Source organism: Megalopta genalis, chromosome 14 (genome assembly GCF_051020955.1).
Source record: "Megalopta genalis isolate 19385.01 chromosome 14, iyMegGena1_principal, whole genome shotgun sequence".
Taxonomy (NCBI): domain Eukaryota; kingdom Metazoa; phylum Arthropoda; class Insecta; order Hymenoptera; family Halictidae; genus Megalopta; species Megalopta genalis.
Genome location: NC_135026.1, coordinates 79,623 through 151,711, shown reverse-complemented (window position 1 = coordinate 151,711; position 72,089 = coordinate 79,623).

Below are 72,089 nucleotides of genomic sequence, written 5' to 3'. Positions count from 1 at the left end.
CCTTGGCGTGATTTTGACGTATGATCTTGGCGTGACCTTGAAATGACCTCCGCCCCAAAATCCAATCTGGGTGACTCGGTGCAGCGAAAGAATCACGTTCCTTTGACCTAACCGGGATAATAACGGTTCCTTGACGTGATTTTGACGTATGACCTTGGCGTGAGCTTGAAATGACCTCCACCCCAAAAACCAATCTGGGCGACTCCGTGGAGCGAAAGAAACACGTTCCTTTGACGAAACCGGCGTAATAACGCTTCCTTTTCGTGATTTTGCCGTATGACCTTGGCATGACCTTGAAATGACCTCCGCCCCAAAAACCAATCTGTGCGACTCCGTGGAGCGAAAGATACTCGTTCCTTTGACGTAACCGGGGTAATAACGCTTCCATGACGTGATTTTGACGTATGACCTTGGTGTGACCTTGAAATGACCTCCGTACCCCAAAAACCAACCTGGGCGACTCTGTGGAGCGAAAGTAACTCGTTCCTTTGACGTAACCGGGGTTATAACGCTTCCTTTTCGTGATTTTGACGTATGACCTTGGCGTGACACTGAAATCACTTCCATCACAAAAACCAATCTGTGCGACTCCATGGAGCGAAAGATACACGTTCCTTTGACGTAACCGGGGTAATAACGCTTCTTTGGCGTGATTTTGACGTATGACCTCGGCGTGACCTTGAAATGACTTCCATCCCAAAAAACCAATCTGGGCGACACCGTGGAGCGAAAGAAACGCGTTCCTTTGGCGTTACCGGCGTAATAACGCATCCTCGTCATGATTTTGACGTATGATCTTGGCATGACCTTGAAATGACCTCCGTCCTAAAAACCAACCTGGGCGTCTCGGTGCTGCGAAAGTATCACGTTCCTTTAACCTATCCGGGGTAATAACGGTTCCTTGACGTGATTTTGACGTATGACATGGCGTGAGCTTGAAATGACCTCCACCCCAAAAACCAATCTGTGCAACTCCATGGAGCGAAAGAAACACGTTCCTTTGACGTTACCGGCGTAATATCGCATCCTCGTCATGATTTTTACGTATGACCTTGGCGTGAGCTTGAAATGACCTCCGCCAAAAAACCAATCTGGGCGACTGCGTGGAGCGAAAGAAATACGTTCCTTTGACGAAACCGGCGTAATAACGCTCCCTTTTCGTGATTTTGCCGTATGATCTTGGCGAGACCTTGATATGACCTCTACACCAAAAACCAATCCGCGCGGCTCCGTGGAGCGAATGAAACATGATCCCTTGAAGTAACCGGGGTAATAACGCTTTCTTGTCGTGATTTTGACGTATGATCTTGGCGTGACCTTGAAATGACCTTCACCCCAAAAACCAATCTGTGCGACTCCATGGAGCGAAAGAAACACGTTCCTTTGACGTTACCGCCGTAATATCGCATCCTCGTCATGATGTTGACGTATGATCTTGGCGTGAGCTTGAAATGACCTCCGCCAAAAAACCAATCTGGGCGATTGCGTGGAGCGAAAGAAACACATTCCTTTGACGAAACCGGCGTAATAACGCTTCCTTTTCATGATTTTGCCGTATGACTTTGGCATGACCTTGAAATGACCTCCGCCCCAAAAACCAATCTGTGCGAATCCATGGAGCGAAAGAAACACGTTCCTTTGACGTTACCGGCGTAATATCGCATCCTCGTCATGATTTTGACGTATGACCATGGCGTGAGCTTGAAATGACCTCCGCCAAAAAACTAATCTGTGCGACTCCGTGGAGCGAAAGAAACACGTTCCTTTGACGTAACCGACGTAATAACGCTTCCTTGGCGTGATTTTGACGTATGACATTGTCATGACCTTATAATGACCTTCACCCCAAAAACTAATCTGGGCGACTACGTGGAGCGAAAGAATCAGTTCCTTTGACGTAACCGGGGTAATAACGCTTCCTTGGCGTGATTTTGACGTATGATCTTGGCGTGACCTTGAAATGACCTGCGCCACAAAAACCAATCTGGGTGACTCGGTGCAGCGAAAGAAACACGTTCCTTTGACGAAACCGGCGTAATAAATCTTCCTTTTCGTGATTTTGCCGTATGACCTTGGCATGACCTTGAAATGACCTCCGCCCAAAAAACCAATCTGTGCGACTCCATGGAGCGAAAGAAACACGTTCCTTTGACGTTACCGGCGTAATATCGCATCCTCGTCATGATTTTGACGTATGATCTTGACGAGACCTTGATATGACCTCTACACCAACAACCAACCTGCGCGACTCCGTGGAGCGAATGAAACATGATCCCTTGAAGTAACCGGGGTAATAACGCTTACACGACGTGATTTTGACGTGTGATCTTGGCGTGACCTTGAAATGACCTCCGCCACAAAAACCAGTCTGGGGGACTCCGTGGAGCGTAAGATACACGTTCCTTTTACGTAACCGGGGTAATAACGCTTTCTTGACGTGATTTTGACGTATTACCTTGGTGTGACCTTGAAATGACCTCCGCCACAAAAACCAATCTAGGCGACTCCGTGGAGCGAAAGATACACGTTCCTTTGACGTAACCGGGGTAATAACGCTTCCTTGACGTGATTTTGACGTATGACCTTGGCGTGACCTTGAAATGACCTCCACCCCAAAAACCAATCTGGGCGACTCCGTGGAGCGAAAGAAACACGTTCCATTGACGTAACCGGCGTAATAACGCATCGTCATCATGATTTTGACGTATGACCTTGGCGAGACCTTGAAATGACCTCTACCCCAAAAACCAACCTTCGCGACTCCGTGGAACGAATGAAACACGTTCCCTTGAAGTAACCGGGATAATAACGCTTCCTTGGCGTGATTTAGACATATGACCTTGGCGTGAGCTTGAAATGACCTCCACCCCAAAAACCAATCTGCGCGACTCCGAGGAGCGAAAGAAACACGTTCCTTTGACGTAACCGGCGTAATAACGCTTCTTTGGCGTGATTTTGACGTATGACCTTGGCGTGGCCTTGAAATGACCTGCACCTCAAAAACAAATCTGGGCGACTACGTGGAGCGAAAGATACACGTTAATTTTACGTAACCGGGGTAATAACGATTTCTTGACGTGATTTTGACGTATTACCTTGTCGTGACCCTGAAATGACCACTACCCCAAAAACCAATCTGGGCGACTCCGTGGAACGAAAGAAACACGTTCCTTTGTCGCAACCGGCGTAATAACGCTTCCTTGTCGTGATTTTGACGTATGACCTTGGCGTGACCTTGAAATGACCTCCGCCAAAAAACCAATCTGTGCGACTCCGTGGAGCGAAAGAAACACGTTCCTTTGACGTAACCGGCGTAATAACGCTTCCTTGGCGTGATTTTGACGTATGAACTTGTCATGACCTTGAAATGACCTTCACCCCAAAAACTAATCTGGGCAACTACGTGGAGCGAAAGAATTAGTTCCTTTGACGTAACCGGGGTAATAACGCTTCCTTGGCGTAATTTTTACGTATGATCTTGGCGTGACCTTGAAATGACCTGCGCCACAAAAACCAATCTGGGCGATTCCGTGGAGCGAAAGAAACACGTTCCTTTGACGTAACCGAGGTAATAACGATTCCTGAACGTGATTTTGACGTATGACCTTGGCGTGACCTTGAAATGACTTCCATCCCAAAAACCAATCTGCGCGACTCCGTGGCGCGTAAGATACACGTTCCTTTGATGTAACCTGTGTAACAATGCTTACTCGACGTGATTTTGACGTGTGATCTTGGCGTGACTTTGAAATGACCTCCGCCACAAAAACCAATCTGGGGGACTCCGTGGAGCGTAAGATACACGTTCCTTTTACGTAACCGGGGTAATAACGCTTTCTTGACGTGATTTTGACGTATTACCTTGGTGTGACCTTGAAATGACCTCAGCCACAAAAACCAATCTAGGCGACTCCGTGGAGCGAAAGATACTCGTTCCTTTGACGTAACCGAGGTAATAACGCTTTCTTGACGTGATTTTGACGTATTACCTTGGTGTGACCTTGAAATGACCTCCGCCACAAAAACCAATCTAGGCGACTCCGTGGAGCGAAAGATACACGTTCCTTTGACGTAACCGGGGTAATAACGCTTCCTTGACGTGATTTTGACGTATGACCTTGGCGTGACCTTGAAATGACCTCCACCCCAAAAACCAATCTGTGCAACTCCATGGAGCGAAAGAAACACGTTCCATTGACGTAACCGGCGTAATAACGCATCGTCATCATGATTTTGACGTATGACCTTGGCGAGACCTTGAAATGACCTCTACCCCAAAAACCAACCTTCGCGACTCCGTGGAACGAATGAAACACGTTCCTTTGACGAAACCGGCGTAATAACGCTTCCTTTTCGTGATTTTGCCGTATGACTTTGGCCTGACCTTGAAATGACCTCCGCCCCAAAAACCAATCTGTGCGACTCCATGGAGCGAAAGAAACACGTTCCTTTGACGTTACCGGCGTAATATCGCATCCTCGTCATGATTTTGACGTATGACCATGGCGTGAGCTTGAAATAACCTCCGCCAAAAAACCAATGTGTGCGACTCCGTGGAGCGAAAGAAAAACGTTCCTTTGACGTAACCGACGTAATAACGCTTCCTTGGCGTGATTTTGACGTATGACCTTGTCATGACCTTGAAATGACCTTCACCCCAAAAACTAATCTGGGCGACTACGTGGAGCGAAAGAATCAGTTCCTTTGACGTAACCGGGGTAATAACGCATCCTTGGCGTGATTTTGACGTATGATCTTGGCGTGACCTTGAAATGACCTGCGCCACAAAAACCAATCTGGACGACTCCGTGGAGCGAAAGAAACACGTTCCTTTGACGTAACCGAGGTAATAACGCTTCCTTGACGTGATTTTGACGTATTTACCTTGGCGTGACCTTGAAATGACCTCCGCCAAAAAACCAATCTGTGCGACTCCGTGGAGCGAAAGATACACGTTCCTTTGACGTAACCGACGTAATAAAGATTCCTTGGCGTGATTTTGACGAATGACATTGTCATGACCTTGAATTAACCTTCACCCCAAAAACTAATCTGGGCGACTACGTGGTGCGAAAGAATCAGTTCCTTTGACGTAACCGGGGTAATAACGCTTCCTTGGCGTGATTTTGACGTATGATCTTGGCGTGACCTTGAAATGACCTGCGCCACAAAAACCAATTTGTGCGACTCCGTGGAGCGAAAGAAACACGTTCCTTTGACGTAACTGGCGTAATAACGCTTCTTAGGCGTGATTTTGACGTATGACCTTGGCGTGACCTTGAAATGGTCTTCACCCCAAAAACTAATCTGGGCGACTACGTGGAGCGAAAGAATCAGTTCCTTTGACGTAACCGGGGTAATAACGCTTCCTTGGCGTGATTTTGACGTATGATCTTGGCGTGACCTTGAAATGACCTGCGCCACAAAAACCAATCTGGGTGACTCGGTGCAGCGAAAGAAACACGTTCCTTTGACGAAACCGGCGTAATAAATCTTCCTTTTCGTGATTTTGCCGTATGACCTTGGCATGACCTTGAAATGACCTCCGCCCAAAAAACCAATCTGTGCGACTCCATGGAGCGAAAGAAACACGTTCCTTTGACGTTACCGGCGTAATATCGCATCCTCGTCATGATTTTGACGTATGATCTTGACGAGACCTTGATATGACCTCTACACCAACAACCAACCTGCGCGACTCCGTGGAGCGAATGAAACATGATCCCTTGAAGTAACCGGGGTAATAACGCTTACACGACGTGATTTTGACGTGTGATCTTGGCGTGACCTTGAAATGACCTCCGCCACAAAAACCAGTCTGGGGGACTCCGTGGAGCGTAAGATACACGTTCCTTTTACGTAACCGGGGTAATAACGCTTTCTTGACGTGATTTTGACGTATTACCTTGGTGTGACCTTGAAATGACCTCCGCCACAAAAACCAATCTAGGCGACTCCGTGGAGCGAAAGATACACGTTCCTTTGACGTAACCGGGGTAATAACGCTTCCTTGACGTGATTTTGACGTATGACCTTGGCGTGACCTTGAAATGACCTCCACCCCAAAAACCAATCTGGGCGACTCCGTGGAGCGAAAGAAACACGTTCCATTGACGTAACCGGCGTAATAACGCATCGTCATCATGATTTTGACGTATGACCTTGGCGAGACCTTGAAATGACCTCTACCCCAAAAACCAACCTTCGCGACTCCGTGGAACGAATGAAACACGTTCCCTTGAAGTAACCGGGATAATAACGCTTCCTTGGCGTGATTTAGACATATGACCTTGGCGTGAGCTTGAAATGACCTCCACCCCAAAAACCAATCTGCGCGACTCCGAGGAGCGAAAGAAACACGTTCCTTTGACGTAACCGGCGTAATAACGCTTCTTTGGCGTGATTTTGACGTATGACCTTGGCGTGGCCTTGAAATGACCTGCACCTCAAAAACAAATCTGGGCGACTACGTGGAGCGAAAGATACACGTTAATTTTACGTAACCGGGGTAATAACGATTTCTTGACGTGATTTTGACGTATTACCTTGTCGTGACCCTGAAATGACCACTACCCCAAAAACCAATCTGGGCGACTCCGTGGAACGAAAGAAACACGTTCCTTTGTCGCAACCGGCGTAATAACGCTTCCTTGTCGTGATTTTGACGTATGACCTTGGCGTGACCTTGAAATGACCTCCGCCAAAAAACCAATCTGTGCGACTCCGTGGAGCGAAAGAAACACGTTCCTTTGACGTAACCGGCGTAATAACGCTTCCTTGGCGTGATTTTGACGTATGAACTTGTCATGACCTTGAAATGACCTTCACCCCAAAAACTAATCTGGGCAACTACGTGGAGCGAAAGAATTAGTTCCTTTGACGTAACCGGGGTAATAACGCTTCCTTGGCGTAATTTTTACGTATGATCTTGGCGTGACCTTGAAATGACCTGCGCCACAAAAACCAATCTGGGCGATTCCGTGGAGCGAAAGAAACACGTTCCTTTGACGTAACCGAGGTAATAACGATTCCTGAACGTGATTTTGACGTATGACCTTGGCGTGACCTTGAAATGACTTCCATCCCAAAAACCAATCTGCGCGACTCCGTGGCGCGTAAGATACACGTTCCTTTGATGTAACCTGTGTAACAATGCTTACTCGACGTGATTTTGACGTGTGATCTTGGCGTGACTTTGAAATGACCTCCGCCACAAAAACCAATCTGGGGGACTCCGTGGAGCGTAAGATACACGTTCCTTTTACGTAACCGGGGTAATAACGCTTTCTTGACGTGATTTTGACGTATTACCTTGGTGTGACCTTGAAATGACCTCAGCCACAAAAACCAATCTAGGCGACTCCGTGGAGCGAAAGATACTCGTTCCTTTGACGTAACCGAGGTAATAACGCTTTCTTGACGTGATTTTGACGTATTACCTTGGTGTGACCTTGAAATGACCTCCGCCACAAAAACCAATCTAGGCGACTCCGTGGAGCGAAAGATACACGTTCCTTTGACGTAACCGGGGTAATAACGCTTCCTTGACGTGATTTTGACGTATGACCTTGGCGTGACCTTGAAATGACCTCCACCCCAAAAACCAATCTGTGCAACTCCATGGAGCGAAAGAAACACGTTCCATTGACGTAACCGGCGTAATAACGCATCGTCATCATGATTTTGACGTATGACCTTGGCGAGACCTTGAAATGACCTCTACCCCAAAAACCAACCTTCGCGACTCCGTGGAACGAATGAAACACGTTCCTTTGACGAAACCGGCGTAATAACGCTTCCTTTTCGTGATTTTGCCGTATGACTTTGGCCTGACCTTGAAATGACCTCCGCCCCAAAAACCAATCTGTGCGACTCCATGGAGCGAAAGAAACACGTTCCTTTGACGTTACCGGCGTAATATCGCATCCTCGTCATGATTTTGACGTATGACCATGGCGTGAGCTTGAAATAACCTCCGCCAAAAAACCAATGTGTGCGACTCCGTGGAGCGAAAGAAAAACGTTCCTTTGACGTAACCGACGTAATAACGCTTCCTTGGCGTGATTTTGACGTATGACCTTGTCATGACCTTGAAATGACCTTCACCCCAAAAACTAATCTGGGCGACTACGTGGAGCGAAAGAATCAGTTCCTTTGACGTAACCGGGGTAATAACGCATCCTTGGCGTGATTTTGACGTATGATCTTGGCGTGACCTTGAAATGACCTGCGCCACAAAAACCAATCTGGACGACTCCGTGGAGCGAAAGAAACACGTTCCTTTGACGTAACCGAGGTAATAACGCTTCCTTGACGTGATTTTGACGTATTTACCTTGGCGTGACCTTGAAATGACCTCCGCCAAAAAACCAATCTGTGCGACTCCGTGGAGCGAAAGATACACGTTCCTTTGACGTAACCGACGTAATAAAGATTCCTTGGCGTGATTTTGACGAATGACATTGTCATGACCTTGAATTAACCTTCACCCCAAAAACTAATCTGGGCGACTACGTGGTGCGAAAGAATCAGTTCCTTTGACGTAACCGGGGTAATAACGCTTCCTTGGCGTGATTTTGACGTATGATCTTGGCGTGACCTTGAAATGACCTGCGCCACAAAAACCAATTTGTGCGACTCCGTGGAGCGAAAGAAACACGTTCCTTTGACGTAACTGGCGTAATAACGCTTCTTAGGCGTGATTTTGACGTATGACCTTGGCGTGACCTTGAAATGGTCTTCACCCCAAAAACTAATCTGGGCGACTACGTGGAGCGAAAGAATCAGTTCCTTTGACGTAACCGGGGTAATAACGCTTCCTTTTCGTGATTTTGACGTATGATCTTGGCGTGACCTTGAAATGACCTTCACCCCAAAAACTAATCTGGGCGACTACGTGGAGCGAAAGAATCAGTTTCTTTGACGTAGCCGGGGTAATAACGCTTCCTTGGCGTGATTTTGACGTATGATCTTGGCGTGACCTTGAACTGACCTCCGACCCAAAATCCAATCTGGGTGACTCGGTGCAGCGAAAGAATCACGTTCCTTTGACCTAACCGGAATAATAACGGTTCCTTGAAGTGATTTTGACGTATGACCTTGGCGTTAGCTTGAAATGACGTACATGCCAAAAACCAATCTGGGCGACTGCGTGGAGCGAAAGAAACACGTTCCTTTGACGTAACCGGGGTAATAACGCTTCCTTGACGTGATTTTGACGTATGAACTTGGTGTGACCTTGAAATGACCTACGCCCCAAAAACCAACCTGGGCGGCTCCATGGAGCGAAAGAAACACGCTCCTTTGACGTAACCGGGGTATTAACGCTTCCTATACGTGATTTTGACGTATGACCTTGGCGTGACCGTGAAATGATTACCATCCCAAAAACCAACCTGGCGACTCCGTGGAGCGTTAGAAACAGGTTCCTTTGACGTAACCGGCGTAATAACGCTTCCTGGACTTGATTTTGATATATTACCTTGGCGTGACCTTGAAATGACTTCTACCCCAAAAACCAATCTGGGAGACTCCGTGGAGCGAAAGAAACACGTTCCTTTGACGTAACCGAGGTAATAACTCTTCCTTGACGTGATTTTGACGTATGACCTTGGCGTGACCTTGAAATGACCTGCGCCACAAAAACCAATTTGTGCGACTCCGTGGAGCGAAAGAAACACGTTCCTTTGACGTAACCGAGGTAATAACTCTTCCTTGACGTGATTTTGACGTATGACCTTGGCGTGACCTTAAAATGACCTCCACCCCAAAAACCAATCTGGACGACTCCGTGGAGCGAAAGAAATACGTTCCTTTGACGTAACCGGCGTAATAACGCTTCTTTGGCGTGATTTTGACGTATGATCTTGGCGCGACCTTGAAATGACCTGCGCCACAAAAACCAATTTGTGCGACTCCGTGGAGCGAAAGAAACAGGTTCCTTTTACGTAACCGGCGTAATAACGCCTCCTTGACGTGATTTTGATATATAACCTTGGCGTGACCTTGAAATGACTTCTACCCCAAAAACCAATCTGGGCGACTCCGTGGAACGAAAGAAACACGTTTCTTTGTCGCAACCGGCGTAATAACGCTTCCTTGGCGTGATTTTGACGTATGATCTTGGCGTGACCTTGAAATGACCTTCACCCCAAAAACTAATCTGGGCGACTACGTGGAGCGAAAGAATCAGTTCCTTTGACGTAACCGGGGTAATAACGCTTCCTTGGCGTGATTTTGACGTATGATCATGGCGTGACCTTGAAATGACCTCCGCGCCAAAATCCAATCTGGGTGACTCGGTGCAGCGAAAGAATCACGTTGCTTTGACCTAACAGGGATAATAACGCTTCCTTGGCGTGATTTTGACGTTTGATCTTGGCGTGACCTTGAAATGACCTGCGCCACAAAAACCAATTTGTGCGACTCCGTGGAACGAAAGAAACACGTTCCTTTGACGTAACTGGCGTAATAACGCTTCTTAGGCGTGGTTTTGACGTATGACCTTGGCGTGACCTTCAAATGGTCTTCACCCCAAAAACTAATCTGGGCGACTACGTGGAGCGAAAGAATCAGTTCCTTTGACGTAACCGGGGTAATAACGCTTCCTTGGCGTGATTTTGACGTATGATCTTGGCGTGACCTTGAAATGACCTTCACCCCAAAAACCAATCTGTGCGACTCCATTGAGCGAAAGGAACACGTTCCTTTGACGTTACCGGCGTAATATCGCATCCTCGTCATGATGTTGACGTATGACCTTGGCGTGAGCTTGAAATGACCTCCGCCAAAAAACCAATCTGGGCGACTGCGTGGAGCGAAAGAAACACGTTCCTTTGACGAAACCGGCGTAATAACGCTTCCTTTTCGTAATTTTGCCGTATGACTTTGGCATGACCTTGAAATGACCTCCGCCCCAAAAACCAATCTGTGCGAATCCATGGAGAGAAAGAAACACGTTCCTTTGACGTTACCGGCGTAATATCGCATCCTCGTCATGATTTTGACGTATGACCATGGCGTGAGCTTGAAATGACCTCCGCCAAAAAACCAATCTGTGCGACTCCGTGGAGCGAAAGAAACACGTTCCTTTGACGTAACCGAGGTAATAACGCTTCCTTGGCGTGATTTTGACGTATGACATTGTCATGACCTTGAAATGACCTTCACCCCAAAAACTAATCTGGGCGACTACGTGGAGCGAAAGAATCAGTTCCTTTGACGTAACCGGGGTAATAACGCTTCCTTGGCGTGATTTTGACGTATGATCTTGGCGTGACCTTGAAATGACCTGCGCCACAAAAACCAATCTGGACGACTCCGTGGAGCGAAAGAAACACGTTCCTTTGACGTAACCGAGGTAATAACGCTTCCTTGACGTGATTTTGACGTATTTACCTTGGCGTGACCTTGAAATGACCTCCGCCAAAAAACCAATCTGTGCGACTCCGTGGAGCGAAAGATACACGTTCCTTTGACGTAACCGACGTAATAAAGATTCCTTGGCGTGATTTTGACGAATGACCTTGTCATGACCTTGAATTAACCTTCACCCCAAAAACTAATCTGGGCGACTACGTGGAGCGAAAGAATCAGTTCCTTTGACGTAACCGGGGTAATAACGCTTCCTTGGCGTGATTTTGACGTATGATCTTGGCGTGACCTTGAAATGACCTGCGCCACAAAAACCAATTTGTGCGACTCCGTGGAGCGAAAGAAACACGTTCCTTTGAAGTAACTGGCGTAATAAAGCTTCTTAGGCGTGATTTTGACGTATGACCTTGGCGTGACCTTGAAATGGTCTTCACCCCAAAAACTAATCTGGGCGACTACGTGGAGCGAAAGAATCAGTTCCTTTGACGTAACCGGGGTAATAACGCTTCCTTGACGTGATTTTGACGTATGAACTTGGTGTGACCTTGAAATGACCTACGCCCCAAAAACCAACCTGGGCGACTCTGTGGAGGTAAAGAAACTCGTTCCTTCGACGTAACCGGGGTAATAACGCTTCCTTGGCGTGATTTTGACGTATGATCATGGCGTGACCTTGAGATGACCTCCGCGCCAAAATCCAATCTGGGTGACTCGGTGCAGCGAAAGAATCACGTTGCTTTGACCTAACAGGGATAATAACGGTTCCTTGACGTGATTTTGACGTATGACCTTGGCGTGACCTTGAACTGACCTCCGCCAAAAAACCAATCTGGGCGACTGCGTGGAGCGAAAGAAACACGTTCCTTTGACGTAACCGGGGTAATAACGCTTCCTTGGCGTGATTTTGACGTATGATCTTGGCGTGACCTTGAAATAACCTTCACTCCAAAAACTAATCTGGGCGACTACGTGGAGCGAAAGAATCAGTTCCTTTGACGTAACCGGGGTAATAACGCTTCCTTGGCGTGATTTTGACGTATGAACTTGGTGTGACCTTGAAATGACCTACGCCCCAAAAACCAACCTGGGCGACTCTGTGGAGGTAAAGAAACTCGTTCCTTCGACGTAACCGGGGTAATAACGCTTCCTTGGCGTGATTTTGACGTATGATCATGGCGTGACCTTGAGATGACCTCCGCGCCAAAATCCAATCTGGGTGACTCGGTGCAGCGAAAGAATCACGTTGCTTTGACCTAACAGGGATAATAACGGTTCCTTGACGTGATTTTGACGTATGACCTTGGCGTGACCTTGAACTGACCTCCGCCAAAAAACCAATCTGGGCGACTGCGTGGAGCGAAAGAAACACGTTCCTTTGACGTAACCGGGGTAATAACGCTTCCTTGGCGTGATTTTGACGTATGATCTTGGCGTGACCTTGAAATAACCTTCACTCCAAAAACTAATCTGGGCGACTACGTGGAGCGAAAGAATCAGTTCCTTTGACGTAACCGGGGTAATAACGCTTCCTTGGCGTGATTTTGACGTATGATCTTGGCGTGACCTTGAAATGACCTGCGCCACAAAAACCAATTTGTGCGACTCCGTGGAACGAAAGAAACACGTTCCTTTGACGTAACTGGCGTAATAACGCTTCTTAGGCGTGGTTTTGACGTATGACCTTGGCGTGACCTTCAAATGGTCTAAACCCCAAAAACTAATCTGGGCGACTACGTGGAGCGAAAGAATCAGTTCCTTTGACGTAACCGGGGTAATAACGCTTCCTTGGCGTGATTTTGCGTATGACCTTGGCGTGACCTTGAAATGACCTCCGCCAAAAAACCAATCTGGGCGACTGCGTGGAGCGAAAGAAACACGTTCCTTTGACGTAACCGGGGTAATAACGCTTCCTTGGCGTGATTTTGACGTATGATCTTGGCGTGACCTTGAAATAACCTTCACCCCAAAAACTAATCTGGGCGACTACGTGGAGCGAAAGGATCAGTTCCTTTGACGTAACCGGTGTAATAACGCTTCCTTGGCGTGATTTTGACGTTTGATCTTGGCGTGACCTTGAAATGACCTGCGCCACAAAAACCAATTTGTGCGACTCCGTGGAACGAAAGAAACACGTTCCTTTGACGTAACTGGCGTAATAACGCTTCTTAGGCGTGGTTTTGACGTATGACCTTGGCGTGACCTTCAAATGGTCTTCACCCCAAAAACTAATCTGGGCGACTACGTGGAGCGAAAGAATCAGTTCCTTTGACGTAACCGGGGTAATAACGCTTCCTTGGCGTGATTTTGACGTATGATCTTGGCGTGACCTTGAAATGACCTTCACCCCAAAAACCAATCTGTGCGACTCCATTGAGCGAAAGGAACACGTTCCTTTGACGTTACCGGCGTAATATCGCATCCTCGTCATGATGTTGACGTATGACCTTGGCGTGAGCTTGAAATGACCTCCGCCAAAAAACCAATCTGGGCGACTGCGTGGAGCGAAAGAAACACGTTCCTTTGACGAAACCGGCGTAATAACGCTTCCTTTTCGTAATTTTGCCGTATGACTTTGGCATGACCTTGAAATGACCTCCGCCCCAAAAACCAATCTGTGCGAATCCATGGAGAGAAAGAAACACGTTCCTTTGACGTTACCGGCGTAATATCGCATCCTCGTCATGATTTTGACGTATGACCATGGCGTGAGCTTGAAATGACCTCCGCCAAAAAACCAATCTGTGCGACTCCGTGGAGCGAAAGAAACACGTTCCTTTGACGTAACCGAGGTAATAACGCTTCCTTGGCGTGATTTTGACGTATGACATTGTCATGACCTTGAAATGACCTTCACCCCAAAAACTAATCTGGGCGACTACGTGGAGCGAAAGAATCAGTTCCTTTGACGTAACCGGGGTAATAACGCTTCCTTGGCGTGATTTTGACGTATGATCTTGGCGTGACCTTGAAATGACCTGCGCCACAAAAACCAATCTGGACGACTCCGTGGAGCGAAAGAAACACGTTCCTTTGACGTAACCGAGGTAATAACGCTTCCTTGACGTGATTTTGACGTATTTACCTTGGCGTGACCTTGAAATGACCTCCGCCAAAAAACCAATCTGTGCGACTCCGTGGAGCGAAAGATACACGTTCCTTTGACGTAACCGACGTAATAAAGATTCCTTGGCGTGATTTTGACGAATGACCTTGTCATGACCTTGAATTAACCTTCACCCCAAAAACTAATCTGGGCGACTACGTGGAGCGAAAGAATCAGTTCCTTTGACGTAACCGGGGTAATAACGCTTCCTTGGCGTGATTTTGACGTATGATCTTGGCGTGACCTTGAAATGACCTGCGCCACAAAAACCAATTTGTGCGACTCCGTGGAGCGAAAGAAACACGTTCCTTTGAAGTAACTGGCGTAATAAAGCTTCTTAGGCGTGATTTTGACGTATGACCTTGGCGTGACCTTGAAATGGTCTTCACCCCAAAAACTAATCTGGGCGACTACGTGGAGCGAAAGAATCAGTTCCTTTGACGTAACCGGGGTAATAACGCTTCCTTGACGTGATTTTGACGTATGAACTTGGTGTGACCTTGAAATGACCTACGCCCCAAAAACCAACCTGGGCGACTCTGTGGAGGTAAAGAAACTCGTTCCTTCGACGTAACCGGGGTAATAACGCTTCCTTGGCGTGATTTTGACGTATGATCATGGCGTGACCTTGAGATGACCTCCGCGCCAAAATCCAATCTGGGTGACTCGGTGCAGCGAAAGAATCACGTTGCTTTGACCTAACAGGGATAATAACGGTTCCTTGACGTGATTTTGACGTATGACCTTGGCGTGACCTTGAACTGACCTCCGCCAAAAAACCAATCTGGGCGACTGCGTGGAGCGAAAGAAACACGTTCCTTTGACGTAACCGGGGTAATAACGCTTCCTTGGCGTGATTTTGACGTATGATCTTGGCGTGACCTTGAAATAACCTTCACTCCAAAAACTAATCTGGGCGACTACGTGGAGCGAAAGAATCAGTTCCTTTGACGTAACCGGGGTAATAACGCTTCCTTGGCGTGATTTTGACGTATGAACTTGGTGTGACCTTGAAATGACCTACGCCCCAAAAACCAACCTGGGCGACTCTGTGGAGGTAAAGAAACTCGTTCCTTCGACGTAACCGGGGTAATAACGCTTCCTTGGCGTGATTTTGACGTATGATCATGGCGTGACCTTGAGATGACCTCCGCGCCAAAATCCAATCTGGGTGACTCGGTGCAGCGAAAGAATCACGTTGCTTTGACCTAACAGGGATAATAACGGTTCCTTGACGTGATTTTGACGTATGACCTTGGCGTGACCTTGAACTGACCTCCGCCAAAAAACCAATCTGGGCGACTGCGTGGAGCGAAAGAAACACGTTCCTTTGACGTAACCGGGGTAATAACGCTTCCTTGGCGTGATTTTGACGTATGATCTTGGCGTGACCTTGAAATAACCTTCACTCCAAAAACTAATCTGGGCGACTACGTGGAGCGAAAGAATCAGTTCCTTTGACGTAACCGGGGTAATAACGCTTCCTTGGCGTGATTTTGACGTATGATCTTGGCGTGACCTTGAAATGACCTGCGCCACAAAAACCAATTTGTGCGACTCCGTGGAACGAAAGAAACACGTTCCTTTGACGTAACTGGCGTAATAACGCTTCTTAGGCGTGGTTTTGACGTATGACCTTGGCGTGACCTTCAAATGGTCTAAACCCCAAAAACTAATCTGGGCGACTACGTGGAGCGAAAGAATCAGTTCCTTTGACGTAACCGGGGTAATAACGCTTCCTTGGCGTGATTTTGCGTATGATCTTGGCGTGACCTTGAAATGACCTTCACCCCAAAAACCAATCTGTGCGACTCCATTGAGCGAAAGAAACACGTTCCTTTGACGTTACCGGCGTAATATCGCATCCTCGTCATGATGTTGACGTATGACCTTGGCGTGAGCTTGAAATGACCTCCCCAAAAAACCAATCTGGGCGACTGCGTGGAGCGAAAGAAACACGTTCCTTTGACGAAACCGGCGTAATAACGCTTCCTTTTCGTGATTTTGCCGTATGACTTTGGCATGACCTTGAAATGACCTCCGCCCCAAAAACCAATCTGTGCGAATCCATGGAGAGAAAGAAACACGTTCCTTTGACGTTACCGGCGTAATATCGCATCCTCGTCATGATTTTGACGTATGACCATGGCGTGAGCTTGAAATGACCTCCGCCAAAAAACCAATCTGTGCGACTCCGTGGAGCGAAAGAAACACGTTCCTTTGACGTAACCGAGGTAATAACGCTTCCTTGACGTGATTTTGACGTATGACCTTGGCGTGACCTTGAAATGACCTCCGCCAAAAAACCAATCTGTGCTACTCCGTGGAGCGAAAGAAACACGTTCCTTTGACGTAACCGACGTAATAACGCTTCCTTGGCGTGATTTTGACGTATGACCTTGTCATGACCTTGAAATGACCTTCACCCCAAAAACTAATCTGGGCGACTACGTGGAGCGAAAGAATCAGTTCCTTTGACGTAACCGGGGTAATAACGCTTCCTTGGCGTGATTTTGACGTATGATCTTGGCGTGACCTTGAAATGACCTCCGCCCCAAAATCCAATCTGGGTGACTCGGTGCAGCGAAAGAATCACGTTCCTTTGACCTAACCGGGATAATAACGGTTCTTTGACGTGATTTTGACGTATGAACTTGGCGTGAGCTTGAAATGACCTCCACCCCAAAAACAAATCTGGGCGACTGCGTGGAGCGAAAGAAATACGTTCCTTTGACGAAACCGGCGTAATAACGCTCCCTTTTCGTGATTTTGCCGTATGATCTTGGCGAGACCTTGATATGACCTCCGCCCCAAAAACCAATCTGTGCGAATCCATGGAGCGAAAGAAACACGTTCCTTTGACGTTAAAGGCGTAATATCGCATCCTCGTCATGATTTTGACGTATGACCATGGCGTGAGCTTGAAATGACCACCGCCAAAAAACCAATCTGTGCGACTCCGTGGAGCGAAAGAAACACGTTCCTTTGACGTAACCGACGTAATAACGCTTCCTTGGCGTGATTTTGACGTATGACATTGGCATGACCTTGAAATGACCTCCGCCCCAAAAACCAATCTGTGCGAATCCATGGAGCGAAAGAAACACGTTCCTTTGACGTTAAAGGCGTAATATCGCATCCTCGTCATGATTTTGACGTATGACCATGGCGTGAGCTTGAAATGACCACCGCCAAAAAACCAATCTGTGCGACTCCGTGGAGCGAAAGAAACACGTTCCTTTGACGTAACCGACGTAATAACGCTTCCTTGGCGTGATTTTGACGTATGACATTGTCATGACCTTGAAATGACCTTCACCCCAAAAACTAATCTGGGCGACTACGTGGAGCGAAAGAATCAGTTCCTTTGACGTAACCGGGGTAACAACGCTTCCTTGGCGTGATTTTGACGTATGATCTTGGCGTGACCTTGAAATGACCTGCGCCACAAAAACCAATCTGGACGACTCCGTGGAGCGAAAGAAACACGTTCCTTTGACGTAACCGAGGTAATAACGCTTCCTTGACGTGATTTTGACGTATTTACCTTGGCGTGACCTTGAAATGACCTCCGCCAAAAAACCAATCTGTGCGACTTCGTGGAGCGAAAGATACACGTTCCTTTGACGTAACCGACGTAATAAAGATTCCTTGGCGTGATTTTGACGAATGACCTTGTCATGACCTTGAATTAACCTTCACCCCAAAAACTAATCTGGGCGACTACGTGGAGCGAAAGAATCAGTTCCTTTGACGTAACCGGGGTAATAACGCTTCCTTGGCGTGATTTTGACGTATGATCTTGGCGTGACCTTGAAATGACCTGCGCCACAAAAAGCAATTTGTGCGACTCCGTGGAGCGAAAGAAACACGTTCCTTTGACGTAACTGGCGTAATAAAGCTTCTTAGGCGTGATTTTGACGTATGACCTTGGCGTGACCTTGAAATGGTCTTCACCCCAAAAACTAATCTGGGCGACTACGTGGAGCGAAAGAATCAGTTCCTTTGACGTAACCGGGGTAATAACGCTTCCTTGACGTGATTTTGACGTATGAACTTGGTGTGACCTTGAAATGACCTACGCCCCAAAAACCAACCTGGGCGACTCTGTGGAGGTAAAGAAACTCGTTCCTTTGACGTAACCGGGGTTATAACGCTTCCTTTTCGTGATTTTGACGTATGACCTTGGAGTGACACTGAAATCACTTCCATCCCAAAAACCAATCTGGCGGCTCCATAGAGCGAAAGAAACAGGCTCCTTTGACGTAACCGGGGTATTAACGCTTCCTATACGTGATTTTGACGTATGACCTTGGCGTGACCGTGAAATGATTTCCATCCCAAAAACCAACCTGGCGACTCCGTGGAGCGTTAGAAACTGGTTCCTTTGACGTAACCGGCGTAATAACGCTTCCTGGACTTGATTTTGATATATTACCTTGGCGTGACCTTGAAATGACTTCTACCCCAAAAACCAATCTGGGCGACACCGTGGAGCGAAAGAAACACGTTCCTTTGACGTAACCGAGGTAATAACTCTTCCTTGACGTGATTTTGACGTATGACCTTGGCGTGACCTTGAAATGACCTGCGCCACAAAAACCAAGTTGTGCGACTCCGTGGAGCGAAAGAAACACGTTCCTTTGACGTAACCGAGGTAATAACTCTTCCTTGACGTGATTTTGACGTATGACCTTGGCGTGACCTTGAAATGACCTGCGCCACAAAAACCAAGTTGTGCGACTCCGTGGAGCGAAAGAAACACGTTCCTTTGACGTAACCGAGGTAATAACTCTTCCTTGACGTGATTTTGACGTATGACCTTGGCGTGACCTTAAAATGACCTCCACCCCAAAAACCAATCTGGACGACTCCGTGGAGCGAAAGAAATACGTTCCTTTGACGTAACCGGCGTAATAACGCTTCTTTGTCGTGATTTTGACGTATGATCTTGGCGCGACCTTGAAATGACCTGCGCCACAAAAACCAATTTGTGCGACTCCGTGGAGCGAAAGAAACACGTTCCTTTGTCGCAACCGGCGTAATAACGCTTCCTTGGCGTGATTCTGACGTATGATCTTGGCGTGACCTTGAAATGACCTTCACCCCAAAAACTAATCTGGGCGACTACGTGGAGCGAAAGAATCAGTTCCTTTGACGTAACCGGGGTAATAACGCTTCCTTGGCGTGATTTTGATGTATGATCATGGCGTGACCTTGAGATGACCTCCGCGCCAAAATCCAATCTGGGTGACTCGGTGCAGCGAAAGAATCACGTTGCTTTGACCTAACAGGGATAATAACGGTTCCTTGACGTGATTTTGACGTATGACCTTGGCGTGACCTTGAACTGACCTCCGCCAAAAAACCAATCTGGGCGACTGCGTGGAGCGAAAGAAACACGTTCCTTTGACGTAACCGGGGTAATAACGCTTCCTTGGCGTGATTTTGACGTATGATCTTGGCGTGACCTTGAAATAACCTTCACTCCAAAAACTAATCTGGGCGACTACGTGGAGCGAAAGAATCAGTTCCTTTGACGTAACCGGGGTAATAACGCTTCCTTGGCGTGATTTTGACGTATGATCTTGGCGTGACCTTGAAATGACCTGCGCCACAAAAACCAATTTGTGCGACTCCGTGGAACGAAAGAAACACGTTCCTTTGACGTAACTGGCGTAATAACGCTTCTTAGGCGTGGTTTTGACGTATGACCTTGGCGTGACCTTCAAATGGTCTAAACCCCAAAAACTAATCTGAGCGACTACGTGGAGCGAAAGAATCAGTTCCTTTGACGTAACCGGGGTAATAACGCTTCCTTGGCGTGATTTTGCGTATGATCTTGGCGTGACCTTGAAATGACCTTCACCCCAAAAACCAATCTGTGCGACTCCATTGAGCGAAAGAAACACGTTCCTTTGACGTTACCGGCGTAATATCGCATCTTCGTCATGATGTTGACGTATGACCTTGGCGTGAGCTTGAAATGACCTCCCCAAAAAACCAATCTGGGCGACTGCGTGGAGCGAAAGAAACACGTTCCTTTGACGAAACCGGCGTAATAACGCTTCCTTTTCGTGATTTTGCCGTATGACTTTGGCATGACCTTGAAATGACCTCCGCCCCAAAAACCAATCTGTGCGAATCCATGGAGAGAAAGAAACACGTTCCTTTGACGTTACCGGCGTAATATCGCATCCTCGTCATGATTTTGACGTATGACCATGGCGTGAGCTTGAAATGACCTCCGCCAAAAAACCAATCTGTGCGACTCCGTGGAGCGAAAGAAACACGTTCCTTTGACGTAACCGAGGTAATAACGCTTCCTTGACGTGATTTTGACGTATGACCTTGGCGTGACCTTGAAATGACCTCCGCCAAAAAACCAATCTGTGCGACTCCGTGGAGCGAAAGATACACGTTCCTTTGACGTAACCGACGTAATAACGATTCCTTGGCGTGATTTTGACGAATGACCTTGTCATGGCCTTGAAATAACCTTCATCCCAAAAACTAAACTGGGCGACTACGTGGAGCGAAAGAATCAGTTCCTTTGACGTAACCGGGGTAATAACGCTTCCTTGGCGTGATTTTGACGTATGACCTTGTCATGATCTTGAAATGACTTTCACCCCAAAAACTAATCTGGGCGACTACGTGGAGCGAAAGAATCAGTTCCTTTGACGTAACCGGGGTAATAACGCGTCCTTGGCGTGATTTTGACGTATGATCTTGGCGTGACCTTGAAATGACCTCCGCCCCAAAATCCAATCTGGGTGACTCGGTGCAGCGAAAGAATCACGTTCCTTTGACCTAACCGGGATAATAACGGTTCCTTGACGTGATTTTGACGTATGACCTTGGTGTGACCTTGAAATGACCTCCGTACCCAAAAACCAACCTGGGCGACTCTGTGGAGCGAAAGTAACTCGTTCCTTTGACGTAACCGGGGTTATAACGCTTCCTTTTCGTGATTTTGACGTATGACCTTGGCGTGACACTGAAATCACTTCCATCACAAAAACCAATCTGTGCGACTCCATGGAGCGAAAGATACACGTTCCTTTGACGTAACCGGGGTAATAACGCTTCTTTGGCGTGATTTTGACGTATGACCTCGGCGTGACCTTGAAATGACTTCCATCCCAAAAACCAATCTGGGCGACACCGTGGAGCGAATGAAACACGTTCCTTTGGCGTTACCGGCGTAATAACGCATCCTCGTCATGATTTTGACGTATGATCTTGGCATGACCTTGAAATGACCTCCGTCCTAAAAACCAACCTGGGCGACTCGGTGCTGCGAAAGTATCACGTTCCTTTAACCTATCCGGGGTAATAACGGTTCCTTGACGTGATTTTGACGTATGACATGGCGTGAGCTTGAAATGACCTCCACCCCAAAAACCAATCTGTGCAACTCCATGGAGCGAAAGAAACACGTTCCTTTGACGTTACCGGCGTAATATCGCATCCTCGTCATGATTTTGACGTATGACCTTGGCGTGAGCTTGAAATGACCTCCGCCAAAAAACCAATCTGGGCGACTGCGTGGAGCGAAAGAAATACGTTCCTTTGACGAAACCGGCGTAATAACGCTCCCTTTTCGTGATTTTGCCGTATGATCTTGGCGAGACCTTGATATGACCTCTACACCAAAAACCAATCCGCGCGACTCCGTGGAGCGAATGAAACATGATCCCTTGAAGTAACCGGGGTAATAACGCTTCCTTGTCGTGATTTTGACGTATGATCTTGGCGTGACCTTGAAATGACCTTCACCCCAAAAACCAATCTGTGCGACTCCATGGAGCGAAAGAAACACGTTCCTTTGACGTTACCGGCGTAATATCGCATCCTCGTCATGATGTTGACGTATGACCTTGGCGTGAGCTTGAAATGACCTCCGCCAAAAAACCAATCTGTGCGACTCCGTGGAGCGAAAGAAACACGTTCCTTTGACGTAACCGACGTAATAACGCTTCCTTGGCGTGATTTTGACGTATGACATTGTCATGACCTTATAATGACCTTCACCCCAAAAACTAATCTGGGCGACTACGTGGAGCGAAAGAATCAGTTCCTTTGACGTAACCGGGGTAATAACGCTTCCTTGGCGTGATTTTGACGTATGTTCTTGGCGTGACCTTGAAATGACCTGCGCCACAAAAACCAATCTGGACGACTCCGTGGAGCGAAAGAAACACGTTCCTTTGACGTAACCGAGGTAATAACGCTTCCTTGACGTGATTTTGACGAATGACCTTGGCGTGACCTTGAAATGACCTCCGCCAAAAAACCAATCTGTGCGACTCCGTGGAGCGAAAGAAACACGTTCCTTTGACGTAACCGAGGTAATAACGCTTCCTCGAGATGATTTTGACATATGACCTTGGCGTGGCCTTAAAATGATCTCTACCCCAAAAACTAACCTGGGCGATTCTGTGGAGCGAGAGAAACACGTTCCCTTGACGTAACCGGGGTAATAACGCTTCCTTGGCGCGATTTTGATATATAACCTTGGCGTGACCTTGAAATGACTTCTACACCAAAAACCAACCTGTGCGACTCCCTGTGGCGAAAGAAACACGTTCCTTTGACGTAACCGGTGTAATAACACTTCTTCGAGATGATTTTGATGTATGACCTTGGCACGACCTTGGAATGCCACCACCCCAAAAACCAATCTGGGCGACTCCGTAGAGCGAAAGAAACACGTTCCTTTGACGTAATCGGGGTAATAACTCTTCCTTGACGTGATTTTGATATATAACCTTGGCGTGACCTTGAAATGACTTCTACCCCAAAAACCAATCTGGGCGACTCCGTGGAACGAAAGAAACACGTTCCTTTGTCGCAACCGGCGTAATAACGCTTCCTTGGCGTAATTTTGACGTATGACCTTGGCGTGACCTTGAAATGACGTCCATCCCAAAAACCAATCTGGGCGACTGCGTGGAGCGAAAGAAACACGTTCCTTTGACGTAACCGGGGTAATAACGCTTCCTTGGCGTGATTTTGACGTATGATCTTGGCGTGACCTTGAAATGACCTTCACCCCAAAAACTAATCTGGGCGACTACGTGGAGCGAAAGAATCAGTTCTTTTGACGTAACCGGGGTAATAACGCTTCCTTGGCGTGATTTTGACGTATGATCATGGCGTGACCTTGAAATGACCTCCGCCCCAAAATCCAATCTGGGTGACTCGGTGCAGCGAAAGAATCACGTTCCTTTGGCGTAACCGGCGTAATAACGCTTCTTTGGCGTGATTTTGACGTATGACCTTGGCGTGGCCTTGAAATGACCTGCACCTCAAAAACAAATCTGGGCGACTACGTGGAGCGAAAGATACACGTTAATTTTACGTAACCGGGGTAATAACGATTTCTTGACGTGATTTTGACGTATTACCTTGTCGTGACCCTGAAATGACCACTACCCCAAAAACCAATTTGGGCGATTCGGTGGAGCGAAAGAATCACGTTACTTTTACGTAACCGGAGTAATAACGCTTCCTTGTCGTGATTTTGACGTATGACCTTGGCGTGACCTTGAAATGACCTCCGCCAAAAAACCAATCTGTGCGACTCCGTGGAGCGAAAGAAACACGTTCCTTTGACGTAACCGGCGTAATAACGCTTCCTTGGCGTGATTTTGACGTATGACCTTGTCATGACCTTGAAATGACCTTCATCCCAAAAACTAATCTGGGCAACTACGTGGAGCGAAAGAATTAGTTCCTTTGACGTAACCGGGGTAATAACGCTTCCTTGACGTGATTTTGACGTATTACCTTGGTGTGACCTTGAAATGACCTCAGCCACAAAAACCAATCTAGGCGACTCCGTGGAGCGAAAGATACTCGTTCCTTTGACGTAACCGAGGTAATAACGCTTTCTTGACGTGATTTTGACGTATTACCTTGGTGTGACCTTGAAATGACCTCAGCCACAAAAACCAATCTAGGCGACTCCGTGGAGCGAAAGATACTCGTTCCTTTGACGTAACCGAGGTAATAACGCTTTCTTGACGTGATTTTGACGTATGACCTTGGTGTGACTTTGAAATGACCTCCGTCCCAAAAGCCAACCTGGGCGACTCGGTGCAGCGAAAGAAACACGTTCCTTTGACGAAACCGGCGTAATAACGCTTCCTTTTCGTGATTTTGCCGTATGACTTTGGCCTGACCTTGAAATGACCTCCGCCCCAAAAACCAATCTGTGCGACTCCATGGAGCGAAAGAAACACGTTCCTTTGACGTTACCGGCGTAATATCGCATCCTCGTCATGATTTTGACGTATGACCATGGCGTGAGCTTGAAATAACCTCCGCCAAAAAACCAATCTGTGCGACTCCGTGGAGCGAAAGAAAAACGTTCCTTTGACGTAACCGACGTAATAACGCTTCCTTGGCGTGATTTTGACGTATGACCTTGTCATGACCTTGAAATGACCTTCACCCCAAAAACTAATCTGGGTGACTACGTGGAGCGAAAGAATCAGTTCCTTTGACGTAACCGGGGTAATAACGCTTCCTTGGCGTGATTTTGACGTATGATCTTGGCGTGACCTTGAAATGACCTGCGCCACAAAAACCAATCTGGACAACTCCGTGGAGCGAAAGAAACACGTTCCTTTGACGTTACCGGCGTAATATCGCATCCTCGTCATGATTTTGACGTATGATCTTGACGAGACCTTGATATGACCTCTACACCAACAACCAACCTGCGCGACTCCGTGGAGCGAATGAAACATGATCCCTTGAAGTAACCGGGGTAATAACGCTTACACGACGTGATTTTGACGTGTGATCTTGGCGTGACCTTGAAATGACCTCCGCCACAAAAACCAGTCTGGGGGACTCCGTGGAGCGTAAGATACACGTTCCTTTTACGTAACCGGGGTAATAACGCTTTCTTGACGTGATTTTGACGTATTACCTTGGTGTGACCTTGAAATGACCTCCGCCACAAAAACCAATCTAGGCGACTCCGTGGAGCGAAAGATACACGTTCCTTTGACGTAACCGGGGTAATAACGCTTCCTTGACGTGATTTTGACGTATGACCTTGGCGTGACCTTGAAATGACCTCCACCCCAAAAACCAATCTGTGCAACTCCATGGAGCGAAAGAAACACGTTCCATTGACGTAACCGGCGTAATAACGCATCGTCATCATGATTTTGACGTATGACCTTGGCGAGACCTTGAAATGACCTCTACCCCAAAAACCAACCTTCGCGACTCCGTGGAACGAATGAAACACGTTCCCTTGAAGTAACCGGGATAATAACGCTTCCTTGGCGTGATTTAGACATATGACCTTGGCGTGAGCTTGAAATGACCTCCACCCCAAAAACCAATCTGCGCGACTCCGAGGAGCGAAAGAAACACGTTCCTTTGGCGTAACCGGCGTAATAACGCTTCTTTGGCGTGATTTTGACGTATGACCTTGGCGTGGCCTTGAAATGACCTGCACCTCAAAAACAAATCTGGGCGACTACGTGGAGCGAAAGATACACGTTAATTTTACGTAACCGGGGTAATAACGATTTCTTGACGTGATTTTGACGTATTACCTTGTCGTGACCCTGAAATGACCACTACCCCAAAAACCAATTTGGGCGATTCGGTGGAGCGAAAGAATCACGTTACTTTTACGTAACCGGAGTAATAACGCTTCCTTGTCGTGATTTTGACGTATGACCTTGGCGTGACCTTGAAATGACCTCCGCCAAAAAACCAATCTGTGCGACTCCGTGGAGCGAAAGAAACACGTTCCTTTGACGTAACCGGCGTAATAACGCTTCCTTGGCGTGATTTTGACGTATGACCTTGTCATGACCTTGAAATGACCTTCACCCCAAAAACTAATCTGGGCAACTACGTGGAGCGAAAGAATTAGTTCCTTTGACGTAACCGGGGTAATAACGCTTCCTTGACGTGATTTTGACGTATTACCTTGGTGTGACCTTGAAATGACCTCAGCCACAAAAACCAATCTAGGCGACTCCGTGGAGCGAAAGATACTCGTTCCTTTGACGTAACCGAGGTAATAACGCTTTCTTGACGTGATTTTGACGTATGACCTTGGTGTGACTTTGAAATGACCTCCGTCCCAAAAGCCAACCTGGGCGACTCGGTGCAGCGAAAGAATCACGTTCCTTTAACCTAACCGGGGTAATAACCTGTTCCTTGACGTGATTTTGACGTATGACCTTGGCGTGAGCTTGAAATGACCTCCGCCAAAAAACCAATCTGGGCGACTGCGTGGAGCGAAAGAAACACGTTCCTTTGACGAAACCGGCGTAATAACGCTTCCTTTTCGTGATTTTGCCGTATGACTTTGGCCTGACCTTGAAATGACCTCCGCCCCAAAAACCAATCTGTGCGACTCCATGGAGCGAAAGAAACACGTTCCTTTGACGTTACCGGCGTAATATCGCATCCTCGTCATGATTTTGACGTATGACCATGGCGTGAGCTTGAAATAACCTCCGCCAAAAAACCAATCTGTGCGACTCCGTGGAGCGAAAGAAAAACGTTCCTTTGACGTAACCGACGTAATAACGCTTCCTTGGCGTGATTTTGACTTATGACCTTGTCATGACCTTGAAATGACCTTCACCCCAAAAACTAATCTGGGCGACTACGTGGAGCGAAAGAATCAGTTCCTTTGACGTAACCGGGGTAATAACGCTTCCTTGGCGTGATTTTGACGTATGATCTTGGCGTGACCTTGAAATGACCTGCGCCACAAAAACCAATCTGGACGACTCCGTGGAGCGAAAGAAACACGTTCCTTTGACGTAACCGAGGTAATAACGCTTCCTTGACGTGATTTTGACGTATTTACCTTGGCGTGACCTTGAAATGACCTCCGCCAAAAAACCAATCTGTGCGACTCCGTGGAGCGAAAGATACACGTTCCTTTGGCGTAACCGACGTAATAAAGATTCCTTGGCGTGATTTTGACGAATGACATTGTCATGACCTTGAATTAACCTTCACCCCAAAAACTAATCTGGGCGACTACGTGGTGCGAAAGAATCAGTTCCTTTGACGTAACCGGGGTAATAACGCTTCCTTGGCGTGATTTTGACGTATGATCTTGGCGTGACCTTGAAATGACCTGCGCCACAAAAACCAATTTGTGCGACTCCGTGGAGCGAAAGAAACACGTTCCTTTGACGTAACTGGCGTAATAACGCTTCTTAGGCGTGATTTTGACGTATGACCTTGGCGTGACCTTGAAATGGTCTTCACCCCAAAAACTAATCTGGGCGACTACGTGGAGCGAAAGAATCAGTTCCTTTGACGTAACCGGGGTAATAACGCTTCCTTTTCGTGACTTTGACGTATGATCTTGGCGTGACCTTGAAATGACCTTCACCCCAAAAACTAATCCGGGCGACTACGTGGAGCGAAAGAATCAGTTTCTTTGACGTAACCGGGGTAATAACGCTTCCTTGGCGTGATTTTGACGTATGATCTTGGCGTGACCTTGAACTGACCTCCGACCCAAAATCCAATCTGGGTGACTCGGTGCAGCGAAAGAATCACGTTCCTTTGACCTAACCGGGATAATAACGGTTCCTTGAAGTGATTTTGACGTATGACCTTGGCGTTAGCTTGAAATGACGTACATCCCAAAAACCAATCTGGGCGACTGCGTGGAGCGAAAGAAACACGTTCCTTTGACGTAACCGGGGTAATAACGCTCCCTTGACGTGATTTTGACGTATGAACTTGGTGTGACCTTGAAATGACCTCCGTCCCAAAAGCCAACCTGGGCGACTCGGTGCAGCGAAAGAATCACGTTCCTTTAACCTAACCGGGGTAATAACCTGTTCCTTGACGTGATTTTGACGTATGACCTTGGCGTGAGCTTGAAATGACCTCCGCCAAAAAACCAATCTGGGCGACTGCGTGGAGCGAAAGAAACACGTTCCTTTGACGAAACCGGCGTAATAACGCTTCCTTTTCGTGATTTTGCCGTATGACTTTGGCCTGACCTTGAAATGACCTCCGCCCCAAAAACCAATCTGTGCGACTCCATGGAGCGAAAGAAACACGTTCCTTTGACGTTACCGGCGTAATATCGCATCCTCGTCATGATTTTGACGTATGACCATGGCGTGAGCTTGAAATAACCTCCGCCAAAAAACCAATCTGTGCGACTCCGTGGAGCGAAAGAAAAACGTTCCTTTGACGTAACCGACGTAATAACGCTTCCTTGGCGTGATTTTGACGTATGACCTTGTCATGACCTTGAAATGACCTTCACCCCAAAAACTAATCTGGGCGACTACGTGGAGCGAAAGAATCAGTTCCTTTGACGTAACCGGGGTAATAACGCTTCCTTGGCGTGATTTTGACGTATGATCTTGGCGTGACCTTGAAATGACCTGCGCCACAAAAACCAATCTGGACGACTCCGTGGAGCGAAAGAAACACGTTCCTTTGACGTAACCGAGGTAATAACGCTTCCTTGACGTGATTTTGACGTATTTACCTTGGCGTGACCTTGAAATGACCTCCGCCAAAAAACCAATCTGTGCGACTCCGTGGAGCGAAAGATACACGTTCCTTTGGCGTAACCGACGTAATAAAGATTCCTTGGCGTGATTTTGACGAATGACATTGTCATGACCTTGAATTAACCTTCACCCCAAAAACTAATCTGGGCGACTACGTGGTGCGAAAGAATCAGTTCCTTTGACGTAACCGGGGTAATAACGCTTCCTTGGCGTGATTTTGACGTATGATCTTGGCGTGACCTTGAAATGACCTGCGCCACAAAAACCAATTTGTGCGACTCCGTGGAGCGAAAGAAACACGTTCCTTTGACGTAACTGGCGTAATAACGCTTCTTAGGCGTGATTTTGACGTATGACCTTGGCGTGACCTTGAAATGGTCTTCACCCCAAAAACTAATCTGGGCGACTACGTGGAGCGAAAGAATCAGTTCCTTTGACGTAACCGGGGTAATAACGCTTCCTTTTCGTGATTTTGACGTATGATCTTGGCGTGACCTTGAAATGACCTTCACCCCAAAAACTAATCCGGGCGACTACGTGGAGCGAAAGAATCAGTTTCTTTGACGTAACCGGGGTAATAACGCTTCCTTGGCGTGATTTTGACGTATGATCTTGGCGTGACCTTGAACTGACCTCCGACCCAAAATCCAATCTGGGTGACTCGGTGCAGCGAAAGAATCACGTTCCTTTGACCTAACCGGGATAATAACGGTTCCTTGAAGTGATTTTGACGTATGACCTTGGCGTTAGCTTGAAATGACGTACATCCCAAAAACCAATCTGGGCGACTGCGTGGAGCGAAAGAAACACGTTCCTTTGACGTAACCGGGGTAATAACGCTCCCTTGACGTGATTTTGACGTATGAACTTGGTGTGACCTTGAAATGACCTACGCCCCAAAAACCAACCTGGGCGGCTCCATGGAGCGAAAGAAACACGCTCCTTTGACGTAACCGGGGTATTAACGCTTCCTATACGTGATTTTGACGTATGACCTTGGCGTGACCGTGAAATGTTTACCATCCCAAAAACCAACCTGGCGACTCCGTGGAGCGTTAGAAACAGGTTCCTTTGACGTAACCGGCGTAATAACGCTTCCTGGACTTGATTTTGATATATTACCTTGGCGTGACCTTGAAATGACTTCTACCCCAAAAACCAATCTGGGGGACTCCGTGGAGCGAAAGAAACACGTTCCTTTGACGTAACCGAGGTAATAACTCTTCCTTGACGTGATTTTGACGTATGACCTTGGCGTGACCTTGAAATGACCTGCGCCACAAAAACCAATTTGTGCGACTCCGTGGAGCGAAAGAAACACGTTCCTTTGACGTAACCGAGGTAATAACTCTTCCTTGACGTGATTTTGACGTGTGACCTTGGCGTGACCTTGAAATGACCTCCACCCCAAAAACCAATCTGGGCGACTCCGTGGAGCGAAAGAAACACGTTCCTTTGACGCAACCGGGGTAATAACGCTTCCTTGACGTGATTTTGACATATGACCTTGGCGTGAGCTTGAAATGACCTCCACCCTAAAAACCAATCTGGACGACTCCGTGGAGCGAAAGAAATACGTTCCTTTGACGTAACCGGCGTAATAACGCTTCTTTGGCGTGATTTTGACGTATGATCTTGGCGCGACCTTGAAATGACATGCGCCACAAAAACCAATTTGTGCGACTCCGTGGAGCGAAAGAAACAGGTTCCTTTTACGTAACCGGCGTAATAACGCCTCCTTGACGTGATTTTGATACATAACCTTGGCGTGACCTTGAAATGACTTCTACCCCAAAAACCAATCTGGGCGACTCCGTGGAACGAAAGAAACACGTTTCTTTGTCGCAACCGGCGTAATAACGCTTCCTTGGCGTGATTTTGACGTATGATCTTGGCGTGAGCTTGAAATGACCTCCCCAAAAAACCAATCTGGGCGACTGCGTGGAGCGAAAGAAACACGTTCCTTTGACGAAACCGGCGTAATAACGCTTCCTTTTCGTGATTTCGTCGTATGACTTTGGCATGACCTTGAAATGACCTCCGCCCCAAAAACCAATCTGTGCGAATCCATGGAGAGAAAGAAACACGTTCCTTTGACGTTACCGGCGTAATATCGCATCCTCGTCATGATTTTGACGTATGACCATGGCGTGAGCTTGAAATGACCTCCGCAAAAAAACCAATCTGTGCGACTCCGTGGAGCGAAAGAAACACGTTCCTTTGACGTAACCGAGGTAATAACGCTTCCTTGACGTGATTTTGACGTATGACCTTGGCGTGACCTTGAAATGACCTCCGCCAAAAAACCAATCTGTGCGACTCCGTGGAGCGTTAGAAACTGGTTCCTTTGACGTAACCGGCGTAATAACGCTTCCTGGACTTGATTTTGATATATTACCTTGGCGTGACCTTGAAATGACTTCTACCCCAAAAACCAATCTGGGCGACTCCGTGGAGCGAAAGAAACACGTTCCTTTGACGTAACCGAGGTAATAACTCTTCCTTGACGTGATTTTGACGTATGACCTTGGCGTGACCTTGAAATGACCTGCGCCACAAAAACCAAGTTGTGCGACTCCGTGGAGCGAAAGAAACACGTTCCTTTGACGTTACCGGCGTAATATCGCATCCTCGTCATGATGTTGACGTATGACCTTGGCGTGAGCTTGAAATGACCTCCGCCAAAAAACCAATCTGGGCGACTGCGTGGAGCGAAAGAAACACGTTCCTTTGACGAAACCGGCGTAATAACGCTTCCTTTTCGTGATTTTGCCGTATGACTTTGGCATGACCTTGAAATGACCTCCGCCCCAAAAACCAATCTGTGCGACTCCATGGGGCGAAAGAAACACGTTCCTTTGACGTTACCGGCGTAATATCGCATCCTCGTCATGATTTTGACGTATGACCATGGCGTGAGCTTGAAATAACCTCCGCCAAAAAACCAATCTGTGCGACTCCGTGGAGAGAAAGAAACACGTTCCTTTGACGTTACCGGCGTAATAACGCATCCTCGTCATGATTTTGACGTATGACCATGGCGTGAGCTTGAAATGACCTCCGCCAAAAAACCAATCTGTGCGACTCCGTGGAGCGAAAGAAACACGTTCCTTTGACGTAACCGAGGTAATAACTCTTCCTTGACGTGATTTTGACGTATGACCTTGGCGTGACCTTGAAATGACCTCCGCCAAAAAACCAATCTGTGCGACTCCGTGGAGCGAAAGATACACGTTCCTTTGACGTAACCGACGTAATAACGATTCCTTGGCGTGATTTTGACGAATGACCTTGTCATGACCTTGAAATAACCTTCATCCCAAAAACTAAACTGGGCGACTACGTGGAGCGAAAGAATCAGTTCCTTTGACGTAACCGGGGTAATAACGCTTCCTTGGCGTGATTTTGACGTATGACCTTGTCATGACCTTGAAATGACTTTCACCCCAAAAACTAATCTGGGCGACTACGTGGAGCGAAAGAATCAGTTCCTTTGACGTAACCGGGGTAATAACGCTTCCTTGGCGTGATTTTGACGTATGATCTTGGCGTGACCTTGAAATGACCTCCGCCCCAAAATCCAATCTGGGTGACTCGGTGCAGCGAAAGAATCACGTTCCTTTGACCTAACCGGGATAATAACGGTTCCTTGACGTGATTTTGACGTATGACCTTGGCGTGAGCTTGAAATGACCTCCACCCCAAAAACCAATCTGGGCGACTCCGTGAAGCGAAAGAAACACGTTCCTTTGACGAAACCGGCGTAATAACGCTTCCTTTTCGTGATTTTGCCGTATGACCTTGGCATGACCTTGAAATGACCTCCGCCCCAAAAACCAATCTGTGCGACTCCGTGGAGCGAAAGATACTCGTTCCTTTGACGTAACCGGGGTAATAACGCTTCCATGACGTGATTTTGACGTATGACCTTGGTGTGACCTTGAAATGACCTCCGTACCCAAAAACCAACCTGGGCGACTCTGTGGAGCGAAAGTAACTCGTTCCTTTGACGTAACCGGGGTTATAACGCTTCCTTTTCGTGATTTTGACGTATGACCTTGGCGTGACACTGAAATCACTTCCATCACAAAAACCAATCTGTGCGACTCCATGGAGCGAAAGATACACGTTCCTTTGACGTATCCGGGGTAATAACGCTTCTTTGGCGTGATTTTGACGTATGACCTCGGCGTGACCTTGAAATGACTTCCATCCCAAAAACCAATCTGGGCGACACCGTGGAGCGAAAGAAACACGTTCCTTTGACGTTACCGGCGTAATATCGCATCCTCGTCATGATTTTTACGTATGACCTTGGCGTGAGCTTGAAATGACCTCCGCCAAAAAACCAATCTGGGCGACTGCGTGGAGCGAAAGAAATACGTTCCTTTGACGAAACCGGCGTAATAACGCTCCCTTTTCGTGATTTTGCCGTATGATCTTGGCGAGACCTTGATATGACCTCTACACCAAAAACCAATCCGCGCGACTCCGTGGAGCGAATGAAACATGATCCCTTGAAGTAACCGGGGTAATAACGCTTCCTTGTCGTGATTTTGAAGTATGATCTTGGCGTGACCTTGAAATGACCTTCACCCCAAAAACCAATCTGTGCGACTCCATGGAGCGAAAGAAACACGTTCCTTTGACGTTACCGGCGTAATATCGCATCCTCGTCATGATGTTGACGTATGATCTTGGCGTGAGCTTGAAATGACCTCCGCCAAAAAACCAATCTGGGCGATTGCGTGGAGCGAAAGAAACACATTCCTTTGACGAAACCGGCGTAATAACGCTTCCTTTTCATGATTTTGCCGTATGACTTTGGCATGACCTTGAAATGACCTCCGCCCCAAAAACCAATCTGTGCGAATCCATGGAGCGAAAGAAACACGTTCCTTTGACGTTACCGGCGTAATATCGCATCCTCGTCATGATTTTGACGTATGACCATGGCGTGAGCTTGAAAAGACCTCCGCCAAAAAACTAATCTGTGCGACTCCGTGGAGCGAAAGAAACACGTTCCTTTGACGTAACCGACGTAATAACGCTTCCTTGGCGTGATTTTGACGTATGACATTGTCATGACCTTATAATGACCTTCACCCCAAAAACTAATCTGGGCGACTACGTGGAGCGAAAGAATCAGTTCCTTTGACGTAACCGGGGTAATAACGCTTCCTTGGCGTGATTTTGACGTATGATCTTGGCGTGACCTTGAAATGACCTGCGCCACAAAAACCAATCTGGACGACTCCGTGGAGCGAAAGAAACACGTTCCTTTGACGTAACCGAGGTAATAACGCTTCCTTGACGTGATTTTGACGTATTTACCTTGGCGTGACCTTGAAATGACCTCCGCCAAAAAACCAATCTGTGCGACTCCGTGGAGCGAAAGATACACGTTCCTTTGTCGTAACCGACGTAATAAAGATTCCTTGGCGTGATTTTGACGAATGACATTGTCATGACCTTGAATTAACCTTCACCCCAAAAACTAATCTGGGCGACTACGTGGTGCGAAAGAATCAGTTCCTTTGACGTAACCGGGGTAATAACGCTTCCTTGGCGTGATTTTGACGTATGATCTTGGCGTGACCTTGAAATGACCTGCGCCACAAAAACCAATTTGTGCGACTCCGTGGAGCGAAAGAAACACGTTCCTTTGACGTAACTGGCGTAATAACGCTTCTTAGGCGTGATTTTGACGTATGACCTTGGCGTGACCTTGAAATGGTCTTCACCCCAAAAACTAATCTGGGCGACTACGTGGAGCGAAAGAATCAGTTCCTTTGACGTAACCGGGGTAATAACGCTTCCTTTTCGTGATTTTGACGTATGATCTTGGCGTGACCTTGAAATGACCTTCACCCCAAAAACTAATCCGGGCGACTACGTGGAGCGAAAGAATCAGTTTCTTTGACGTAACCGGGGTAATAACGCTTCCTTGGCGTGATTTTGACGTATGATCTTGGCGTGACCTTGAACTGACCTCCGACCCAAAATCCAATCTGGGTGACTCGGTGCAGCGAAAGAATCACGTTCCTTTGACCTAACCGGGATAATAACGGTTCCTTGAAGTGATTTTGACGTATGACCTTGGCGTTAGCTTGAAATGACGTACATCCCAAAAACCAATCTGGGCGACTGCGTGGAGCGAAAGAAACACGTTCCTTTGACGTAACCGGGGTAATAACGCTCCCTTGACGTGATTTTGACGTATGAACTTGGTGTGACCTTGAAATGACCTACGCCCCAAAAACCAACCTGGGCGGCTCCATGGAGCGAAAGAAACACGCTCCTTTGACGTAACCGGGGTATTAACGCTTCCTATACGTGATTTTGACGTATGACCTTGGCGTGACCGTGAAATGTTTACCATCCCAAAAACCAACCTGGCGACTCCGTGGAGCGTTAGAAACAGGTTCCTTTGACGTAACCGGCGTAATAACGCTTCCTGGACTTGATTTTGATATATTACCTTGGCGTGACCTTGAAATGACTTCTACCCCAAAAACCAATCTGGGGGACTCCGTGGAGCGAAAGAAACACGTTCCTTTGACGTAACCGAGGTAATAACTCTTCCTTGACGTGATTTTGACGTATGACCTTGGCGTGACCTTGAAATGACCTGCGCCACAAAAACCAATTTGTGCGACTCCGTGGAGCGAAAGAAACACGTTCCTTTGACGTAACCGAGGTAATAACTCTTCCTTGACGTGATTTTGACGTATGACCTTGGCGTGACCTTAAAATGACCTCCACCCTAAAAACCAATCTGGACGACTCCGTGGAGCGAAAGAAATACGTTCCTTTGACGTAACCGGCGTAATAACGCTTCTTTGGCGTGATTTTGACGTATGATCTTGGCGCGACCTTGAAATGACATGCGCCACAAAAACCAATTTGTGCGACTCCGTGGAGCGAAAGAAACAGGTTCCTTTTACGTAACCGGCGTAATAACGCCTCCTTGACGTGATTTTGATACATAACCTTGGCGTGACCTTGAAATGACTTCTACCCCAAAAACCAATCTGGGCGACTCCGTGGAACGAAAGAAACACGTTTCTTTGTCGCAACCGGCGTAATAACGCTTCCTTGGCGTGATTTTGACGTATGATCTTGGCGTGAGCTTGAAATGACCTCCCCAAAAAACCAATCTGGGCGACTGCGTGGAGCGAAAGAAACACGTTCCTTTGACGAAACCGGCGTAATAACGCTTCCTTTTCGTGATTTCGCCGTATGACTTTGGCATGACCTTGAAATGACCTCCGCCCCAAAAACCAATCTGTGCGAATCCATGGAGAGAAAGAAACACGTTCCTTTGACGTTACCGGCGTAATATCGCATCCTCGTCATGATTTTGACGTATGACCATGGCGTGAGCTTGAAATGACCTCCGCCAAAAAACCAATCTGTGCGACTCCGTGGAGCGAAAGAAACACGTTCCTTTGACGTAACCGAGGTAATAACGCTTCCTTGACGTGATTTTGACGTATGACCTTGGCGTGACCTTGAAATGACCTCCGCCAAAAAACCAATCTGTGCGACTCCGTGGAGCGTTAGAAACTGGTTCCTTTGACGTAACCGGCGTAATAACGCTTCCTGGACTTGATTTTGATATATTACCTTGGCGTGACCTTGAAATGACTTCTACCCCAAAAACCAATCTGGGCGACTCCGTGGAGCGAAAGAAACACGTTCCTTTGACGTAACCGAGGTAATAACTCTTCCTTGACGTGATTTTGACGTATGACCTTGGCGTGACCTTGAAATGACCTGCGCCACAAAAACCAAGTTGTGCGACTCCGTGGAGCGAAAGAAACACGTTCCTTTGACGTTACCGGCGTAATATCGCATCCTCGTCATGATGTTGACGTATGACCTTGGCGTGAGCTTGAAATGACCTCCGCCAAAAAACCAATCTGGGCGACTGCGTGGAGCGAAAGAAACACGTTCCTTTGACGAAACCGGCGTAATAACGCTTCCTTTTCGTGATTTTGCCGTATGACTTTGGCATGACCTTGAAATGACCTCCGCCCCAAAAACCAAACTGTGCGACTCCATGGGGCGAAAGAAACACGTTCCTTTGACGTTACCGGCGTAATATCGCATCCTCGTCATGATTTTGACGTATGACCATGGCGTGAGCTTGAAATAACCTCCGCCAAAAAACCAATCTGTGCGACTCCGTGGAGAGAAAGAAACACGTTCCTTTGACGTTACCGGCGTAATATCGCATCCTCGTCATGATTTTGACGTATGACCATGGCGTGAGCTTGAAATGACCTCCGCCAAAAAACCAATCTGTGCGACTCCGTGGAGCGAAAGAAACACGTTCCTTTGACGTAACCGAGGTAATAACGCTTCCTTGACGTGATTTTGACGTATGACCTTGGCGTGACCTTGAAATGACCTCCGCCAAAAAACCAATCTGTGCGACTCCGTGGAGCGAAAGATACACGTTCCTTTGACGTAACCGACGTAATAACGATTCCTTGGCGTGATTTTGACGAATGACCTTGTCATGACCTTGAAATAACCTTCATCCCAAAAACTAAACTGGGCGACTACGTGGAGCGAAAGAATCAGTTCCTTTGACGTAACCGGGGTAATAACGCTTCCTTGGCGTGATTTTGACGTATGACCTTGTCATGACCTTGAAATGACTTTCACCCCAAAAACTAATCTGGGCGACTACGTGGAGCGAAAGAATCAGTTCCTTTGACGTAACCGGGGTAATAACGCTTCCTTGGCGTGATTTTGACGTATGATCTTGGCGTGACCTTGAAATGACCTCCGCCCCAAAATCCAATCTGGGTGACTCGGTGCAGCGAAAGAATCACGTTCCTTTGACCTAACCGGGATAATAACGGTTCCTTGACGTGATTTTGACGTATGACCTTGGCGTGAGCTTGAAATGACCTCCACCCCAAAAACCAATCTGGGCGACTCCGTGGAGCGAAAGAAACACGTTCCTTTGACGAAACCGGCGTAATAACGCTTCCTTTTCGTGATTTTGCCGTATGACCTTGGCATGACCTTGAAATGACCTCCGCCCCAAAAACCAATCTGTGCGACTCCGTGGAGCGAAAGATACTCGTTCCTTTGACGTAACCGGGGTAATAACGCTTCCATGACGTGATTTTGACGTATGACCTTGGTGTGACCTTGAAATGACCTCCGTACCCAAAAACCAACCTGGGCGACTCTGTGGAGCGAAAGTAACTCGTTCCTTTGACGTAACCGGGGTTATAACGCTTCCTTTTCGTGATTTTGACGTATGACCTTGGCGTGACACTGAAATCACTTCCATCACAAAAACCAATCTGTGCGACTCCATGGAGCGAAAGATACACGTTCCTTTGACGTAACCGGGGTAATAACGCTTCTTTGGCGTGATTTTGACGTATGACCTCGGCGTGACCTTGAAATGACTTCCATCCCAAAAACCAATCTGGGCGACACCGTGGAGCGAAAGAAACACGTTCCTTTGACGTTACCGGCGTAATATCGCATCCTCGTCATGATTTTTACGTATGACCTTGGCGTGAGCTTGAAATGACCTCCGCCAAAAAACCAATCTGGGCGACTGCGTGGAGCGAAAGAAATACGTTCCTTTGACGAAACCGGCGTAATAACGCTCCCTTTTCGTGATTTTGCCGTATGATCTTGGCGAGACCTTGATATGACCTCTACACCAAAAACCAATCCGCGCGACTCCGTGGAGCGAATGAAACATGATCCCTTGAAGTAACCGGGGTAATAACGCTTCCTTGTCGTGATTTTGAAGTATGATCTTGGCGTGACCTTGAAATGACCTTCACCCCAAAAACCAATCTGTGCGACTCCATGGAGCGAAAGAAACACGTTCCTTTGACGTTACCGGCGTAATATCGCATCCTCGTCATGATGTTGACGTATGTTCTTGGCGTGAGCTTGAAATGACCTCCGCCAAAAAACCAATCTGGGCGATTGCGTGGAGCGAAAGAAACACATTCCTTTGACGAAACCGGCGTAATAACGCTTCCTTTTCATGATTTTGCCGTATGACTTTGGCATGACCTTGAAATGACCTCCGCCCCAAAAACCAATCTGTGCGAATCCATGGAGCGAAAGAAACACGTTCCTTTGACGTTACCGGCGTAATATCGCATCCTCGTCATGATTTTGACGTATGACCATGGCGTGAGCTTGAAATGACCTCCGCCAAAAAACTAATCTGTGCGACTCCGTGGAGCGAAAGAAACACGTTCCTTTGACGTAACCGACGTAATAACGCTTCCTTGGCGTGATTTTGACGTATGACATTGTCATGACCTTATAATGACCTTCACCCCAAAAACTAATCTGGGCGACTACGTGGAGCGAAAGAATCAGTTCCTTTGACGTAACCGGGGTAATAACGCTTCCTTGGCGTGATTTTGACGTATGATCTTGGCGTGACCTTGAAATGACCTGCGCCACAAAAACCAATCTGGACGACTCCGTGGAGCGAAAGAAACACGTTCCTTTGACGTAACCGAGGTAATAACGCTTCCTTGACGTGATTTTGACGTATGACCTTGGCGTGACCTTGAAATGACCTCCGCCAAAAAACCAATCTGTGCGACTCCGTGGAGCGAAAGAAACACGTTCCTTTGACGTAACCGAGGTAATAACGCTTCCTCGAGATGATTTTGACATATGACCTTGGCGTGGCCTTAAAATGATCTCTACCCCAAAAACTAACCTGGGCGACTCTGTGGAGCGAGAGAAACACGTTCCCTTGACGTAACCGGGGTAATAACGCTTCCTTGGCGCGATTTTGATATATAACCTTGGCGTGACCTTGAAATGACTTCTACACCAAAAACCAACCTGTGCGACTCCCTGTGGCGAAAGAAACACGTTCCTTTGACGTTACCGGCGTAATATCGCATCCTCGTCATGATTTTGACGTATGACCATGGCGTGAGCTTGAAATGACCTCCGCCAAAAAACCATTCTGTGCGACTCCGTGGAGCGAAAGAAACACGTTCCTTTGACGTAACCGAGGTAATAACGCTTCCTTGACGTGATTTTGACGTATGACCTTGGCGTGACCTTGAAATGACCTCCGCCAAAAAACCAATCTGTGCGACTCCGTGGAGCGAAAGATACACGTTCCTTTGACGTAACCGACGTAATAACGATTCCTTGGCGTGATTTTGACGAATGACCTTGTCATGACCTTGAAATAACCTTCATCCCAAAAACTAAACTGGGCGACTACGTGGAGCGAAAGAATCAGTTCCTTTGACGTAACCGGGGTAATAACGCTTCCTTGGCGTGATTTTGACGTATGACCTTGTCATGACCTTGAAATGACTTTCACCCCAAAAACTAATCTGGGCGACTACGTGGAGCGAAAGAATCAGTTCCTTTGACGTAACCGGGGTAATAACGCTTCCTTGGCGTGATTTTGACGTATGATCTTGGCGTGACCTTGAAATGACCTCCGCCCCAAAATCCAATCTGGGTGACTCGGTGCAGCGAAAGAATCACGTTCCTTTGACCTAACCGGGATAATAACGGTTCCTTGACGTGATTTTGACGTATGACCTTGGCGTGAGCTTGAAATGACCTCCACCCCAAAAACCAATCTGGGCGACTCCGTGGAGCGAAAGAAACACGTTCCTTTGACGAAACCGGCGTAATAACGCTTCCTTTTCGTGATTTTGCCGTATGACCTTGGCATGACCTTGAAATGACCTCCGCCCCAAAAACCAATCTGTGCGACTCCGTGGAGCGAAAGATACTCGTTCCTTTGACGTAACCGGGGTAATAACGCTTCCATGACGTGATTTTGACGTATGACCTTGGTGTGACCTTGAAATGACCTCCGTACCCCAAAAACCAACCTGGGCGACTCTGTGGAGCGAAAGTAACTCGTTCCTTTGACGTAACCGGGGTTATAAAACGCTTCCTTTTCGTGATTTTGACGTATGACCTTGGCGTGACACTGAAATCACTTCCATCACAAAAACCAATCTGTGCGACTCCATGGAGCGAAAGATACACGTTCCTTTGACGTAACCGGGGTAATAACGCTTCTTTGGCGTGATTTTGACGTATGACCTCGGCGTGACCTTGAAATGACTTCCATCCCAAAAACCAATCTGGGCGACACCGTGGAGCGAAAGAAACGCGTTCCTTTGGCGTTACCGGCGTAATAACGCATCCTCGTCATGATGTTGACGTATGATCTTGGCGTGAGCTTGAAATGACCTCCGCCAAAAAACCAATCTGGGCGATTGCGTGGAGCGAAAGAAACACATTCCTTTGACGAAACCGGCGTAATAACGCTTCCTTTTCATGATTTTGCCGTATGACTTTGGCATGACCTTGAAATGACCTCCGCCCCAAAAACCAATCTGTGCGAATCCATGGAGCGAAAGAAACACGTTCCTTTGACGTTACCGGCGTAATATCGCATCCTCGTCATGATTTTGACGTATGACCATGGCGTGGGCTTGAAATGACCTCCGCCAAAAAACTAATCTGTGCGACTCCGTGGAGCGAAAGAAACACGTTCCTTTGACGTAACCGACGTAATAACGCTTCCTTGGCGTGATTTTGACGTATGACATTGTCATGACCTTATAATGACCTTCACCCCAAAAACTAATCTGGGCGACTACGTGGAGCGAAAGAATCAGTTCCTTTGACGTAACCGGGGTAATAACGCTTCCTTGGCGTGATTTTGACGTATGATCTTGGCGTGACCTTGAAATGACCTGCGCCACAAAAACCAATCTGGACGACTCCGTGGAGCGAAAGAAACACGTTCCTTTGACGTAACCGAGGTAATAACGCTTCCTTGACGTGATTTTGACGTATGACCTTGGCGTGACCTTGAAATGACCTCCGCCAAAAAACCAATCTGTGCGACTCCGTGGAGCGAAAGAAACACGTTCCTTTGACGTAACCGAGGTAATAACGCTTCCTCGAGATGATTTTGACATATGACCTTGGCGTGGCCTTAAAATGGTCTCTACCCCAAAAACTAACCTGGGCGACTCTGTGGAGCGAGAGAAACACGTTCCCTTGACGTAACCGGGGTAATAACGCTTCCTTGGCGCGATTTTGATATATAACCTTGGCGTGACCTTGAAATGACTTCTACACCAAAAACCAACCTGTGCGACTCCCTGTGGCGAAAGAAACACGTTCCTTTGACGTAACCGGTGTAATAACACTTCTTCGAGATGATTTTGATGTATGACCTTGGCACGACCTTGGAATGCCACCACCCCAAAAACCAATCTGGGCGACTCCGTAGAGCGAAAGAAACACGTTCCTTTGACGTAATCGGGGTAATAACGCTTCCTTGACGTGATTTTGACATATGACCTTGGCGTGACGTTGAAATGACTTCCATCCCAAAAACCAATCTGGGCGACTCCGTGGAGCGAAAGAAACAGGTTCCTTTGACGTAACCGGCGTAATAACGCCTCCTTGACGTGATTTTGATATATAACCTTGGCGTGACCTTGAAATGACTTCTACCCCAAAAACCAATCTGGGCGACTCCGTGGAACGAAAGAAACACGTTCCTTTGTCGCAACCGGCGTAATAACGCTTCCTTGGCGTGATTTTGACGTATGACCTTGGCGTGACCTTGAAATGACGTCCATCCCAAAAACCAATCTGGGCGACTGCGTGGAGCGAAAGAAACACGTTCCTTTGACGTAACCGGGGTAATAACGCTTCCTTGGCGTGATTTTGACGTATGATCTTGGCGTGACCTTGAAATGACCTTCACCCCAAAAACTAATCTGGGCGACTACGTGGAGCGGAAGAATCAATTCTTTTGACGTAACCGGGGTAATAACGCTTCCTTGACGTGATTTTGACGTATGACCTTGGCGTTAGCTTGAAATGACCTCCGCCACAAAAACCAATCTAGGCGACTCCGTGGAGCGAAAGATACACGTTCCTTTGACGTAACCGGGGTAATAACGCTTCCTTGACGTGATTTTGACGTATTACCTTGGCGTGACCCTGAAATGACCTCCGCCACAAAAACCAATCTGGGCGACTCCATGGAGCGGAAGAAACACGTTCCTTTGACGTTACCGGCGTAATATCGCATCCTCGTCATGATTTTGACGTATGATCTTGGCGAGACCTTGATATGACCTCTACACCAAAAACCAACCTGCGCGACTCCGTGGAGCGAATGAAACATGATCCCTTGAAGTAACCGGGGTAATAACGCTTCCTTGTCGTGATATTGACGTATGACCTTGGCGTGACCTTGAAATGACCTCCGCCAAAATACCAATCTGTGCTACTCCGTGGAGCGAAAGAAACACGTTCCTTTGACGTAACCGACGTAATAACGCTTCCTTGGCGTGATTTTGACGTATGACCTTGTCATGTCCTTGAAATGACCTTCACCGCAAAAACTAATCTGGGCGACTACGTGGAGCGAAAGAATCAGTTCCTTTGACGTAACCGGGGTAATAACGCTTCCTTGGCGTGATTTTGACGTATGATCTTGGCGTGACCTTGAAATGACCTCCGCCCCAAAATCCAATCTGGGTGACTCGGTGCAGCGAAAGAAACACGTTCCTTTGACGAAACCGGCGTAATAACGCTTCCTTTTCGTGATTTTGCCGTATGACCTTGGCATGACCTTGAAATGACCTCCGCCCAAAAAACCAATCTGTGCGACTCCATGGAGCGAAAGAAACACGTTCCTTTGACGTTACCGGCGTAATATCGCATCCTCGTCATGATTTTGACGTATGATCTTGACGAGACTTTGATATGACCTCTACACCAACAACCAACCTGCGCGACTCCGTGGAGCGAATGAAACATGATCCCTTGAAGTAACCGGGGTAATAACGCTTACACGACGTGATTTTGACGTGTGATCTTGGCGTGACCTTGAAATGACCTCCGCCACAAAAACCAGTCTGGGGGACTCCGTGGAGCGTAAGATACACGTTCCTTTTACGTAACCGGGGTAATAACGCTTTCTTGACGTGATTTTGACGTATTACCTTGGTGTGACCTTGAAATGACCTCCGCCACAAAAACCAATCTAGGCGACTCCGTGGAGCGAAAGATACACGTTCCTTTGACGTAACCGGGGTAATAACGCTTCCTTGACGTGATTTTGACGTATGACCTTGGCGTGACCTTGAAATGACCTCCACCCCAAAAACCAATCTGGGCGACTCCGTGGAGCGAAAGAAACACGTTCCATTGACGTAACCGGCGTAATAACGCATCGTCATCATGATTTTGACGTATGACCTTGGCGAGACCTTGAAATGACCTCTACCCCAAAAACCAACCTTCGCGACTCCGTGGAACGAATGAAACACGTTCCCTTGAAGTAACCGGGATAATAACGCTTCCTTGGCGTGATTTAGACATATGACCTTGGCGTGAGCTTGAAATGACCTCCACCCCAAAAACCAATCTGCGCGACTCCGAGGAGCGAAAGAAACACGTTCCTTTGACGTAACCGGCGTAATAACGCTTCTTTGGCGTGATTTTGACGTATGACCTTGGCGTGGCCTTGAAATGACCTGCACCTCAAAAACAAATCTGGGCGACTACGTGGAGCGAAAGATACACGTTAATTTTACGTAACCGGGGTAATAACGATTTCTTGACGTGATTTTGACGTATTACCTTGTCGTGACCCTGAAATGACCACTACCCCAAAAACCAATCTGGGCGACTCCGTGGAACGAAAGAAACACGTTCCTTTGTCGCAACCGGCGTAATAACGCTTCCTTGTCGTGATTTTGACGTATGACCTTGGCGTGACCTTGAAATGACCTCCGCCAAAAAACCAATCTGTGCGACTCCGTGGAGCGAAAGAAACACGTTCCTTTGACGTAACCGGCGTAATAACGCTTCCTTGGCGTGATTTTGACGTATGAACTTGTCATGACCTTGAAATGACCTTCACCCCAAAAACTAATCTGGGCAACTACGTGGAGCGAAAGAATTAGTTCCTTTGACGTAACCGGGGTAATAACGCTTCCTTGGCGTAATTTTTACGTATGATCTTGGCGTGACCTTGAAATGACCTGCGCCACAAAAACCAATCTGGGCGATTCCGTGGAGCGAAAGAAACACGTTCCTTTGACGTAACCGAGGTAATAACGATTCCTGAACGTGATTTTGACGTATGACCTTGGCGTGACCTTGAAATGACTTCCATCCCAAAAACCAATCTGCGCGACTCCGTGGCGCGTAAGATACACGTTCCTTTGATGTAACCTGTGTAACAATGCTTACTCGACGTGATTTTGACGTGTGATCTTGGCGTGACTTTGAAATGACCTCCGCCACAAAAACCAATCTGGGGGACTCCGTGGAGCGTAAGATACACGTTCCTTTTACGTAACCGGGGTAATAACGCTTTCTTGACGTGATTTTGACGTATTACCTTGGTGTGACCTTGAAATGACCTCAGCCACAAAAACCAATCTAGGCGACTCCGTGGAGCGAAAGATACTCGTTCCTTTGACGTAACCGAGGTAATAACGCTTTCTTGACGTGATTTTGACGTATTACCTTGGTGTGACCTTGAAATGACCTCCGCCACAAAAACCAATCTAGGCGACTCCGTGGAGCGAAAGATACACGTTCCTTTGACGTAACCGGGGTAATAACGCTTCCTTGACGTGATTTTGACGTATGACCTTGGCGTGACCTTGAAATGACCTCCACCCCAAAAACCAATCTGTGCAACTCCATGGAGCGAAAGAAACACGTTCCATTGACGTAACCGGCGTAATAACGCATCGTCATCATGATTTTGACGTATGACCTTGGCGAGACCTTGAAATGACCTCTACCCCAAAAACCAACCTTCGCGACTCCGTGGAACGAATGAAACACGTTCCCTTGAAGTAACCGGGATAATAACGCTTCCTTGGCGTGATTTAGACATATGACCTTGGCGTGAGCTTGAAATGACCTCCACCCCAAAAACCAATCTGCGCGACTCCGAGGAGCGAACGAAACACGTTCCTTTGACGTAACCGGCGTAATAACGCTTCATTGGCGTGATTTTGACGTATGACCTTGGCGTGGCCTTGAAATGACCTGCACCTCAAAAACAAATCTGGGCGACTACGTGGAGCGAAAGATACACGTTAATTTTACGTAACCGGGGTAATAACGATTTCTTGACGTGATTTTGACGTATTACCTTGTCGTGACCCTGAAATGACCACTACCCCAAAAACCAATTTGGGCGATTCGGTGGAGCGAAAGAATCACGTTACTTTTACGTAACCGGGGTAATAACGCTTCCTTGTCGTGATTTTGACGTATGACCTTGGCGTGACCTTGAAATGACCTCCGCCAAAAAACCAATCTGTGCGACTCCGTGGAGCGAAAGAAACACGTTCCTTTGACGTAACCGGCGTAATAACGCTTCCTTGGCGTGATTTTGACGTATGACCTTGTCATGACCTTGAAATGACCTTCACCCCAAAAACTAATCTGGGCAACTACGTGGAGCGAAAGAATTAGTTCCTTTGACGTAACCGGGGTAATAACGCTTCCTTGACGTGATTTTGACGTATTACCTTGGTGTGACCTTGAAATGACCTCAGCCACAAAAACCAATCTAGGCGACTCCGTGGAGCGAAAGATACTCGTTCCTTTGACGTAACCGAGGTAATAACGCTTTCTTGACGTGATTTTGACGTATGACCTTGGTGTGACTTTGAAATGACCTCCGTCCCAAAAGCCAACCTGGGCGACTCGGTGCAGCGAAAGAATCACGTTCCTTTAACCTAACCGGGGTAATAACCTGTTCCTTGACGTGATTTTGACGTATGACCTTGGCGTGAGCTTGAAATGACCTCCGCCAAAAAACCAATCTGGGCGACTGCGTGGAGCGAAAGAAACACGTTCCTTTGACGAAACCGGCGTAATATCGCATCCTCGTCATGATTTTGACGTATGACCATGGCGTGAGCTTGAAATAACCTCCGCCAAAAAACCAATGTGTGCGACTCCGTGGAGCGAAAGAAAAACGTTCCTTTGACGTAACCGACGTAATAACGCTTCCTTGGCGTGATTTTGACGTATGACCTTGTCATGACCTTGAAATGACCTTCACCCCAAAAACTAATCTGGGCGACTACGTGGAGCGAAAGAATCAGTTCCTTTGACGTAACCGGGGTAATAACGCTTCCTTGGCGTGATTTTGACGTATGATCTTGGCGTGACCTTGAAATGACCTGCGCCACAAAAACCAATCTGGACGACTCCGTGGAGCGAAAGAAACACGTTCCTTTGACGTAACCGAGGTAATAACGCTTCCTTGACGTGATTTTGACGTATTTACCTTGGCGTGACCTTGAAATGACCTCCGCCAAAAAACCAATCTGTGCGACTCCGTGGAGCGAAAGATACACGTTCCTTTGACGTAACCGACGTAATAAAGATTCCTTGGCGTGATTTTGACGAATGACATTGTCATGACCTTGAATTAACCTTCACCCCAAAAACTAATCTGTGCGACTACGTGGTGCGAAAGAATCAGTTCCTTTGACGTAACCGGGGTAATAACGCTTCCTTGGCGTGATTTTGACGTATGATCTTGGCGTGACCTTGAAATGACCTGCGCCACAAAAACCAATTTGTGCGACTCCGTGGAGCGAAAGAAACACGTTCCTTTGACGTAACTGGCGTAATAACGCTTCTTAGGCGTGATTTTGACGTATGACCTTGGCGTGACCTTGAAATGGTCTTCACCCCAAAAACTAATCTGGGCGACTACGTGGAGCGAAAGAATCAGTTCCTTTGACGTAACCGGGGTAATAACGCTTCCTTTTCGTGATTTTGACGTATGATCTTGGCGTGACCTTGAAATGACCTTCACCCCAAAAACTAATCTGGGCGACTACGTGGAGCGAAAGAATCAGTTTCTTTGACGTAGCCGGGGTAATAACGCTTCCTTGGCGTGATTTTGACGTATGATCTTGGCGTGACCTTGAACTGACCTCCGACCCAAAATCCAATCTGGGTGACTCGGTGCAGCGAAAGAATCACGTTCCTTTGACCTAACCGGAATAATAACGGTTCCTTGAAGTGATTTTGACGTATGACCTTGGCGTTAGCTTGAAATGACGTACATGCCAAAAACCAATCTGGGCGACTGCGTGGAGCGAAAGAAACACGTTCCTTTGACGTAACCGGGGTAATAACGCTTCCTTGACGTGATTTTGACGTATGAACTTGGTGTGACCTTGAAATGACCTACGCCCCAAAAACCAACCTGGGCGGCTCCATGGAGCGAAAGAAACACGCTCCTTTGACGTAACCGGGGTATTAACGCTTCCTATACGTGATTTTGACGTATGACCTTGGCGTGACCGTGAAATGATTACCATCCCAAAAACCAACCTGGCGACTCCGTGGAGCGTTAGAAACAGGTTCCTTTGACGTAACCGGCGTAATAACGCTTCCTGGACTTGATTTTGATATATTACCTTGGCGTGACCTTGAAATGACTTCTACCCCAAAAACCAATCTGGGAGACTCCGTGGAGCGAAAGAAACACGTTCCTTTGACGTAACCGAGGTAATAACTCTTCCTTGACGTGATTTTGACGTATGACCTTGGCGTGACCTTGAAATGACCTGCGCCACAAAAACCAATTTGTGCGACTCCGTGGAGCGAAAGAAACACGTTCCTTTGACGTAACCGAGGTAATAACTCTTCCTTGACGTGATTTTGACGTATGACCTTGGCGTGACCTTAAAATGACCTCCACCCCAAAAACCAATCTGGACGACTCCGTGGAGCGAAAGAAATACGTTCCTTTGACGTAACCGGCGTAATAACGCTTCTTTGGCGTGATTTTGACGTATGATCTTGGCGCGACCTTGAAATGACCTGCGCCACAAAAACCAATTTGTGCGACTCCGTGGAGCGAAAGAAACAGGTTCCTTTTACGTAACCGGCGTAATAACGCCTCCTTGACGTGATTTTGATATATAACCTTGGCGTGACCTTGAAATGACTTCTACCCCAAAAACCAATCTGGGCGACTCCGTGGAACGAAAGAAACACGTTTCTTTGTCGCAACCGGCGTAATAACGCTTCCTTGGCGTGATTTTGACGTATGATCTTGGCGTGACCTTGAAATGACCTTCACCCCAAAAACTAATCTGGGCGACTACGTGGAGCGAAAGAATCAGTTCCTTTGACGTAACCGGGGTAATAACGCTTCCTTGGCGTGATTTTGACGTATGATCATGGCGTGACCTTGAAATGACCTCCGCGCCAAAATCCAATCTGGGTGACTCGGTGCAGCGAAAGAATCACGTTGCTTTGACCTAACAGGGATAATAACGGTTCCTTGACGTGATTTTGACGTATGACCTTGGCGTGACCTTGAAATGACCTCCGCCAAAAAACCAATCTGGGCGACTGCGTGGAGCGAAAGAAACACGTTCCTTTGACGTAACCGGGGTAATAACGCTTCCTTGGCGTGATTTTGACGTATGATCTTGGCGTGACCTTGAAATAACCTTCACCCCAAAAACTAATCTGGGCGACTACGTGGAGCGAAAGAATCAGTTCCTTTGACGTAACCGGTGTAATAACGCTTCCTTGGCGTGATTTTGACGTTTGATCTTGGCGTGACCTTGAAATGACCTGCGCCACAAAAACCAATTTGTGCGACTCCGTGGAACGAAAGAAACACGTTCCTTTGACGTAACTGGCGTAATAACGCTTCTTAGGCGTGGTTTTGACGTATGACCTTGGCGTGACCTTCAAATGGTCTTCACCCCAAAAACTAATCTGGGCGACTACGTGGAGCGAAAGAATCAGTTCCTTTGACGTAACCGGGGTAATAACGCTTCCTTGGCGTGATTTTGACGTATGATCTTGGCGTGACCTTGAAATGACCTTCACCCCAAAAACCAATCTGTGCGACTCCATTGAGCGAAAGGAACACGTCCCTTTGACGTTACCGGCGTAATATCGCATCCTCGTCATGATGTTGACGTATGACCTTGGCGTGAGCTTGAAATGACCTCCGCCAAAAAACCAATCTGGGCGACTGCGTGGAGCGAAAGAAACACGTTCCTTTGACGAAACCGGCGTAATAACGCTTCCTTTTCGTAATTTTGCCGTATGACTTTGGCATGACCTTGAAATGACCTCCGCCCCAAAAACCAATCTGTGCGAATCCATGGAGAGAAAGAAACACGTTCCTTTGACGTTACCGGCGTAATATCGCATCCTCGTCATGATTTTGACGTATGACCATGGCGTGAGCTTGAAATGACCTCCGCCAAAAAACCAATCTGTGCGACTCCGTGGAGCGAAAGAAACACGTTCCTTTGACGTAACCGAGGTAATAACGCTTCCTTGGCGTGATTTTGACGTATGACATTGTCATGACCTTGAAATGACCTTCACCCCAAAAACTAATCTGGGCGACTACGTGGAGCGAAAGAATCAGTTCCTTTGACGTAACCGGGGTAATAACGCTTCCTTGGCGTGATTTTGACGTATGACCTTGGCGTGACCTTGAAATGACCTGCGCCACAAAAACCAATCTGGACGACTCCGTGGAGCGAAAGAAACACGTTCCTTTGACGTAACCGAGGTAATAACGCTTCCTTGACGTGATTTTGACGTATTTACCTTGGCGTGACCTTGAAATGACCTCCGCCAAAAAACCAATCTGTGCGACTCCGTGGAGCGAAAGATACACGTTCCTTTGACGTAACCGACGTAATAAAGATTCCTTGGCGTGATTTTGACGAATGACCTTGTCATGACCTTGAATTAACCTTCACCCCAAAAACTAATCTGGGCGACTACGTGGAGCGAAAGAATCAGTTCCTTTGACGTAACCGGGGTAATAACGCTTCCTTGGCGTGATTTTGACGTATGATCTTGGCGTGACCTTGAAATGACCTGCGCCACAAAAACCAATTTGTGCGACTCCGTGGAGCGAAAGAAACACGTTCCTTTGACGTAACTGGCGTAATAAAGCTTCTTAGGCGTGATTTTGACGTATGACCTTGGCGTGACCTTGAAATGGTCTTCACCCCAAAAACTAATCTGGGCGACTACGTGGAGCGAAAGAATCAGTTCCTTTGACGTAACCGGGGTAATAACGCTTCCTTGACGTGATTTTGACGTATGAACTTGGTGTGACCTTGAAATGACCTACGCCCCAAAAACCAACCTGGGCGACTCTGTGGAGGTAAAGAAACTCGTTCCTTCGACGTAACCGGGGTAATAACGCTTCCTTGGCGTGATTTTGACGTATGATCATGGCGTGACCTTGAGATGACCTCCGCGCCAAAATCCAATCTGGGTGACTCGGTGCAGCGAAAGAATCACGTTGCTTTGACCTAACAGGGATAATAACGGTTCCTTGACGTGATTTTGACGTATGACCTTGGCGTGACCTTGAACTGACCTCCGCCAAAAAACCAATCTGGGCGACTGCGTGGAGCGAAAGAAACACGTTCCTTTGACGTAACCGGGGTAATAACGCTTCCTTGGCGTGATTTTGACGTATGATCTTGGCGTGACCTTGAAATAACCTTCACTCCAAAAACTAATCGAGGCGACTACGTGGAGCGAAAGAATCAGTTCCTTTGACGTAACCGGGGTAATAACGCTTCCTTGGCGTGATTTTGACGTATGATCTTGGCGTGACCTTGAAATGACCTGCGCCACAAAAACCAATTTGTGCGACTCCGTGGAACGAAAGAAACACGTTCCTTTGACGTAACTGGCGTAATAACGCTTCTTAGGCGTGGTTTTGACGTATGACCTTGGCGTGACCTTCAAATGGTCTAAACCCCAAAAACTAATCTGGGCGACTACGTGGAGCGAAAGAATCAGTTCCTTTGACGTAACCGGGGTAATAACGCTTCCTTGGCGTGATTTTGCGTATGATCTTGGCGTGACCTTGAAATGACCTTCACCCCAAAAACCAATCTGTGCGACTCCATTGAGCGAAAGAAACACGTTCCTTTGACGTTACCGGCGTAATATCGCATCCTCGTCATGATGTTGACGTATGACCTTGGCGTGAGCTTGAAATGACCTCCCCAAAAAACCAATCTGGGCGACTGCGTGGAGCGAAAGAAACACGTTCCTTTGACGAAACCGGCGTAATAACGCTTCCTTTTCGTGATTTTGCCGTATGACTTTGGCATGACCTTGAAATGACCTCCGCCCCAAAAACCAATCTGTGCGAATCCATGGAGAGAAAGAAACACGTTCCTTTGACGTTACCGGCGTAATATCGCATCCTCGTCATGATTTTGACGTATGACCATGGCGTGAGCTTGAAATGACCTCCGCCAAAAAACCAATCTGTGCGACTCCGTGGAGCGAAAGAAACACGTTCCTTTGACGTAACCGAGGTAATAACGCTTCCTTGACGTGATTTTGACGTATGACCTTGGCGTGACCTTGAAATGACCTCCGCCAAAAAACCAATCTGTGCTACTCCGTGGAGCGAAAGAAACACGTTCCTTTGACGTAACCGACGTAATAACGCTTCCTTGGCGTGATTTTGACGTATGACCTTGTCATGACCTTGAAATGACCTTCACCCCAAAAACCAATCTGTGCGACTCCATGGAGCGAAAGAAACACGTTCCTTTGACGTTACCGGCGTAATATCGCATCCTCGTCATGATGTTGACGTATGACCTTGGCGTGAGCTTGAAATGACCTCCGCCAAAAAACCAATCTGGGCGACTGCGTGGAGCGAAAGAAACACGTTCCTTTGACGAAACCGGCGTAATAACGCTTCCTTTTCGTGATTTTGCCGTATGACATTGGCATGACCTTGAAATGACCTCCGCCCCAAAAACCAATCTGTGCGAATCCATGGAGCGAAAGAAACACGTTCCTTTGACGTTAAAGGCGTAATATCGCATCCTCGTCATGATTTTGACGTATGACCATGGCGTGAGCTTGAAATGACCTCCGCCAAAAAACCAATCTGTGCGACTCCGTGGAGCGAAAGAAACACGTTCCTTTGACGTAACCGAGGTAATAACGCTTCCTTGACGTGATTTTGACGTATGACCTTGGCGTGACCTTGAAATGACCTCCGCCAAAAAACCAATCTGTGCGACTCCGTGGAGCGAAAGATACACGTTCCTTTGACGTAACCGACGTAATAAAGATTCCTTGGCGTGATTTTGACGAATGACCTTGTCATGACCTTGAATTAACCTTCACCCCAAAAACTAATCTGGGCGACTACGTGGAGCGAAAGAATCAGTTCCTTTGACGTAACCGGGGTAATAACGCTTCCTTGGCGTGATTTTGACGTATGATCTTGGCGTGACCTTGAAATGACCTGCGCCACAAAAACCAATTTGTGCGACTCCGTGGAGCGAAAGAAACACGTTCCTTTGACGTAACTGGCGTAATAAAGCTTCTTAGGCGTGATTTTGACGTATGACCTTGGCGTGACCTTGAAATGGTCTTCACCCCAAAAACTAATCTGGGCGACTACGTGGAGCGAAAGAATCAGTTCCTTTGACGTAACCGGGGTAATAACGCTTCCTTGACGTGATTTTGACGTATGAACTTGGTGTGACCTTGAAATGACCTACGCCCCAAAAACCAACCTGGGCGACTCTGTGGAGGTAAAGAAACTCGTTCCTTCGACGTAACCGGGGTAATAACGCTTCCTTGGCGTGATTTTGACGTATGATCATGGCGTGACCTTGAGATGACCTCCGCGCCAAAATCCAATCTGGGTGACTCGGTGCAGCGAAAGAATCACGTTGCTTTGACCTAACAGGGATAATAACGGTTCCTTGACGTGGTTTTGACGTATGACCTTGGCGTGACCTTGAACTGACCTCCGCCAAAAAACCAATCTGGGCGACTGCGTGGAGCGAAAGAAACACGTTCCTTTGACGTAACCGGGGTAATAACGCTTCCTTGGCGTGATTTTGACGTATGATCTTGGCGTGACCTTGAAATAACCTTCACTCCAAAAACTAATCTGGGCGACTACGTGGAGCGAAAGAATCAGTTCCTTTGACGTAACCGGGGTAATAACGCTTCCTTGGCGTGATTTTGACGTATGATCTTGGCGTGACCTTGAAATGACCTGCGCCACAAAAACCAATTTGTGCGACTCCGTGGAACGAAAGAAACACGTTCCTTTGACGTAACTGGCGTAATAACGCTTCTTAGGCGTGGTTTTGACGTATGACCTTGGCGTGACCTTCAAATGGTCTAAACCCCAAAAACTAATCTGGGCGACTACGTGGAGCGAAAGAATCAGTTCCTTTGACGTAACCGGGGTAATAACGCTTCCTTGGCGTGATTTTGCGTATGATCTTGGCGTGACCTTGAAATGACCTTCACCCCAAAAACCAATCTGTGCGACTCCATTGAGCGAAAGAAACACGTTCCTTTGACGTTACCGGCGTAATATCGCATCCTCGTCATGATGTTGACGTATGACCTTGGCGTGAGCTTGAAATGACCTCCCCAAAAAACCAATCTGGGCGACTGCGTGGAGCGAAAGAAACACGTTCCTTTGACGAAACCGGCGTAATAACGCTTCCTTTTCGTGATTTTGCCGTATGACTTTGGCATGACCTTGAAATGACCTCCGCCCCAAAAACCAATCTGTGCGAATCCATGGAGAGAAAGAAACACGTTCCTTTGACGTTACCGGCGTAATATCGCATCCTCGTCATGATTTTGACGTATGACCATGGCGTGAGCTTGAAATGACCTCCGCCAAAAAGCAATCTGTGCGACTCCGTGGAGCGAAAGAAACACGTTCCTTTGACGTAACCGAGGTAATAACGCTTCCTTGACGTGATTTTGACGTATGACCTTGGCGTGACCTTGAAATGACCTCCGCCAAAAAACCAATCTGTGCTACTCCGTGGAGCGAAAGAAACACGTTCCTTTGACGTAACCGACGTAATAACGCTTCCTTGGCGTGATTTTGACGTATGACCTTGTCATGACCTTGAAATGACCTTCACCCCAAAAACTAATCTGGGCGACTACGTGGAGCGAAAGAATCAGTTCCTTTGACGTAACCGGGGTAATAACGCTTCCTTGGCGTGATTTTGACGTATGATCTTGGCGTGACCTTGAAATGACCTCCGCCCCAAAATCCAATCTGGGTGACTCGGTGCAGCGAAAGAATCACGTTCCTTTGACCTAACCGGGATAATAACGGTTCTTTGACGTGATTTTGACGTATGAACTTGGCGTGAGCTTGAAATGACCTCCACCCCAAAAACAAATCTGGGCGACTGCGTGGAGCGAAAGAAATACGTTCCTTTGACGAAACCGGCGTAATAACGCTCCCTTTTCGTGATTTTGCCGTATGATCTTGGCGAGACCTTGATATGACCTCTACACCAAAAACCAACCTGCGCGACTCCGTGGAGCGAATGAAACATGATCCCTTGAAGTAACCGGGGTAATAACGCTTCCTTGTCGTGATTTTGACGTATGATCTTGGCGTGACCTTGAAATGACCTTCACCCCAAAAACCAATCTGTGCGACTCCATGGAGCGAAAGAAACACGTTCCTTTGACGTTACCGGCGTAATATCGCATCCTCGTCATGATGTTGACGTATGACCTTGGCGTGAGCTTGAAATGACCTCCGCCAAAAAACCAATCTGGGCGACTGCGTGGAGCGAAAGAAACACGTTCCTTTGACGAAACCGGCGTAATAACGCTTCCTTTTCGTGATTTTGCCGTATGACATTGGCATGACCTTGAAATGACCTCCGCCCCAAAAACCAATCTGTGCGAATCCATGGAGCGAAAGAAACACGTTCCTTTGACGTTAAAGGCGTAATATCGCATCCTCGTCATGATTTTGACGTATGACCATGGCGTGAGCTTGAAATGACCTCCGCCAAAAAACCAATCTGTGCGACTCCGTGGAGCGAAAGAAACACGTTCCTTTGACGTAACCGACGTAATAACGCTTCCTTGGCGTGATTTTGACGTATGACATTGTCATGACCTTGAAATGACCTTCACCCCAAAAACTAATCTGGGCGACTACGTGGAGCGAAAGAATCAGTTCCTTTGACGTAACCGGGGTAACAACGCTTCCTTGGCGTGATTTTGACGTATGATCTTGGCGTGACCTTGAAATGACCTGCGCCACAAAAACCAATCTGGACGACTCCGTGGAGCGAAAGAAACACGTTCCTTTGACGTAACCGAGGTAATAACGCTTCCTTGACGTGATTTTGACGTATTTACCTTGGCGTGACCTTGAAATGACCTCCGCCAAAAAACCAATCTGTGCGACTTCGTGGAGCGAAAGATACACGTTCCTTTGACGTAACCGACGTAATAAAGATTCCTTGGCGTGATTTTGACGAATGACCTTGTCATGACCTTGAATTAACCTTCACCCCAAAAACTAATCTGGGCGACTACGTGGAGCGAAAGAATCAGTTCCTTTGACGTAACCGGGGTAATAACGCTTCCTTGGCGTGATTTTGACGTATGATCTTGGCGTGACCTTGAAATGACCTGCGCCACAAAAAGCAATTTGTGCGACTCCGTGGAGCGAAAGAAACACGTTCCTTTGACGTAACTGGCGTAATAAAGCTTCTTAGGCGTGATTTTGACGTATGACCTTGGCGTGACCTTGAAATGGTCTTCACCCCAAAAACTAATCTGGGCGACTACGTGGAGCGAAAGAATCAGTTCCTTTGACGTAACCGGGGTAATAACGCTTCCTTGACGTGATTTTGACGTATGAACTTGGTGTGACCTTGAAATGACCTACGCCCCAAAAACCAACCTGGGCGACTCTGTGGAGGTAAAGAAACTCGTTCCTTTGACGTAACCGGGGTTATAACGCTTCCTTTTCGTGATTTTGACGTATGACCTTGGAGTGACACTGAAATCACTTCCATCCCAAAAACCAATCTGGCGGCTCCATAGAGCGAAAGAAACAGGCTCCTTTGACGTAACCGGGGTATTAACGCTTCCTATACGTGATTTTGACGTATGACCTTGGCGTGACCGTGAAATGATTTCCATCCCAAAAACCAACCTGGCGACTCCGTGGAGCGTTAGAAACTGGTTCCTTTGACGTAACCGGCGTAATAACGCTTCCTGGACTTGATTTTGATATATTACCTTGGCGTGACCTTGAAATGACTTCTACCCCAAAAACCAATCTGGGCGACACCGTGGAGCGAAAGAAACACGTTCCTTTGACGTAACCGAGGTAATAACTCTTCCTTGACGTGATTTTGACGTATGACCTTGGCGTGACCTTGAAATGACCTGCGCCACAAAAACCAAGTTGTGCGACTCCGTGGAGCGAAAGAAACACGTTCCTTTGACGTAACCGAGGTAATAACTCTTCCTTGACGTGATTTTGACGTATGACCTTGGCGTGACCTTGAAATGACCTGCGCCACAAAAACCAAGTTGTGCGACTCCGTGGAGCGAAAGAAACACGTTCCTTTGACGTAACCGAGGTAATAACTCTTCCTTGACGTGATTTTGACGTATGACCTTGGCGTGACCTTAAAATGACCTCCACCCCAAAAACCAATCTGGACGACTCCGTGGAGCGAAAGAAATACGTTCCTTTGACGTAACCGGCGTAATAACGCTTCTTTGTCGTGATTTTGACGTATGATCTTGGCGCGACCTTGAAATGACCTGCGCCACAAAAACCAATTTGTGCGACTCCGTGGAGCGAAAGAAACACGTTCCTTTGTCGCAACCGGCGTAATAACGCTTCCTTGGCGTGATTCTGACGTATGATCTTGGCGTGACCTTGAAATGACCTTCACCCCAAAAACTAATCTGGGCGACTACGTGGAGCGAAAGAATCAGTTCCTTTGACGTAACCGGGGTAATAACGCTTCCTTGGCGTGATTTTGATGTATGATCATGGCGTGACCTTGAGATGACCTCCGCGCCAAAATCCAATCTGGGTGACTCGGTGCAGCGAAAGAATCACGTTCCTTTGACGTAACTGGCGTAATAACGCTTCTTAGGCGTGGTTTTGACGTATGACCTTGGCGTGACCTTCAAATGGTCTAAACCCCAAAAACTAATCTGGGCGACTACGTGGAGCGAAAGAATCAGTTCCTTTGACGTAACCGGGGTAATAACGCTTCCTTGGCGTGATTTTGCGTATGATCTTGGCGTGACCTTGAAATGACCTTCACCCCAAAAACCAATCTGTGCGACTCCATTGAGCGAAAGAAACACGTTCCTTTGACGTTACCGGCGTAATATCGCATCTTCGTCATGATGTTGACGTATGACCTTGGCGTGAGCTTGAAATGACCTCCCCAAAAAACCAATCTGGGCGACTGCGTGGAGCGAAAGAAACACGTTCCTTTGACGAAACCGGCGTAATAACGCTTCCTTTTCGTGATTTTGCCGTATGACTTTGGCATGACCTTGAAATGACCTCCGCCCCAAAAACCAATCTGTGCGAATCCATGGAGAGAAAGAAACACGTTCCTTTGACGTTACCGGCGTAATATCGCATCCTCGTCATGATTTTGACGTATGACCATGGCGTGAGCTTGAAATGACCTCCGCCAAAAAACCAATCTGTGCGACTCCGTGGAGCGAAAGAAACACGTTCCTTTGACGTAACCGAGGTAATAACGCTTCCTTGACGTGATTTTGACGTATGACCTTGGCGTGACCTTGAAATGACCACCGCCAAAAAACCAATCTGTGCGACTCCGTGGAGCGAAAGATACACGTTCCTTTGACGTAACCGACGTAATAACGATTCCTTGGCGTGATTTTGACGAATGACCTTGTCATGGCCTTGAAATAACCTTCATCCCAAAAACTAAACTGGGCGACTACGTGGAGCGAAAGAATCAGTTCCTTTGACGTAACCGGGGTAATAACGCTTCCTTGGCGTGATTTTGACGTATGACCTTGTCATGATCTTGAAATGACTTTCACCCCAAAAACTAATCTGGGCGACTACGTGGAGCGAAAGAATCAGTTCCTTTTACGTAACCGGGGTAATAACGCGTCCTTGGCGTGATTTTGACGTATGATCTTGGCGTGACCTTGAAATGACCTCCGCCCCAAAATCCAATCTGGGTGACTCGGTGCAGCGAAAGAATCACGTTCCTTTGACCTAACCGGGATAATAACGGTTCCTTGACGTGATTTTGACGTATGACCTTGGTGTGACCTTGAAATGACCTCCGTACCCAAAAACCAACCTGGGCGACTCTGTGGAGCGAAAGTAACTCGTTCCTTTGACGTAACCGGGGTTATAACGCTTCCTTTTCGTGATTTTGACGTATGACCTTGGCGTGACACTGAAATCACTTCCATCACAAAAACCAATCTGTGCGACTCCATGGAGCGAAAGATACACGTTCCTTTGACGTAACCGGGGTAATAACGCTTCTTTGGCGTGATTTTGACGTATGACCTCGGCGTGACCTTGAAATGACTTCCATCCCAAAAACCAATCTGGGCGACACCGTGGAGCGAATGAAACACGTTCCTTTGGCGTTACCGGCGTAATAACGCATCCTCGTCATGATTTTGACGTATGATCTTGGCATGACCTTGAAATGACCTCCGTCCTAAAAACCAACCTGGGCGACTCGGTGCTGCGAAAGTATCACGTTCCTTTAACCTATCCGGGGTAATAACGGTTCCTTGACGTGATTTTGACGTATGACATGGCGTGAGCTTGAAATGACCTCCACCCCAAAAACCAATCTGTGCAACTCCATGGAGCGAAAGAAACACGTTCCTTTGACGTTACCGGCGTAATATCGCATCCTCGTCATGATTTTGACGTATGACCTTGGCGTGAGCTTGAAATGACCTCCGCCAAAAAACCAATCTGGGCGACTGCGTGGAGCGAAAGAAATACGTTCCTTTGACGAAACCGGCGTAATAACGCTCCCTTTTCGTGATTTTGCCGTATGATCTTGGCGAGACCTTGATATGACCTCTACACCAAAAACCAATCCGCGCGACTCCGTGGAGCGAATGAAACATGATCCCTTGAAGTAACCGGGGTAATAACGCTTCCTTGTCGTGATTTTGACGTATGATCTTGGCGTGACCTTGAAATGACCTTCACCCCAAAAACCAATCTGTGCGACTCCATGGAGCGAAAGAAACACGTTCCTTTGACGTTACCGGCGTAATATCGCATCCTCGTCATGATGTTGACGTATGACCTTGGCGTGAGCTTGAAATGACCTCCGCCAAAAAACCAATCTGTGCGACTCCGTGGAGCGAAAGAAACACGTTCCTTTGACGTAACCGACGTAATAACGCTTCCTTGGCGTGATTTTGACGTATGACATTGTCATGACCTTATAATGACCTTCACCCCAAAAACTAATCTGGGCGACTACGTGGAGCGAAAGAATCAGTTCCTTTGACGTAACCGGGGTAATAACGCTTCCTTGGCGTGATTTTGACGTATGATCTTGGCGTGACCTTGAAATGACCTGCGCCACAAAAACCAATCTGGACGACTCCGTGGAGCGAAAGAAACACGTTCCTTTGACGTAACCGAGGTAATAACGCTTCCTTGACGTGATTTTGACGAATGACCTTGGCGTGACCTTGAAATGACCTCCGCCAAAAAACCAATCTGTGCGACTCCGTGGAGCGAAAGAAACACGTTCCTTTGACGTAACCGAGGTAATAACGCTTCCTCGAGATGATTTTGACATATGACCTTGGCGTGGCCTTAAAATGATCTCTACCCCAAAAACTAACCTGGGCGATTCTGTGGAGCGAGAGAAACACGTTCCCTTGACGTAACCGGGGTAATAACGCTTCCTTGGCGCGATTTTGATATATAACCTTGGCGTGACCTTGAAATGACTTCTACACCAAAAACCAACCTGTGCGACTCCCTGTGGCGAAAGAAACACGTTCCTTTGACGTAACCGGTGTAATAACACTTCTTCGAGATGATTTTGATGTATGACCTTGGCACGACCTTGGAATGCCACCACCCCAAAAACCAATCTGGGCGACTCCGTAGAGCGAAAGAAACACGTTCCTTTGACGTAATCGGGGTAATAACTCTTCCTTGACGTGATTTTGATATATAACCTTGGCGTGACCTTGAAATGACTTCTACCACAAAAACCAATCTGGGCGACTCCGTGGAACGAAAGAAACACGTTCCTTTGTCGCAACCGGCGTAATAACGCTTCCTTGGCGTAATTTTGACGTATGACCTTGGCGTGACCTTGAAATGACGTCCATCCCAAAAACCAATCTGGGCGACTGCGTGGAGCGAAAGAAACACGTTCCTTTGACGTAACCGGGGTAATAACGCTTCCTTGGCGTGATTTTGACGTATGATCTTGGCGTGACCTTGAAATGACCTTCACCCCAAAAACTAATCTGGGCGACTACGTGGAGCGAAAGAATCAGTTCTTTTGACGTAACCGGGGTAATAACGCTTCCTTGGCGTGATTTTGACGTATGATCATGGCGTGACCTTGAAATGACCTCCGCCCCAAAATCCAATCTGGGTGACTCGGTGCAGCGAAAGAATCACGTTCCTTTGGCGTAACCGGCGTAATAACGCTTCTTTGGCGTGATTTTGACGTATGACCTTGGCGTGGCCTTGAAATGACCTGCACCTCAAAAACAAATCTGGGCGACTACGTGGAGCGAAAGATACACGTTAATTTTACGTAACCGGAGTAATAACGATTTCTTGACGTGATTTTGACGTATTACCTTGTCGTGACCCTGAAATGACCACTACCCCAAAAACCAATTTGGGCGATTCGGTGGAGCGAAAGAATCACGTTACTTTTACGTAACCGGAGTAATAACGCTTCCTTGTCGTGATTTTGACGTATGACCTTGGCGTGACCTTGAAATGACCTCCGCCAAAAAACCAATCTGTGCGACTCCGTGGAGCGAAAGAAACACGTTCCTTTGACGTAACCGGCGTAATAACGCTTCCTTGGCGTGATTTTGACGTATGACCTTGTCATGACCTTGAAATGACCTTCACCCCAAAAACTAATCTGGGCAACTACGTGGAGCGAAAGAATTAGTTCCTTTGACGTAACCGGGGTAATAACGCTTCCTTGACGTGATTTTGACGTATTACCTTGGTGTGACCTTGAAATGACCTCAGCCACAAAAACCAATCTAGGCGACTCCGTGGAGCGAAAGATACTCGTTCCTTTGACGTAACCGAGGTAATAACGCTTTCTTGACGTGATTTTGACGTATGACCTTGGTGTGACTTTGAAATGACCTCCGTCCCAAAAGCCAACCTGGGCGACTCGGTGCAGCGAAAGAATCACGTTCCTTTAACCTAACCGGGGTAATAACCTGTTCCTTGACGTGATTTTGACGTATGACCTTGGCGTGAGCTTGAAATGACCTCCGCCAAAAAACCAATCTGGGCGACTGCGTGGAGCGAAAGAAACACGTTCCTTTGACGAAACCGGCGTAATAACGCTTCCTTTTCGTGATTTTGCCGTATGACTTTGGCCTGACCTTGAAATGACCTCCGCCCCAAAAACCAATCTGTGCGACTCCATGGAGCGAAAGAAACACGTTCCTTTGACGTTACCGGCGTAATATCGCATCCTCGTCATGATTTTGACGTATGACCATGGCGTGAGCTTGAAATAACCTCCGCCAAAAAACCAATCTGTGCGACTCCGTGGACCGAAAGAAAAACGTTCCTTTGACGTAACCGACGTAATAACGCTTCCTTGGCGTGATTTTGACGTATGACCTTGTCATGACCTTGAAATGACCTTCACCCCAAAAACTAATCTGGGCGACTACGTGGAGCGAAAGAATCAGTTCCTTTGACGTAACCGGGGTAATAACGCTTCCTTGGCGTGATTTTGACGTATGATCTTGGCGTGACCTTGAAATGACCTGCGCCACAAAAACCAATCTGGACAACTCCGTGGAGCGAAAGAAACACGTTCCTTTGACGTTACCGGCGTAATATCGCATCCTCGTCATGATTTTGACGTATGATCTTGACGAGACCTTGATATGACCTCTACACCAACAACCAACCTGCGCGACTCCGTGGAGCGAATGAAACATGATCCCTTGAAGTAACCGGGGTAATAACGCTTACACGACGTGATTTTGACGTGTGATCTTGGCGTGACCTTGAAATGACCTCCGCCACAAAAACCAGTCTGGGGGACTCCGTGGAGCGTAAGATACACGTTCCTTTTACGTAACCGGGGTAATAACGCTTTCTTGACGTGATTTTGACGTATTACCTTGGTGTGACCTTGAAATGACCTCCGCCACAAAAACCAATCTAGGCGACTCCGTGGAGCGAAAGATACACGTTCCTTTGACGTAACCGGGGTAATAACGCTTCCTTGACGTGATTTTGACGTATGACCTTGGCGTGACCTTGAAATGACCTCCACCCCAAAAACCAATCTGTGCAACTCCATGGAGCGAAAGAAACACGTTCCATTGACGTAACCGGCGTAATAACGCATCGTCATCATGATTTTGACGTATGACCTTGGCGAGACCTTGAAATGACCTCTACCCCAAAAACCAACCTTCGCGACTCCGTGGAACGAATGAAACACGTTCCCTTGAAGTAACCGGGATAATAACGCTTCCTTGGCGTGATTTAGACATATGACCTTGGCGTGAGCTTGAAATGACCTCCACCCCAAAAACCAATCTGCGCGACTCCGAGGAGCGAAAGAAACACGTTCCTTTGGCGTAACCGGCGTAATAACGCTTCTTTGGCGTGATTTTGACGTATGACCTTGGCGTGGCCTTGAAATGACCTGCACCTCAAAAACAAATCTGGGCGACTACGTGGAGCGAAAGATACACGTTAATTTTACGTAACCGGGGTAATAACGATTTCTTGACGTGATTTTGACGTATTACCTTGTCGTGACCCTGAAATGACCACTACCCCAAAAACCAATTTGTGCGATTCGGTGGAGCGAAAGAATCACGTTACTTTTACGTAACCGGAGTAATAACGCTTCCTTGTCGTGATTTTGACGTATGACCTTGGCGTGACCTTGAAATGACCTCCGCCAAAAAACCAATCTGTGCGACTCCGTGGAGCGAAAGAAACACGTTCCTTTGACGTAACCGGCGTAATAACGCTTCCTTGGCGTGATTTTGACGTATGACCTTGTCATGACCTTGAAATGACCTTCACCCCAAAAACTAATCTGGGCAACTACGTGGAGCGAAAGAATTAGTTCCTTTGACGTAACCGGGGTAATAACGCTTCCTTGACGTGATTTTGACGTATTACCTTGGTGTGACCTTGAAATGACCTCAGCCACAAAAACCAATCTAGGCGACTCCGTGGAGCGAAAGATACTCGTTCCTTTGACGTAACCGAGGTAATAACGCTTTCTTGACGTGATTTTGACGTATGACCTTGGTGTGACTTTGAAATGACCTCCGTCCCAAAAGCCAACCTGGGCGACTCGGTGCAGCGAAAGAATCACGTTCCTTTAACCTAACCGGGGTAATAACCTGTTCCTTGACGTGATTTTGACGTATGACCTTGGCGTGAGCTTGAAATGACCTCCGCCAAAAAACCAATCTGGGCGACTGCGTGGAGCGAAAGAAACACGTTCCTTTGACGAAACCGGCGTAATAACGCTTCCTTTTCGTGATTTTGCCGTATGACTTTGGCCTGACCTTGAAATGACCTCCGCCCCAAAAACCAATCTGTGCGACTCCATGGAGCGAAAGAAACACGTTCCTTTGACGTTACCGGCGTAATATCGCATCCTCGTCATGATTTTGACGTATGACCATGGCGTGAGCTTGAAATAACCTCCGCCAAAAAACCAATCTGTGCGACTCCGTGGAGCGAAAGAAAAACGTTCCTTTGACGTAACCGACGTAATAACGCTTCCTTGGCGTGATTTTGACGTATGACCTTGTCATGACCTTGAAATGACCTTCACCCCAAAAACTAATCTGGGCGACTACGTGGAGCGAAAGAATCAGTTCCTTTGACGTAACCGGGGTAATAACGCTTCCTTGGCGTGATTTTGACGTATGATCTTGGCGTGACCTTGAAATGACCTGCGCCACAAAAACCAATCTGGACGACTCCGTGGAGCGAAAGAAACACGTTCCTTTGACGTAACCGAGGTAATAACGCTTCCTTGACGTGATTTTGACGTATTTACCTTGGCGTGACCTTGAAATGACCTCCGCCAAAAAACCAATCTGTGCGACTCCGTGGAGCGAAAGATACACGTTCCTTTGGCGTAACCGACGTAATAAAGATTCCTTGGCGTGATTTTGACGAATGACATTGTCATGACCTTGAATTAACCTTCACCCCAAAAACTAATCTGGGCGACTACGTGGTGCGAAAGAATCAGTTCCTTTGACGTAACCGGGGTAATAACGCTTCCTTGGCGTGATTTTGACGTATGATCTTGGCGTGACCTTGAAATGACCTGCGCCACAAAAACCAATTTGTGCGACTCCGTGGAGCGAAAGAAACACGTTCCTTTGACGTAACTGGCGTAATAACGCTTCTTAGGCGTGATTTTGACGTATGACCTTGGCGTGACCTTGAAATGGTCTTCACCCCAAAAACTAATCTGGGCGACTACGTGGAGCGAAAGAATCAGTTCCTTTGACGTAACCGGGGTAATAACGCTTCCTTTTCGTGATTTTGACGTATGATCTTGGCGTGACCTTGAAATGACCTTCACCCCAAAAACTAATCCGGGCGACTACGTGGAGCGAAAGAATCAGTTTCTTTGACGTAACCGGGGTAATAACGCTTCCTTGGCGTGATTTTGACGTATGATCTTGGCGTGACCTTGAACTGACCTCCGACCCAAAATCCAATCTGGGTGACTCGGTGCAGCGAAAGAATCACGTTCCTTTGACCTAACCGGGATAATAACGGTTCCTTGAAGTGATTTTGACGTATGACCTTGGCGTTAGCTTGAAATGACGTACATCCCAAAAACCAATCTGGGCGACTGCGTGGAGCGAAAGAAACACGTTCCTTTGACGTAACCGGGGTAATAACGCTCCCTTGACGTGATTTTGACGTATGAACTTGGTGTGACCTTGAAATGACCTACGCCCCAAAAACCAACCTGGGCGGCTCCATGGAGCGAAAGAAACACGCTCCTTTGACGTAACCGGGGTATTAACGCTTCCTATACGTGATTTTGACGTATGACCTTGGCGTGACCGTGAAATGTTTACCATCCCAAAAACCAACCTGGCGACTCCGTGGAGCGTTAGAAACAGGTTCCTTTGACGTAACCGGCGTAATAACGCTTCCTGGACTTGATTTTGATATATTACCTTGGCGTGACCTTGAAATGACTTCTACCCCAAAAACCAATCTGGGGGACTCCGTGGAGCGAAAGAAACACGTTCCTTTGACGTAACCGAGGTAATAACTCTTCCTTGACGTGATTTTGACGTATGACCTTGGCGTGACCTTGAAATGACCTGCGCCACAAAAACCAATTTGTGCGACTCCGTGGAGCGAAAGAAACACGTTCCTTTGACGTAACCGAGGTAATAACTCTTCCTTGACGTGATTTTGACGTATGACCTTGGCGTGACCTTAAAATGACCTCCACCCTAAAAACCAATCTGGACGACTCCGTGGAGCGAAAGAAATACGTTCCTTTGACGTAACCGGCGTAATAACGCTTCTTTGGCGTGATTTTGACGTATGATCTTGGCGCGACCTTGAAATGACATGCGCCACAAAAACCAATTTGTGCGACTCCGTGGAGCGAAAGAAACAGGTTCCTTTTACGTAACCGGCGTAATAACGCCTCCTTGACGTGATTTTGATACATAACCTTGGCGTGACCTTGAAATGACTTCTACCCCAAAAACCAATCTGGGCGACTCCGTGGAACGAAAGAAACACGTTTCTTTGTCGCAACCGGCGTAATAACGCTTCCTTGGCGTGATTTTGACGTATGATCTTGGCGTGACCTTGAAATGACCTTCACCCCAAAAACTAATCTGGGCGACTACGTGGAGCGAAAGAATCAGTTCCTTTGACGTAACCGGGGTAATAACGCTTCCTTGGCGTGATTTTGACGTATGACCATGGCGTGAGCTTGAAATGACCTCCGCCAAAAAACCAATCTGTGCGACTCCGTGGAGCGAAAGAAACACGTTCCTTTGACGTAACCGAGGTAATAACGCTTCCTTGACGTGATTTTGACGTATGACCTTGGCGTGACCTTGAAATGACCTCCGCCAAAAAACCAATCTGTGCGACTCCGTGGAGCGAAAGATACACGTTCCTTTGACGTAACCGACGTAATAACGATTCCTTGGCGTGATTTTGACGAATGACCTTGTCATGACCTTGAAATAACCTTCACCCCAAAAACTAAACTGGGCTACTACGTGGAGCGAAAGAATCAGTTCCTTTGACGTAACCGGGGTAATAACGCTTCCTTGGCGTGATTTTGACGTATGATCTTGGCGTGAACTTGAACTGACATCCGCCCCAAAATCCAATCTGGGTGACTCGGTGCAGCGAAAGAATCACGTTCCTTTGACCTAACCGGGATAATAACGGTTCCTTGACGTGATTTTGACGTATGACCTTGTCGTTAGCTTGAAATGACCTCCGCCACAAAAACCAATCTAGGCGACTCCGTGGAGCGAAAGATACACGTTCCTTTGACGTAACCGGGGTAATAACGCTTCCTTGACGTGATTTTGACGTATTACCTTGGCGTGACCCTGAAATGACCTCCGCCACAAAAACCAATCTGGGCGACTCCATGGAGCGGAAGAAACACGTTCCTTTGACGTTACCGGCGTAATATCGCATCCTCGTCATGATTTTGACGTATGATCTTGGCGAGACCTTGATATGACCTCTACACCAAAAACCAACCTGCGCGACTCCGTGGAGCGAATGAAACATGATCCCTTGAAGTAACCGGGGTAATAACGCTTCCTTGTCGTGATATTGACGTATGACCTTGGCGTGACCTTGAAATGACCTCCGCCAAAGAACCAATCTGTGCTACTCCGTGGAGCGAAAGAAACACGTTCCTTTGACGTAACCGACGTAATAACGCTTCCTTGGCGTGATTTTGACGTATGACCTTGTCATGACCTTGAAATGACCTTCACCCCAAAAACTAATCTGGGCGACTACGTGGAGCGAAAGAATCAGTTCCTTTGACGTAACCGGGGTAATAACGCTTCCTTGGCGTGATTTTGACGTATGATCTTGGCGTGAGCTTGAAATGACCTCCACCCCAAAAACCAATCTGGGCGACTCCGTGGAGCGAAAGAAACACGTTCCTTTGACGAAACCGGCGTAATAACGCTTCCTTTTCGTGATTTTGCCGTATGACCTTGGCATGACCTTGAAATGACCTCCGCCCCAAAAACCAATCTGTGCGACTCCGTGGAGCGAAAGATACTCGTTCCTTTGACGTAACCGGGGTAATAACGCTTCCATGACGTGATTTTGACGTATGACCTTGGTGTGACCTTGAAATGACCTCCGTACCCAAAAACCAACCTGGGCGACTCTGTGGAGCGAAAGAAACTCGTTCCTTTGACGTAACCGGGGTTATAACGCTTCCTTTTCGTGATTTTGACGTATGACCTTGGCGTGACACTGAAATCACTTCCATCACAAAAAACCAATCTGTGCGACTCCATGGAGCGAAAGATACACGTTCCTTTGACGTAACCGGGGTAATAACGCTTCTCTGGCGTGATTTTGACGTATGACCTCGGCGTGACCTTGAAATGACTTCCATCCCAAAAACCAATCTGGGCGACACCGTGGAGCGAAAGAAACACGTTCCTTTGGCGTTACCGGCGTAATAACGCATCCTCGTCATGATTTTGACGTATGATCTTGGCATGACCTTGAAATGACCTCCGTACTAAAAACCAACCTGGGCGACTCGGTGCTGCGAAAGTATCACGTTCCTTTAACTTATCCGGGGTAATAACGGTTCCTTGACGTGATTTTGACGAATGACATGGCGTGAGCTTGAAATGACCTCCACCCCAAAAACCAATCTGTGCAACTCCATGGAGCGAAAGAAACACGTTCCTTTGACGTTACCGGCGTAATATCGCATCCTCGTCATGATTTTGACGTATGACCTTGGCGTGAGCTTGAAATGACCTCCGCCAAAAAACCAATCTGGGCGACTGAGTGGAGCGAAAGAAATACGTTCCTTTGACGAAACCGGCGTAATAACGCTCCCTTTTCGTGATTTTGCCGTATGATCTTGGCGAGACCTTGATATGACCTCTACACCAAAAACCAACCTGCGCGACTCCGTGGAGCGAATGAAACATGATCCCTTGAAGTAACCGGGGTAATAACGCTTCCTTGTCGTGATTTTGACGTATGATCTTGGCGTGACCTTGAAATGACCTTCACCCCAAAAACCAATCTGTGCGACTCCATGGAGCGAAAGAAACACGTTCCTTTGACGTTACCGGCGTAATATCGCATCCTCGTCATGATGTTGACGTATGACCTTGGCGTGAGCTTGAAATGACCTCCGCCAAAAAACCAATCTGGGCGACTGCGTGGAGCGAAAGAAACACGTTCCTTTGACGAAACCGGCGTAATAACGCTTCCTTTTCGTGATTTTGCCGTATGACTTTGGCATGACCTTGAAATGACCTCCGCCCCAAAAACCAATCTGTGCGAATCCATGGAGCGAAAGAAACACGTTCCTTTGACGTTAAAGGCGTAATATCGCATCCTCGTCATGATTTTTACGTATGACCATGGCGTGAGCTTGAAATGACCTCCGCCAAAAAACCAATCTGTGCGACTCCGTGGAGCGAAAGAAACACGTTCCTTTGACGTAACCGACGTAATAACGCTTCCTTGGCGTGATTTTGACGTATGACATTGTCATGACCTTGAAATGACCTTCACCCCAAAAACTAATCTGGGCGACTACGTGGAGCGAAAGAATCAGTTCCTTTGACGTAACCGGGGTAATAACGCTTCCTTGGCGTGATTTTGACGTATGATCTTGGCGTGACCTTGAAATGACCTGCGCCACAAAAACCAATCTGGACGACTCCGTGGAGCGAAAGAAACACGTTCCTTTGACGTAACCGAGGTAATAACGCTTCCTTGACGTGATTTTGACGTTTGACCTTGGCGTGACCTTGAAATGACCTCCGCCAAAAAACCAATCTGTGCGACTCCGTGGAGCGAAAGAAACACGTTCCTTTGACGTAACCGAGGTAATAACGCTTCCTCGAGATGATTTTGACATATGACCTTGGCGTGGCCTTAAAATGATCTCTACCCCAAAAACTAACCTGGGCGACTCTGTGGAGCGAGAGAAACACGTTCCCTTGACGTAACCGGGGTAATAACGCTTCCTTGGCGCGATTTTGATATATATCCTTGGCGTGACCTTGAAATGACTTCTACACCATAAACCAACCTGTGCGACTCCGTGTGGCGAAAGAAACACGTTCCTTTGACGTAACCGGTGTAATAACACTTCTTCGAGATGATTTTGATGTATGACCTTGGCACGACCTTGGAACGCCACCACCCCAAAAACCAATCTGGGCGACTCCGTAGAGCGAAAGAAACACGTTCCTTTGACGTAATCGGGGTAATAACGCCACCGTTTCGTGATTTTGACATAAGACCTTGGCGTGATCTTGAAATGACCTCCACCCCAAAAACCAATCTGGGCGACTCCGTGGAGCGAAAGAAACACGTTCCTTTGACGTAACCGGCGTAATAACGCTTCCTTGGCGTGATTTTGATATGTGACCGTGGCGTGACCTTGAAATGACCTCTACACCAAAAACCAACCTGGGCGACACTGCGGAGCGAAAGAAACACGTTCCTTTCACGTTACCGGGGTAATAACGCTTCCTTGACGTGATTTTGCCGTATGACCTTGGCATGACCTTGAAATGATCTCCGCCCCAAAAACCAATCTGTGCGACTTCATGGAGCGGAAGAACATGATTTAGCTTCAAATTCATTCGAAACACATGCTTTAGCTTAATATTCATGCGAAGCGAATGGTTCAGCTTCAAATACTTGTGATATACATGTTTTAGATTCAAATTCATTCGAAACACATGGTCTAGCTTAATATTCATGAGAAACATATGGTTCAGCTTCAAATACTTGTGATATACATGATTTAGCTTCAACTGCAAGTGAAACAAAAGTGTTAGCTTCGAATTCAAGCGAAACACATGATTCAGCTTCAAATCAATGCGAAGTAGAAGGCTTAGCTTCAAATCCGTGCGATCAAAAACTTCTGCTTCGAATACTTGCGATATACATGATTTAGCTTCAACTGAATGCTATCGAAACGAGATAGCTTCAAATCCAAGCCAAAGACATGATTTAGCTTCATATCAATGGGAAGTAGAAGGCTTACCTTCAAATCCATGCGAAATACATGATTTGGATTCAAATCAATGCGAAATAGGAGGCTTAGCTTCAAATCCATGCGAAACAAATGGTTCAGCTTCAAATACTTGCGATATACATGATATAGCTTCAACTACATGCGAAACAACGAGTTAGCTTCACGTTCATGCGAAACACACGATTTAGCTTCGAATCAATGCGAAGTTGAAGGCTTAGCTTCAAATCCATGCCAAATAAATGAGTTACCTTCAAATACTTACGATAAAAATGAAATAGAGTCAAGTGCATGTCAAACAAACGTGATAGCTTCTAATCCAAGTGGAACACATGACTCAGTTTCAGATCAATGCGAAGTAGAAGGCTTATCTTAAAATCCAAGTGAAACGAATGATTTAGCTTCAAATACTTTTGTTGTACACGATATAGTTTCAACTGCATGCGAAACGGACGAGTTAGCTTCAAATCCATGCGGAAAACATGATTTTGCTTCAAATCAATATGAAGTAGAAAGCTTAGCTTCAAATCCTTGCGACACAAATCATTTATCTCCAAATCAATGCGATGTAGAAGGTTTAGCTTCAATTCCGTGCGAAACAAATGGTTCAGCTTCAAATACTTGTGA